This window comes from Polypterus senegalus, chromosome 5 (assembly GCF_016835505.1).
Source record: "Polypterus senegalus isolate Bchr_013 chromosome 5, ASM1683550v1, whole genome shotgun sequence".
Taxonomy (NCBI): domain Eukaryota; kingdom Metazoa; phylum Chordata; class Cladistia; order Polypteriformes; family Polypteridae; genus Polypterus; species Polypterus senegalus.
The window spans coordinates 4,412,255-4,484,343 of NC_053158.1; the positions used below are offsets into that span (position 1 = coordinate 4,412,255).

Here is a 72,089-nt window from a genome sequence, read left to right on the forward strand (position 1 = left end):
GGTTCATGCTATAGCCACTCACTTCTTTCTTCTTCTGACTCGTTAACTTGGGGGCGTCTTGGCATGATTTAAATCTAATCAAAAAATAATGGAACCACCCGGTCCGGACAGACAGACACATACACTTCCACACGTAAACGTTTATGTATAAGATGTTTGTAAAGAAATAACTGACTTGAAAAGTAGTGAACTTCTCCTCTAAGTCATATATCTTGAATGTTCTAAATGATTGGGTTTAGAACATGGATGGATGGATTTATTTTAACTTGTAAGTGCATTTTTTTTTTTTGACCTAATTGTTTTCGCGTGTAGATCACGTCAGTGAGCAAAATTTGTGTCTTTTTTTTCTCAGGGTTGAACCAGTCTGTTCATTTTCAATTTGGCTATTGTATGCCACAACTTCGCATCACTGCCTGCCATTTTTGACTTCTCCTTTAGTTGTCGTCATACACAACACCGTATGTATGTCTCCATTTTGTATCAGTCATGATAAAATTACTGTGTCCTCACATTTGCATTTAGAAATGTGCTAAGAAGTTTAAAAAGGAAAAAAAAAAACTCAGATTCTTCTGGTCTTGTCTCATTCTGTATGGTATGGCTTCAGGCTGACCTGACCTCTGTGGATGCAGCAGTGTGGGCGAGGAAGGCAGATTGGAAGTTGAAGAGTTGTCAAGGCCCTGGGAGTATATCTGGCCGGAGTTAGAGAAACATACAGACAGTAAAGTATTGTAATGAGCACTGAGACTGGAGATGGGACAGGAGCGGGCGGTTATTCAGATCTTATGTGAATGGCAGTATTTATTGTGTCACTAACAAATAGGCCATTGTACTAGAGTGATGTACCATGTTAGCCATTTATGGATGCAATGAGAAGTGGCACAAAATGACAACTTTTATTGACTAACTGAGTAGATTACAATAAGCTCAGGCCTGTACTTCAGGCAAGGTACAATATAGAGACTGGAGTTACCTGTGTTGACATACACTGTCAAATATTAACAGACATCTCCAACCTAAGATTCATTTAGCAACAGAGGGCAACAATGTATGAACAAGATCTTCTGATAAGATAACTGTCCAACAAAGAGGCTGTAATTTAACGTCTAAACTTCTATGCAAATAAATATTCATGAAATCGGAAACAGTCACTCGTTTCTTCATCTCTGCACTACTGTAAGAACGTGGCTGGCTCCTCACAATCCCTTTTCAAGCAACCAGTGTCTCTTTGCTCACTTGTGATCTCTCCTCCAGTACCCTGGTTATATCTGTAGCACCCGTTTTTAGTATTATAAATATTTAAAACAGATACCATGATGACAAATTGTAATATCACATACTGTAGTTATTTTTCAACTGTGGTCACATGTGGTCAAGCTGTTTGAACTCTTCACTTGCTGCCCTACAGCTAATTCGAAACACGGCAGCATGAATCCTACTTTGAAATAAGAAGAATGACCACGTAACTCTGGTGCTTAAGTCACTTTGTTGGTTTCTAATTAAGTTTACAGACAATTTTAAAAACTTCCTTATCACATACCCACCTTAATCAAAGTATCTGTCTGGTTGTTATGTCTTTGTCATTCCAAAAGATGATGCATCACAGTTTTAGCAAATGCATTGCATTTGTTATTCCAATAGATGGCGCAGCAGAAACATTAACACTGCTTCTACAAATCCTATACCAAATGGTATATACAGTCATATGAAAAAGTTTGGGAACCCCTCTCAGCCTGCATAATAATTGACTCTACGTTCAACAGAAACAACAAAGTTGAAGTTACGCAGGGGTTGGATATTCCAACAAGACAATGAGCCAAAACACAGTTTGAAATCTGCAAAGGCATTTATGCAGAGGGAGAAGTACAATGTTCTGGAATGGCTGTCACAGTCCCCTGACTTTAATATCATCGAAAATCTATGGGATGATTTGAAGCAGGCTGTCCATGCTCGGCAGCCATCAAATTTTACTGAACTGGAGAGATTTTGTATGGAAGAAAAAATACCTCCATCCAGAATGGCTCAAAGCCTATAGGAGGACAGCGTCAGAGGCTGTTAGATGTGCAAAAGGAGGCTCAACTAAGTATTGATGTCATATCTCTGTTGTGGTGCCCACATTTCTGCACCTGTCTAATTTTGTTATAATGCATATTGCATATTTTCTGTTAATCCAATAAATTTAATGTCACTGCTGAAATCCTACTGTTTTCATAAGGCATGTCAGATATTAAAAGGAAGTTGCTACTTTGAAAGAAATGAGAAACAAAAATCCAAAGAATTAAGAGGGGTTCCCATACTTTTTCATATGACTGAACATACACATATACATCTACTCAATATGTATAAAATCCTAAGCCTAAAAGTGCAGCGATTTTATGTGACTTTTTTATCACGCTTTAAATGGGCTTATTTTAAAAATTACATATATATGTTTGGCATCATTCTTTTCAGAATGTATCGAACTTTAATGTAATGTTGTTAGATTTTTAAATTATTTAAATTATTAACTAAAAAATATCAAGGACTTGCGTCCCGCGAATCGAGTCTTTGTGCCAAGAGATTTAAGCACGCCCGGGGCTGGAAATAAAAGACAAAGAGTAGGACAGCTGCTGTACAGGCTTTTAAATGTTTGAAGTACCGTGCGAGTTGCAGAGCAAGCAGCAAGAAGCTGATCGAGCAAAGAGGAGGTAAAAAAAAAAAAAATTGTATTTGTTTCCAATTTTATCACTGTTTTAAGAGGGGGTTTCAGAGGAGCAACCGCGTCTCCTTGGGGTGCGTTCAGCCTCCTCTTCACAACACGAGCAGCAGAGACACGAAGTGGCTGGCGCATATGAGGCTGGGGGGGTTGGTGAGCGAAATGAGCAGGGGGCGAACCCCCTAGTATATCTATATCTATGGAACTGAAAATACAGCAATAAGAATACAGCCTAAGGTCATTTAGTGTAAGCTAATCTAAATAGATAGGTCTTAAGACAAGATTTGAAAATAAGTTGGGAATCTGCATCCGGAATGTTTTGTGGTAGTGAGTTCCAGAGACCAGGAGATACATAAATATTTAAGCAAGTAGATATGCTAAACAATGTTATGCCCATCTAACTGACCAGTAGTGATTGTGAATCCACCTTGTCAGTGATGGACATGTCCTCCAGTTACCTGTTCACAATAAACAGCCTAATTGCTGAGGATACAGATGATTTCTTAGATCTGGAAATCTTTATTGGACATTGTAAGAATGTTTAGTGCCACAGTCAAAATTAAATATACAATGCAGTGGATGTGTGTAATGGTTGAGTATTTGATAGAACATTTGAAGAACCAGGGCTTTATATGCTGAAGCTGTTGCATTGATTTTTGTTTCTCCCCAGTGTCCCAACTCAGGGCTCTAATCATGCACTGGAGTTTGACTTTGTCTTGGGCATGTTTGTTATCGAAAATGCAGATTTAGGTGAAAGAAAACACAGTTTTGCAGAATAGGTAAAAGTATTTTGAATGTGGCAGTTCACACAAAGGTCGTCCAATTTAACGCAAGAAAAATGTCCTTTTCTTGATTGAATTGTAACTGGTTATTGATCTCCTCCCCTCAATATTTGTAGGATTTGACATGATCTGCTGCTTCGCCATGGGACCTCTGTCTTTATTTTCCTAAAATCACTGACCATACCTCTAGTTTTCATTTATTATGAGAAAATCTGAAAAACACAGTTTAGTAATGTATTCTACATCTCTATCAGAATACTGACTGGACAGAGTATCAGCCTTTAAGAACCCCACCAGTGCTCTGTTGTCTGTGTATTTATAGAAGGTGCAGGCCTGGCAATCGTTTGTGTATAATATGTGCAGTACGGGAGACGACACGCAGCCCTGGGGCATTCTGGTATTGATGGTTTGTACGGTGGAAACCGTGGTGTTAAATCTCATCTTTCAAAAGACCTTTGAACCATTATTATCCACTCATTATTATCCGCTTTATCCACTAGTTCAGTTTCTTTGATTTTGCCAAGTTAGTGGAAATGTCCGCACCTTTCAATGCTTTCACCCAGCTCGAGTCAAAGTGAATTCAGCAGGGATTACTCTTCACTACACATGACCAAATAAGTTTCCATTTGGCTATAATAACTCTTGCATGCCAGTATAAATCTAAAGTATTGATATTTTTTATTAATGTAGCTTTAATTTTTTTCCCCCCCTAGATTTCTGCTGAAGAGGTAAAGGACAACCGTGTAGTCAAATTTGAGATGGAGGCCAGAAAACTTGATAACAAGGTATGAAGTATACATTTCAGTCCATACTCTAAATCTTTCAGTGCATTTTTGATATTAAGATTTTAATCTAAAAAAACTGGGATAGAACTTTAGAAATTAATTTGTCCACATTGGGAAATCGGGCTTTTTTCAGAAGGTCACAGAATGGTGACCTCATAGGAAGAACTGAATAACTATGAAAGAATAAGAATAAGAAGACAGAAACTCCCAGCCAGCACAGGGCTCAAGGCAGGAAGAAAGCCCTGTGCAGGGCGCCAGTCCACCGCAGGGCTCACACACACACACACACACACACAACACACACACCAAGCACACACTAGGGACAATGCACCTAACCTGCATGTCTTTGGACTGTGGGAGGAAACCGAAGCAGCCGGAGGAAACCCATGCAGATATGGGGAGAACATGAAAAAAACAGAAACTCTTTCAAGAAATAAATACATAAATGGATAAATACACATGCGCACGCACACTATGGTCTGAACACACACTAGAATTACTAAAAAGGAAGAAAATCTAAACTGAAAGAAAACTTCTCACTTGGTGTTCCCTTTGAAGTGATATACAGATGTATTGCTGTTAGTATAAAGGACCCCCAGTCATGTTTCTGGACACACTTCTGCCGACGATTCATTGACTGAATGTCCTCAGTGGTAGTGTGTCATGAAGAGGGTGTGCAGCATTGGTGATAATGGCACTCAGTTCTGTTTTCATTCTCTTCTCCACTACTACCTCCAGGAGGTCCACAGGGTGTCTTATAGCTGAGCTTGTCCTTTTAATTAATGGATCAATTTGGTGGACCTCTCTTGAAGTGATGCTACCAGTCCAACACACCACAGCCTTGAATTAAAGTGACTTTAGCACAAGGCTACAACATAACAAAATGTGGAAAAACTGAAAGGTCTGAAGACTTTCTGAAGGTGCTGTATGTGGTGTCCTATCAAGCATTTTTGTCACCAGGAAACCCAATAGGGGTTATAAATAATAATAATAATAATAATAAGTTCCATTTATTGAGCGCCTTTCACAAACCCAAGGTCGCTTTACATACAGAGTAAAAAAAAAACTAAATTACACAGATGATAAAAGTTCGTAGAAGGAGAAAGTTTTCAGTTGAGATTTAAAAGTGCAGAAAGAGGAGCAAACTTGGAGAGACTGAGGAAGAGAGTTCCAGAGTTGAGGGGGCCATAACACTGAAGGACCTGCTTCCCATGGTGGAGAGCCTGGTGCATGGGACAGTAAGGAGATTACTGCATGAAGACCTGAGAGAGCGACAAGGAGTGTAAGGAGCTGAGAGCTGAGTGAGGTAGAGGGGGGACAAGGTTATGGAGGGCTTTGAAGGTGAGAAGCAGAATCTTGAATTTAATCCTTGATGGAACCGGTAACCAGTGATGCTGGGAGAGAACAGGGGAGATGTGAGCAGGACGCTTTGTGTGTGAGAGGACTCTGGCTGCAGACAAAGTGTAGATGTACTACTCGTGTTGCAAGACCTCGCTTGTTTATCAAGTTAAAATGTATTAAAAATTTTAGCTCGTCTTGCAAAATATTCGCAGACCAAGTTACTTGCAATCCAAGGTTTTACTGTATATTGAAATGGCAGAAAAGGTGCAAAAACAATGCATATACTGAATATACTGTAGCTTCTGTATAGATTATGTATAGTTATGGTGACTTTTGCACAAGTGTCATAGATTCAACTTTAGCGGTGTGTATTAACAATGCCAGTTTGATTAGTATGGAAAATAGCGGTCTTTATCATCACCTTGAGATCTTCTTTGCTAATGTTAGAATCAAAGTTGCAGTATTTACTTATGAATTATTTTTCAGAAGTAAATCTAGAAAAGATAGAACCTGTTTCTTCATTTTTTGTTTACTTTATGTCATGTTAAACATGTTTGTGATGTTTAAAACTATTTATCCTCTTGTGTTTTGGTTTTTGATACATTTAAATGTATAAATGCAGGCGGTGTGGCTTAGTGTTTAAGGCTTTGGACCATAAACGCTGAGATTGTGTTTTCAAATCCCACTACTGACACCACTGTGCGACCATGAGCAAGTCACTTCTCCTGCCTGTGCTTCAATTGGAAAAATTAAAGAAATAGAGTCAGTTGTATCTCAAATGTAAATCACCTTGGATAAAGGTGCCAGCTAAATAAGTAAATATAAATGCATTAATCACAAGTAAATGTGTCTTGCTTTCAGGATTTCTTTGGTAAATCTGACCCATTCCTGGAGTTCTACAAGCAAACAGAAACCGGATGGCAGTTGGCACATAGAACAGAGGTAAAGACAGAGTTGAATTAGCAGTGACACTTAGTACATCATGACTGACATTGTACTGTAGTGTATATCACTTCTGAATATTATTATAGGACATTGTATATCTTCATTTTTTTTAATCTCTTATTAAGGCATTCGTTGTGTGGTGCGTGCGGCTACATGCTGTATCAGCGCATCGACCACAAAAGGCGTATTCCCTAATGAGTTTTATCCCATAGGAATTTAAAAAGCAACTCATTTACAAATTCAGTACTTTACAGTGATGTCAGAATGGATGCAAACAATAATGTCAACATAACTGTGCATTAAAATCTGAACTTCTAAAAGGCCATGAGCCAAAAAAAAGTATATATATACTGTATATATACAATATCTCACAAAAGTGAGTACACCCCTCACATTTTTGTAAATATTTGATTATATCTTTTCATGGGACAAAACTGAAGATATGACACTTTGATCCAATGTAAAGTAGTCCGTGTACAGCTTGTATCACAGTGTAAATTTGTTGTCCCCTCAAAATAACTCAACACACAGCGATTAATGTCTAAACCGCTGGCAACAAAAGTGAGTACACCCCTAAGTGAAAAATAATGGGTGCAAGGCTTTGTAATAGTTAGGAAAACACCCTTATTTATCCAAGGATGTAGTTTGTTTGGATATTTTGGAATATACTCTTAATTTATTGAGATGCACCTGTAAGTGAGTGTCCTATAATAGACATATCCTGTCCTGGCCCGTGAATTTGATTATGCAGGCATAAAAATGGGTTACGTGTGTGCGTGAATTTGTATTTCAGTAAGAGGCCATTCAGTGTTAGAATGATGCTGTATTTCACACTTGAGAGATTCATAAAGAGAAATACCAAATTAATCTGATTAAGAGATTCAAGTGGCCCCTTCCTTCCCTCTTTGATAATTCATAAAAATGAAACCCCTGCTATAGTTGCTTGTTCATGGCTATCAAATTCAACATGACTTGTAAAATATAATCTTTGTCAGTCTGGATATGAATAGCACTTTTTGATGGCATTTTCTATTGAATATCGCTAGGTAAAATGTTGTGTATACCCAGTGAGTAAATAAATATTGATCCAATACAAAAAGTTGGTTTACAGTTTTTTGTATGGGAAAGTCATGCAGGCTATGATTATTACAGTAGCATTATTAATTCCAAAGGATGTTACAATGTGCTCAAATTGCCGGCCCTCATTATTTACACATTCTTGTAAGAATCAAGTCTGTTTTGCGTACTCACAACTGTAAACCTATTATTGCCCACCCTGTTTCAATTCTTTTGGTTTTTTGTTTTTTTGGCAGGTCATCAAAAACAATTTAAACCCTGTGTGGAGGCCATTTAAAATAAATTTGCAGTCTCTGTGCGGTGGTGACATGGAGAAACCAATCAAGGTACAATCTATAAAGATCTTTACTTTGATCCACTGATATGTTTGCATGCTTAACACATCATAATAATTTGTTTTTATTATTATGTGATGTAATTGATTTTTCAGTGTTTAATTCTAATATTTAAGGAGTTGTATTAGAACCTTGAAATATTTGTAATGAATTTGTATCGTACATGGACTATATATACACTCGCTGGCCATTTTATTAGGTACAGACGTTCAAATGCTTGTTCAAATGCAAATATCTAATCAGCTAATCAGCACATTGCACCAACTCAGTGCATTTAGCCATGTAGACGTTGTCAAGACGACCTGCTGAAGTTCAAACTGAGCATCAGAATTCGGAAGAACGGTGATTTAAGTGATTTTGAAAGTGGCATGGTTGTTGGTGCCAGACGAGCTGCTCTGAGTATTTCAGAAACTGCGGATCTACTGTGATTTTCATCTATAACCATCTCTAGGGTTTGAATGGTCGGAAACTGGGAAAATATCCAGTGAGCGACAGTTCTCTGGATGAGAATGCCTTTTTGATGCCAGAGGTCAGAGGAGAATGACCAGACTGGTTAAAGCTGATAGAAAGGCAACAGGAACTCAAATAAGCATTCGTTACAATCGAGGATTGCAGAAAAGCATCTCTCTAAATGCACAGCATGTCGAACCTTGAAGCAGATGGGCTACAGCATTAAGAGACCACAGCGGTTGCCACTCCTGTCAGCTAAGAACAGGCAACTGAGGCTACAGTTTGCACGGGCCCACCAAAATTGGACAATAGAAGATTGGGAAAACATTGCCTGGTCTGATGAGTCTCAATTTCTGCTGCAACATTAGGAATCTGGTGTCAGCATCATGAAAGCATGGATCCATCCTACCTTGTATCAGTGGTTCAGTGTTGGACACCTGTAAACAAACCCCGTGGAAATTAAACAAAATGTGGGTTATAAACAGATTGAAAAGGAAAAGCTGTTGCAGACGTGAGTTTCCACGAAGGCAGAGCTTCTGCAATTAAGGACTTCTGGCAGGAAGAATGGGGTCTAGGCAGGTGGACACTGGAAGTGATATCAAAGGTGATAAAGCTGTCAGTCTTTTAGTCTGAAGAGAGAGGAAGAGATAAGGTGTTTGCCAACAGCGCCCTCCTGTGTTCTGCTGGGAAGTTGCCATTATCTGAGCCTGTAAGCTGTTCCAAATGCACATGCCCGTGACAGTATATACAGTAAATAAACTGCTCAAAAAAATGAAAGGAAGACATTTTAATCCGAGTATAGCATCAAGTCAGTGAAACTTGTGGGCTATTGATCTGGTCAGTGATGTAGCAGAGGGGGTTGTTCATCAGTTTCAGCTGCTTTGGTGCACTAGAGGGGACAACAATGAGACGACCCCCAAAACAGGAATAAATGGTTTAACAGCTGGAGGGAGGCCACTGACATTTTTCCGTCCTCATCTGTTATTTCACTCGTTTTGCATTTGTCACTTGGTCAGTGTCACTACTGTTAGCAGGAGGCCATACCTGGACCATACAGAGCTGGCACAGGTAGTCCAACTTCTCCAGGATGGCACTTCAATACATGTCATTGCCAGAAGGTTTGCTGTGTCTCCCAGCCCAGTCTCAAGGGCATGGAGGAGATTCCAGGAGACAGGCAGTTACTCTAGGAGAGCTGGAGAGGGCCCCTTGTAGAAGGTCCTTAACCCATCAGCAGGACCCACCGGTATCTTCTCCTTTGGGTAAGGAGGAACAGGATGAGCACTGGCAGAGCCTACAAAATGACCTCCAGCAGGCAGACCGGCCACTGGTGTAAATGTCTCTGTCCAAACGATCAGAAACAGACTTCATGAGGGTGGCCTGAGGGTCCGACGTCCTCTAGTGGGCACCGTGGAGCTCAATTGGCATTTGCCATAGAATACCAGAATTGGCAGGTCCACCACTGGCGCCCTGTTGCTTTTCACAGATCAGAGCAGGTTCACCCTGAGCAAATGTAACAGACGTGAATGGCTCTGGAGAAGCCGTGGAGAACGTTATGCTGCCCGTAACATCGTTCAGCATGACCGGTTTGGTGGTGGGTCAGTGATGGTATATCTGGGAAGGCATATCCATGGAGGGACGCACAGACCTCTACAGGCCAGACAACGGCACCTCGACTGCCATTAGGTATCGGGATGAAGTCCTTAGACCCATTGTCAGACCAATGCTGGTGCAGTGGCTCCTGGGTTACTCCTAGTGCACGACAATGGCGTCATGTGGCAAGAGGATGAAGGAATTGATACCATTGACTGGCCTCCTCGCTCTGCTTGCCTGACCTCAATCCAATAGAACACCTCTGGGTGAGTCTTTATGTTTCAGTCCATCTGACGACGCCATGTTGCACCTCAGACTGTCCAGGAGCTCAGTGATGCCCTGCTTCAGATCTAGGAGGAGATTCCCCCAGGACACCATCCGTCGTCTCATTAGGACGTTGTTAGCCATGCATACAAGCATGTGGGGGCCATACAAACTACTGAGTACGATTTGGAGTTGCTGCAATGAAATTTCGGCCAAATGGACTCACCTGCCTGCCACATCATTTTGTTCCCTTTGATTTTCTGGGTGTCGTTGAATTCAGCCCTCTGTAGGTTGATCATTTTCATTTCCATCAAACGATGCGGGTGCCATCCTTTTGTTCCTAACACATCACCATATCAGTCCATCAGTATAGGGTGATCCAGATCTAATTATGCAATTTTTATTATGCTATAACTTATTAAGTTTATTACATAGAAAATCAACCAAAAAATCCCGGACCATTGAGAAGTGTGCGAAATGACAACATGAAGAATCATCTTTGCGCCGAACTGGAATCGTCCCTGCATAAATCATAGTCATCCAGATGATCCGGATCTGCATAATTAGATCTGGGCCACTCTGTAGAGATAGCCAGCAGGATTCCTTTTCCCATTGAGATCTGATGTGTTTTCAAATTGTTCCTTAGATTTTTTTGTGCAGTTTGTATTTTTATACTGATATTGACACTGCAGTTTAGGATTATATATCTAGATGTCCTTACACAATACACATATATTTTTCTTTTGCCCTTTCATCACAAATAAACTCCACAAATACTGAAACTATAACAGTCTGATATCATTCCCTTTTGTTATTTGGAATATTCTTTGTAATTGTTTCACAGGATTACTTTAAGTATCACTTTGCCATCATTTTGAGGACTTTTTTGTTCAAAGAAACTGCGTGTAGCCTACGTTTATGTATGAATATATTTAATGCTATAAGACTTAAGATCTTGTGATTGTTCATTTTTGACATTTTTGTTGTTTTGTATAAATACTCTGCAGTTTCTTAGGGTTTGCATGCTGCCCTTTTCTTTCAGATGCACTGATGCAAAAATAAATCAAAAGGTAAAGGCAATTTGAAAATTAGGTGATGACTGCAGCAGTTATAAGCTGATGCCATGCAGCACATTCGCAATATCTTGTAGTTAATTCAATTACGCAGCACTCTTCATTAATTCATCAATTCATCAATGTGCCATGGTGAGATTTCTTTAAGCAGAAGGAGTGAAGTCTGCTGAAATTCCCCAAAGGCTGTTGGGCTCATTTATGCAATTGAAAAACAGCAGGACTTGACTTAAAGTTTATGAATAGGTAGAACAAAGCAGGTAATAGATGAAGCTCAATCTGGTCGACCATCAACATTGCACATGTAAGCCCACATCAACATGGCGAATCCCTTCATCGCAGAAGACAAACAGATTATGTTGTCACATAATCATTATGTTGCACATTTGGATTTCAGCTATGGATCTGCAAGTGCCTTAGTGCATGATGACTTGGAGTACCATAACGTTTACACAAGATTGCTGCCTAAACAGCTAAGCCCACATCTTTTAATTAATTTAGAGATCCCATAGCATGATTCTGCCAGCTCAATACTTTACCATAGGATCATATTAGGCAGGCGATGAGCAGTGTCTGGTCTTCACTTGACTTCATCCTAATTATCATCATCATAATAATTATATTTATATAGCAAGCGATTTAAATAGACAAGAATATTAAGTTAAAGGACTAAAGGATGAATTTTAGAACAGGTCATCCACCTGAAGTTAAGCATGTTTGAGCCTGGCCAGAACTTGGATGGGAGACCATCCAGGAAAAGCTTGGATTGCTGCTGGAAGAGGTCAGCAGGTCTGAATGTGGATCCTTATGCCCCAGTGCAGTGACGGGGGCACTGAACATGGCGCTGTCCTTCGGATGAGACCTAAAATCAAAGTCCTAACTGTTTGTGGACATTAGAGATCCCAGGCCATCCTTCGTAAAGAGTAGGGTGTAATCCAGTGTCCTGGCTAAATTTCCCACCACGCCCTGGTTATTCTGGTACCCTAATCATCCCCTGTCTCTAATTGGCTATCTCTCTTTCACCCTTTCACCACCTAACAGCTAATGTGTGGTGAGCATACTGGTGCAATAATGGCTGCCGTTGCCCCATTCAGATGGATGCTGCACATTAGTGGGGGTTGAAGTGACGCCTATCTCACTGTGTAAAGCTCTTTTAATAGTGAGATAATAATATTATTATTATTATTATTATAGAAAAACACACATCAGAATTTTTTCAGCTAGAGGTGAAAGTGTTAAATGTGGCTGGTTAGTAAAGACGGCCTGAGTTATGATTAAATTATGCAATTAACCCTTTCGGCCCTGGATTTTCTGTTTTTATGGGAAAAATTACTTTGTGATATATTCTACCTTTGGGGTGTCTAGGAAGCTCAAAAATGAAATAAAAAGCAAAAAAAAAAAATCACTATTATTATACAATAGCTGCCAAATACTTCAGTCTTCTTGAGGAAATAAAATTGAAAGCGCAGCTACTTATATGTGGTGCATACTGTATGGTCCGGAAGCTTCCATTTTCACTTCCGTGTTTCGCGGACTGTTTGCCAGTCTCTCCAGTCTGCGCTAATAGTAGCACGTCCGGGATTTATGTACTAGTGATAGGATGTCGGAGCCGAAAGGGTTAAGGCATTGGTTGGGCCTGCATCATTTCTTTCATTGAGTAATTCCACCACAGAGTTTCTAAAACTTTCAAAGAGTGATCACGCTCTGCTCTGTGCATTGCTGGTGTTTCTTCTTGATTGTTGTGGTGTCCCCACCAGAATGTTAACCTCTGCTTCTAGTACTGAGCCCATACATCAGGCACCAGAATATGATATCCATCTTTTTATTTTTGTGCACTAGCAGTTCCCTTATCTATTCCATGGGCAGTCAGAGCCTGTCCTGGGAGCATTTATCACAAGACCAGAATCGGCCTTCATTCCAGACTAATATCGACTAATATTGATTTAACAGAAGGTACCTTTTCTGGGCGTATGAAGAAAACACAAGACAATGGTGAGAACATTAAACCTCCATACTTGCAGTGACCTGGTTGTGATGTGAACCCAGGTCTTCATCACTGTGCCATCAGGGGCTAAGTCATATATATTAAAATTCTGCTGTGGTAATATTTATTTTAGTTACATGTATTATTCCATGGATAAGCTATAAAAATTCAGTAGGTGAGTCCAGACAGCCATTTCCTTACAGGCAGAGGAAAAATCTTTGCTTTTATAGTTCTTTTTTTATTTAATTTTTGACTGTGTAGCTCTTTCTAGATCTGAAATTTTAAAATATAGGCTTTGTACAGTTGTACGTATTTGTTTTCTCTCCCGTCTGCGGTTTGGTCTTTTGCCTTGGATGGAAGCAGAGTCTGCATTCCTGCAGGAAGAATCGTATGTGAGTAGCATGTGTTTGAATAAATGCTTGTGTTTTTGTGAAACCATGAAGACTTCACTTCTGTGTGTGCTTTCATTTCCTTACTCTCATTGATTTCTGTTAGCCACAGGCTTGTAATTCTGTGCAGTTATGGTTAACCTCGAGTCAGACTCAGGGTGAAGTTTAATGATCCCCTTAAAATATTTAAGCCCAAAAAGCACTCAGGACAGTATTCTGCTGCCATCTAGTGGATGACATGACATCATGCTGTAAAAAAATCATAAGTATTTCTATGTGTTCTGCCTGTAAGATAAGTCATCAATATTCATGAGTGGGGTGGAGCTTCCAGTGAGATAAATCATTGCAAATGAAAAGCTGTAAAGGCAATTTTAGAAGGAACTGAAACTGAAGCATTTGTTCAAGTCGAGTGATAGTAACGACAATATGAATTGGTTATCAGAAGTTGACCAAAGTAAAAAGGATAATAGTAACATTTACTTATATAGCACATGTACATGTGGAAGTGTGTGTGTCTGTCCAGCCCGAAAGTGAGAGGTGGACTCAGGGTTAGGGCTCAGCCTTCAAGGAAACCCAACACAAGGCGAGCACGTCAGCAAAACGAAAACTCCAAAGAAAGACAAAGTCGCTTAGCCGCTAACATCGGCCAAATGGTATCCCTTTTACTTTTCTTCCCGTTGCTAATGCACAAGCGAGGTGAGCACGTCTGCAAAACAAATCCTCCTAGGACAGAGACGCCCAGAGTAGTTCCTTTCAATTACCTGACATCTCTACATTTCAATTTTTTCTGATGATTTCAGTAGTTTCTAGGACCTCGGGCTTTTTACAGCATGGGCTTACACGACTAATTTTCATATAAGTGCTTTACATGACAAAAGAAAGTTTCAAGAAGAGAAAAAAAAATTAAGATTAGGTAATATATATTAAAGAATAAATAACAACAAAACAAAGTAAACTCAGATGTATCATGATACGACGCTGTACTATTGACCTGCAGTGATGGTCACCTGGTGTAACAGTAGATGCTTGACAGAAAGACAAAATAATTGTGGTCGAGTGGAAGGACAAGCAAGACAAGCCCTCTAATCACTGCTTTACAATGCAGCAACTGTCAATGTTCGGGTCAGGAGAAATGTGGATGTGACTAAGCCTTGTGCTGTGGTACTCTATAAAAACACAAGGGAAATCATTCATTATGCATCAGACAATAACGTTCTACCAAATTGTATGCAAGCAACAGAAAAAAAAGATAAGAAGAGTGGGCAAAAAAACTTTTAGTGTCCTAATTGCGACGTCTGGGAGTGTTGGCAACTGTCTCAAAGTGTATCACACAAAGGATGTGTACTAAATCTGCATCGCTGCAGCAGTGGACACTCGACATACCTTTTCTACTGTATTTATTTTGATGTTTTGGTATTTACATGTTTCTGTTACCCATAAGAACATTTTTTTTCTTATTGAATAAAAATCATCAGTTTTGGCTCTTTTTCCTGTGGTGAACATAATTCTAAGGAGGTTAAAGAGGGGTGACAACAAAACATTCGCTACACCATTATACTACTGTCAGCATTGTGTACCATTGACACACGGCAGCATAGATTTGTAGATTTATGCGACGTATGCTATATTCTGCCACTAAGTAGACCAGCTGGAATTTTGTTCTAGTTTTAAATCATCCAGTTTTACGAATCACAAGCCTACTCTAGCCTCATAGGCATGGAAACCAACATGGTCTTCTGCTGCTATAGCCTGTTCACCTTAAGGTCGGTCTTGCTGTTTGTTCAGAGATGTCCTTCTACACACCACACTTGTAAATTGCTTTTATTTTACTATTTGTGGCCTCTCTGCTTGAATGAGTCTGGCCATTCTCCTGTAATCTTTGTCTCATAAGAATTTTTTTTCTTGCCTGCACAACTGCCAGTTGCTGGTTGTTTTGTGTTTACCACCTCCTACTGTATAAACTGTCTTAGAGACTACAGTGTGTGAATGTAGTTTGGCTGTTTCTTCTTCTTCTTGTTCTTGTTCTTCTTGTTCTTCTCCTTCTTCTTTTTCTTCTTCTCCTTCAGATCTTCTTTTACTTTATCCATCTACACCCACTTTAGCCTCCCTCGCTTTCATTTCCATCTTACTTCCATTCCTATTACTCTTTGTCCCATATATTCATTATCTCTCCTCATCACATGTCCATACCACTTCATCCTCCTTTCTTGCAATTTCTTAGGTATCTCTCCCACTTTTGTTGTACCTCTGATTGTCTCATTTCTTATTCTTTCCTCTATTTTTTAACTCCACACATCCATCTCAACATTCTCATTTCTGCCACATCCAACTTGTTCTCCTGTGCTTCCTTTACTCTTCATGTCTTGTCTCCATACATCTTAAAACTGACCTTTACCCTGCCTTAATTCTTACCAGTTTCTTAAAATCTATGGGTTATCTCTGCATCTAACTCTATCTTGGGCTTTTAATGGGAGACAAGGAGATAAGGCGCAAGGTGAAGAGAGAGGTGATGAAGGCTAAAGAAAAGGTGTTTGATGAGTTGTATGAGAGGTTGGACACTAAGGAGGGAGAAAAGGACTGGTGGGCTACAGAGAGGGGCCGGGGTGGGAAAGATGAGCAGTAGGTTAGGGTGATAAAGGATAAAGATGGAAACTTACTCACAAGTGAGGAGAGTGTGTTTAGCAGATGGAAAGAGTTCTTTGAGAGGCTAATGAATGAAGAGAATGAGAGAGAGAAGAGGTTGGATGATGTGGAGATAGTGAATCAGGAAGTGCAATGGATTAGCAAGGAGGAAGTAAGGACAGCTATGAAGAGGATGAAAAATGGAAAGGCCATTGGTCCAGATGACATACCTGTGGGATCATGGAGGTGTTTAGGAGAGATGGCAGTGGAGTTTTTAACCTGATTGTTTAATGGAATCTTGGAAAGTGAGAGGATGCCTGAGGAGTGGAGAAGAAGTGGACTGGTGGGCCGATATTTAAGACTAAGGGGGAGGTGCAGGACTGCAGTAACTGCAGGGGGATAACATTGATAAGCTACGGCATGAGGTTATGGGAAAGAGTAGTGGAAGCTCAGTTAAGAAGTGAGGTGATGATTAGTGAGCAGCAGGATGTTTTCATGCCAAGAAGGAGCACCACAGATGTGATGTTTGCTCTGAGGATGTTGATGGAGAAGTTTAGAGATGGCCAGAAGGAGTTGCATTGCATCGTTGTGGACCTGGAGAAAGCATATGACAGGGTGACTGAGAGGAGCTGTGGTATTGTTTGAGGAAGTCGGGAGTGGCAGAGAAGTATGTAAGAGTTGTACAGGATATGAACGAGGGAAATGTGACAGTGGCGAGGTCTGCGGTAGGAGTGACAGATGCATTCAATGTGGAGGTGGGATTACATCAGAGATCGGCTTCTTATTTTCAATGGTGGTGGACAGGTTGACAGACAAGATTAGACAGGAGTCCCCATGGATGATAATGTTTGCTGATGACATTGTGATCTGTAGTGATAGTAGAGAGCAGGTTGAGGAGATCCTGGAGAGATGGAGATATGAGAGGAGAGGAATGAAGGTCAGTAGGACCACCAGGACAGAATACACGTGTGTGTATGAGAGGGAGTTCAGTGGAATGGTGAGGATGAGGGAGTAGAGTTGGCGAAGGTGGATGAGTTTAAATATTTGGGATCAACAGTACAGAGTAATGGGGATTGTGGAAGAGAGGAGAAGAGTTTCAGGAGTGATTTGTGACAGACGGGTATCAGCAAGAGTGAAAGGGAAGGTCTACAGGACGGTAGTGAGACCAGCTATGTTATTTGGGCTGGAGACGGTGGCACTGACCAGAAAGCAGGAGACAGAACTGGAGGTAGCAGAGTTAAAAATGCTAAGATTTGCATTGGGTGTGACGAGGATGGATAGGATTAGAAATTAGGACATTAGAGGGTCAGCTCAAGTTGGTCAGTTGGAAGAGAAAGTCAGAGAGGCGAGATTGCGTTGGTTTGGACATGTGCAGAGAAGAGACGCTTGGTATATTAGGAGAAGGATGCTAAGGATGGAGCTGCCAGGTAAGAGGAAAAGAGGAAGGCCTTAGAGAAGGTTTATGGATGTGGTGAGAGAGAGGACATGCAGGTGATGGTGTAACAAAACAAGATGACGGGGACAGGAAGATATGGAAGAAGATGATCCGCTGTGGCAACCCCTAATGGGAGCAGCTAAAAGAAGAAGAAGAAGAGGACAACTTTTAGATGGGCTGTTTCTAAAATGCTGAAACACCAACACGTGAGACACTATTGATCATTCCATAGTCAAATTCTCCTGGATCACACGTGTTGCTCATTCGAGTATTTCATTGACTGACAACTAAACTTCAACCTATAAATAAATCCATAAATTGAAGAAACTTCTAGATACATGCTTACTCAATGACTTATGAATTAATATTCACTAATGTGGCCCTGTTTCCCTTGAGCATGGAAAAAGCACATTATAAATATTATTAATATTAATAATAATAATATTTATTTTTACTGCATTTCTTGATTGCTTTCTCTGAAATATGAAAATTATTCCAAGTCTGGACCCATAAGAAATATTAAAAAAATGTATTGTTGGAAACGAAAAATGGCCCAAGGAAATTCTTTCAGTATATTGGCAGTAAAAGAAGGCAGCCGATGAGAAATTGAAGTGTATTGAGAACAGTAATGGCAAATGTTAAATATACTGATGGTGAATTATTCAAGTAAGGTTACACTTAAGCTATTTAATGGAGTATACTGAGTGCATTTTTGGTTGTCATATTACAGAAAAGATATAGCAGTGACAGAGAAGGACTGATTTAGGACTGTGAGGTATAAGCTATCAGGAAAGACTGAAGAAGCATTGAGGATATTCTTGATGAACTCAGGCCATTCATACCAGCCGTCCCATTAAACTGAGTTGAACCGTTCTATTTTAAATGAGAAGAGGTTGGTTAACACATTGACTACTGGACCATTTATTTCCAGGACGCTGCAGAATTGGTCAATGCATATATGATAAGTAATGAACTGAGTGGAAACTCGTAAAAAGTGTAAAGAAATGTATCAGAAAGCAACAGTGTTATCATCAACAGGAACTCTGTCTAAAATGTAAAGAAACTGTATTTTTGCTAGCAACACAACTTAGAAGTCTCCATTTGAAAGAGAGTCCTTGAAGGATGGCACCACGCAGACTGCAGGTGTAGAAGAACATGTGGCGTAAATGTAACACGTTTCTCGCGCTGTCCTTGTATATTGCACAGAACACATTTGGTTATTGGTGTCTGTTTGTGCTCAGTGGTTGGCGGATTGTCCCCGTAGTGCTGTTGTGGCAAGTTGGATGCCTTGCGATGATGAAACTCCTACTGGGCAGCTATCAGCATCATTACCGGAGCCAACAGGTTCCACATCATCCCTCATTATCTTGATCACTGTCATTATCATCAAAATATTGATCTTGCAACAAATCTAGTTGTTTCAAAACATCAGCAGCTTTTTATATTTTTTGTGATAACTAACTTTTTTTAACATTATTTTCCACAAGCTATTGTGATTAAAAAACCTGTGGCTGTACACTAGATGGCAGCACTATAGTAGGTAACTAAGACGTGGCTGCAAGCTTTTTTTTTTTTTTTTGTTCTTTACTTCGCCTTATATAATTTCTTGTATTAGGAATTTGTTAGTTTTCGCATACCCCTTGGGGTCAGAGCGCAGGGTCAGCCATTGTACAGCGCCCCTGGAGCAATTGCAGGTTAAGGGCCTTGCTCATAGGCCCAGCAGAGTAGGATCTCTTTTGGCAGTTACGGGGATTCGAACCGGCAACCTTTGGGATACCCGCGCAAATCCTTAGCCTCAGAGCCACCACTCCGCCCTAATGCTGGCTGCATTTATGGAGGCTGTGTACTGAGGTACGAGTTCTCTCTTATGTCTCGTTTTGACAGGATCAATGAAATACGACTTAACTCATACCTCGTACCTCAAAGTATTAAGAGGTGGCCTAACTGGATTGATTAAAATTATGAAGAGAATTAATAGTCGATCCCAGTAAGAACATGTGTGCACAGGTGATATAGCTAAAGCATTTGTATAATTCCAGACCATTAAGAAGATGCCTGATTCTGTGTAGACCACCATTACAGTTGCCTTGTGTTCAGGCAAAAAGCTTTGCTTGCATTGGAATGCCCTGTTTGTCTTTGCCATGTGGTATTTGAATACTTTGGGTGCCAGGCTGTTTTGCACACATTGTTTAAATTTAGCTCAGGGTGAGGTGCTTTGTTGTAGCTTAGGCCAGATCTACACTTAATATGAAGATGAACTTTAGCCAGTCCAGACAAGAGCAAAGAAAACTTTCGGATCAGCTTTGAACACTTTGGCCAAGTCTCATGGTGTGATTTCAGCTGAATGGCGGAGTGGCAGCTCTGAGGCTAAGGATTTGTGCTGGTATGTGGAAGGTTGCCAGTTCAAGTCTCATTACTGTCAGAAGGGATCCTGCTCCGTTGGGCCCGTGACCAAGGCCCTTAACCTGAAAATTGATGTAGGGGTGCTGTACAATGGCTGACCCTGCACTCTGACCCCCAAAAGTTCATGCAAAAAGAGCTTTTCCCCCGCGATTTATATAGTAATATAGTATATAAAAAAAATGTTACCAGTTTGTGTATTCTGTATATTCTTACATGTACATTTATTACCTTAGCAGATACTTATATCTAAAGTGACTTACAAAAGAAGGCAACATAATTGAGTAACTGTTGACAAGTGTAAAAGACAAGGGACAAAATTCATCATAACAAGAGAAGAGCTCACAACAAAATAAAAATGAGTTACAAATCACAGATTTAACAAAACCTAACAACCAATCTCAGTTAGACAGAAATTCACCAAACAAAAGGGTCTTCAAATGCTACTAGAACACTTTAAGAGAGTCAGAGCAATGAATGGAGGTGGGCAGCTTGTTCTGCCAGCTAGGAGCTACATATGAAGAGAGTCTGGTCTGAGATTTTATACCATGCAAATGAGGCTTTAGCAGATCTGAGTGGTTGAGAACCTAGTGAAGAAGAGGAGAAGGCCCAACATCCATTATCCAACCAGCTATATCCTAACTACAGGGTCACGGGGGTCTGCTGGAGCCAATCCCAGCCAACAAGGCAGGATACAAACCCCGGACAGGGCGCCAGCCCACCGCACACTAGGGACAATTTAGGACGGCCAATGCGCCTAACCTGCACGTCTTTGGACTGTGGGAGGAAACCCACGCAGACACGGGGAGAACCTGGGAAGTGAACCCAGGTCTCCTTACTGCGAGGTAGCAGCGCTACCACTGCACCACGGTGCCGCCCAAGGCCCAACATATAAATGAAATATAAATCAGCCTTCAAGTGGCCCCTTCGCATAAAGCTGAACAGATGATCATGAGATTGCGGCGTGTTAGCGTAATTCATTTTAACATTATGATGCTTGCAAACTGCATATTTCATTTGAAGCTCATTCTTTGGTGTTTCATTGTGTAAACAGACTCAGCATAAACATAAGTAGAGCATTTGTTACAGGAATTCCTGTAGAAATGCTAACAGTTGTGGTATGCCATCTGTTGGAATGCAAAATAAATGTGTTTTGTTATTCAAGTAGCAATAAAATGTCATTACTTAAGTGTTTAGTTCATTGTACCTGCACATTCTTTAAAGTTTATGGTGTTCTTCTATTGGATATTGACCTCAGATAGCTTCTTTGAACGCAACATGTCATTATGTTAGAGCGTCTGACAATGGCTTACAGGTTCTGTTTTGACTAAAATGTGTGACCTTTATGAGTTATGGTCCTAATAGCCACACATATACTTTGCATTCAATAAAAAGTGGGTTTCTTTTACTATTGTAATCCAAGTGTTGTCGTTGCTGTGGCCTTTTGTTTTATGGTGCTTGTTTTAAAACATCTGTCTCACATTTCATGGGAAACTTTATTCCAAGCATGCAGACGTTTTACATGGTTTTAAAGCATGGTTTGTTTTTTTTTCTCATTATTCTAAATTGCAATCGAACTATAGAAAAAAAAAAATCAGTTGTATTTAGTTTGGTTTTCTTAACCTGCATTTCTTTTTTTTTAGGTGGAGTGTTATGACTATGACAATGATGGCTCACATGATTTAATTGGCATCTTCGAAACGAAAATGAAGGAGCTTCAACAAGCATCGCGCACTTCACCTGTAAGTCAAAGCCGAGCACTCTGTTTTGTACATTTAGATTAGTTAATGTTCGGTTTAAACGTCAGTGCGCGACTGCTAATTAATGTCGTGATTTAAGTCAACATGCCTGGCATCTTCATGCATTGTTTTACATGGCTGCCAGGACCTTGTATTCAAATCCAGATCTGGGTAGTGTCAGTGTGGCGTCTGGATGGAATGTCTTCAGGTACTCTAGTCTCACTCCCTCATGTCAAAGAAATGCTTTCTGTTGTTCGGCCCCACTAAATCAGTGCTGTTTGTGTAGACTCTGTGATTTGACACTGCTCAGGAATGGCATCTGTTACAGGTTGAAATAAAGGATTGGAAGGCAGAATATACATTTTGTTTTGTTTGAGGCATAGGGATTTTGTTCTGTTTTAATTTGGCTTACATGGCCAGCAAAACTGAACAGGAGCCGTCTTATTTAGATATTTTTAATTACAAAAAAAGTATCATTTCATGTGGCGGTCCTATAGAAATAATTGCAAAGTGAAACAGTACAGCAGTTTTTGTTGAAATCACCAAAAATGATTGGATCAGTAACATTACTGAGTTTATTTCTGTGCTGGCGGACAAGCTCTTGTACATAGAATCGATACATAAACTGATGTGCATGACCAGCCTGTCCCACCAAACCGTAAAAAGCCCCCTTTTTTAAGGATCATAGTCTGTCGGACAATAAGTTCAAAAATAAAGACACAGGAGTTTTCTGCTGATGTGAGAAACAAAGTCATTAAAATGTACAAGGCAGGACATGGTTTGAAAGTGGTTTGAAAGTTTGAATGTCCCATTGAGCATTGTTGGATCCGTCATCAGAAAGTGGAAGGCTAGACTAGAACAGACCGTCCCTCAGAACTAAACATCGGAGCGCGACATTAACTGGTGAAAGAGGCCACTAAAAATCCAATCATCCCTCTAAGACATCTGCCGTGCTCTTTGGCTAAAACTGGAGTGAAGGTGCAGGGGGTCCGCAATTTCAAGAGCTCTAAGTAACACAGGCCCCTACAGGAGGGTAGCAAGAAAGAAGCCATTCCTTAAGAAGGTCCACATAAAGGCATATATGACATTTGCTACAAAGCTTGAGGAAGACCCAGTTAAGGTATGGGAAGAGGTTTTATGGTGAGATGAGACCAGAAATAGAACTTTCTGGCCAGACTTCAAAGATGGATGTGTAGCATAAAACGAACATCTCCCATGTCTTAAGAAACACTGTATCTATGGTGTAATATGGTGGCAGCAGCTTCATGCTATGGGGGTGCTTTTCATGGGCTTGGACTGGGAATCTTGTCACGATTGAAGGGATAATGGATGGACACAAATAGCACACAATATTGCAGGAGAACTTGTTCCAGTCTGCTATGAACCAATGGCTCAGGAGAAGATGCATCTTTGAACATAACAATGACCCTAAGCATAAGAGCTCGTTTAAACTTCATGCTCAGTATGTGTACGCGCATGCATCATGGCTGCCACACGTTCACAGCATTCATTTGATGCGTTCTCCTAAGCTGGTCCATAGAAATAAATGCGACGTGTGCGCGAGTTGCAGTACCAGCAAAAAGTCAGGGGGCGCAGTGTGATAAAAGTTGCTGTTTACTATGAACATGTGACAGAAAGTCGCAATGCGGATCCTACAGGATCGATATGCGCGCTTTGATGTTTGATGAATGGTTCGATGTGGTGAAGCAAAATGCCGACATACAAATGCATTCGTGGTGCTTTTATATTTAAGCGTCGTATATTCCCGATCGTAATGACAAGACACATTTTAAGTCTCACATACCGTCTTTTGTGCTGTCTTTTTTTTATTTTTTTTTTTTTTTGCAAATTCACAACAGCAACATAATGTACAGCCACAGAGCAAAAAAATTAAAGACATGGCAAAAAGGTGTATTTTGTGACTAAAGTGGAAATTTAACCTCATACTTTACTTTATCATTAAAGCAGACCGTCGTAAACGCCATCCCAGTTTTTAATCGCTACGAGCTTCTGGGACTTCCTCCTGACCTAACAGAAGCGGCAATAGATCACCACACAGAACACATGAAATGTATGATATTCCAACTCTCTGCACATTTAGAATCCTTAGATTTATACTTGAGATCGCTTTCATGATGAAATGCATTACAGTATGTATGTTACATTTTACAGATACATTGTTAATTTTGTTTAAATCATGAATACTGTTAATAATTACACACATAGGGGTGACACGGCGGCGGAGTGGTAGCACTGCTGTCTTGCTGGGAGTCACGTTGCTGGTATTCTCTGCTTGGAGTTTGCATGTTTTCCTGATGGATTTCCTCAGTTTGCTTCAGTTTCTTTCCAAAGATATGCAGATTTGGTGACACAAAAATGATGCCTGTGTATGTGTGTTCCTGTATTCACCTTGCGATGAGCTGATGCCCTGTCTAGGGATTGTTTCCGCCTCGTGCCCAGTGCTAGCTAGAATGGGTACATCCCTGGATGGATGGATTTAATCATTAAACATCCTTTTCAGAGATATTGCGGTAAGGTGCCATCAGAATTTAATGGCTGTTCCAGGCAATTCACAAATTGGCGAAGCCAAACCTGTTCTCACCGTGATAATATCTCGTACTGCCACCTGGTGGATTCCTCCAGATTTACTTAAAGTACGCGCGCAAGAATAAACAGTAAAACGCTTGTGTAGCAGGAGCTAACGCTGCAACATGCTTCGCGTGGCGTGGCCTGAAGTATAAACCCGGCCTAAGGCAAACGTGACACTGAAAAGGCTCAAAAGAAGAAAGGTGAATGTTTTGGAATAGCTAAGTCAAAGCCCGATTCTTAACCATACTGAGTATCTGTAGTGCTGTTTGAAAACTGCTGTCCAGAGGCTTCATCCCATCACCCTAGAAGATCTCTATCAATTCTGCCAAAAAGAATGGGGAAGAATTCCTCCTGAACAATGTGCAGAACTGGGATGTACTTACATGCCCAGAAGAATGAAGGCTGTTCTTGCAGCAAAACGTTCTCAGCAAAGTATGGATGTGTAGGGCTTGAATACTTAAAGAGTTTTTCTTCTTCAGTTAAAGATCTACAAAAAATGCTTTATTTGGACGTTGGAAATGTATTTGTTACACTTTAAAAATACTGAATGGATAAATGTATACATACCGTAGATCCCGGAATACAGGCCGACCCGGTATATTAGCCGAACCCCTTCTCTACCTACTAAATTACATGTATTTGCCGATGACCGGTATTTAAGCCGACCCCCTTCTCCAAGCAAAATTTTCTAAATTTCCTTAAAAGTGTCTCTTCGGGTATACAGTAATCCCTCCTCGATCGCGGGGGTTGCGTTCCAGAACCCCCGCGATAGACGAAAATCCGCGAAGTAGAAACCATATGTTTGTATGGTTATTTTTATATATTTTAAGCCCTTAGAAACTCTCCCACACTGTTAACATTATTAGAGCCCTCTAGACATGAAATAACACCCTTTAGTCAAAAGTTTAAACTGTGCTCCATGACAAGACAGAGATGACAGTTCTTTCTCACAATTAAAAGAATGCAAATAGATCTTCTTCTCTTCAGGAGCAGAGAATTTCAGAGGGAGAGAGAGAGAGAGCTCGCAAAGAAAAGCAAACAATCAAAAAATCAATACGTGTGCTTTTAAGTTTGCCGGCATTTTTTAGAGGAGCGTCAGTATCTTCTAAGCAAACAGCCCCTCTGCTCACATCTCCTCCGTCAGGCGCAGAGAACGTCAGAGAGAGAGCGAGATTAAAGCAACAATCAAAAAATCAATACGTGTGCTTTTGTGCTTTTAAATATGCCGAGCACCGCAATAAAGCGGCATTTTTTTTAGAGAAGCGTCACTATCTTTTAAGCAAACAGCCCCTCCATCAGGCGCAGAGAATGTCCGAGAGGGTGAGAGAGAGGCAGAGACAAGCAAACAATCAAGCTCCGCGCGGGATGCATATCTTATAGCATTGAGGAGTTTTAGTTAATATGTAATACATGCTCTGATTGGGTAGCTTCTAAGCCATCCGCCAATAGCGTCCCTTGTATGAAATTAACAGGGCAAACAAACTGAGGAAGCGTGTAGCATAAATTAAAAGACCCACTGTCTGCAGAAATCCGTGAACCAGCGAAAAATATGTGATATATATTTAGATGTGCTTACATTTAAAATCCGCGATAGAGTGAAACCACAAAAGTCGAAGCGCGATATAGCGAGGGATTACTGTATTTATAATGTTTATCGGCGAGAATTTGAGACTGCCGGCATTTTTGATATATAATATAATGTGCATAATTTACCAAAACACCAATAATTTTTCTAATGTACTAACCAAACAGTTATAAAAAGTGCCAAGTCTACTTCGATTAAGCTAGGAGCATGGCGGCACGCATGCAGCGGCTCAGGGCTCTCCTTTTCAGTGCAGTTTTTTGTTGTTTTTGTACTTTGTTTTTTTTTTGTCCTTGTTTGTGCATGATCGGTTTGGCGAACATCCGCTACACCATTCAGAACCTTATAGACATCGGTGTCCTTTTGTCATGCTGAAAATTACAATGATTTTTAATGGGATTGAATACTTTTATATGCCACTGTATGTAAAAAGATCCTTGGGTGTTAATTTTTACTTTTTCTGTATTTTTCAGACATTTATTACATTAAATAAGGAGCTCAATTAAAACCAGAAATGAGTTGCTAGTTATAAGATTGGTTGAATTAAAAATCAACAGAAGTTTTAGAACTACTGGCAGCTTTATTCCCTCCTAACCTTGGATAGAATTCTTTGATTCTCTCGTTTTGATTAATTAGTTATTGCATGTTGACGCATTTTCTTTAACTCTTTGAGGGCTGAATATTTTTTCCAAAAAGCAATGGTTTCACACAGAAGTCAACATAAAACATCTGTTGCTGCATGCAGCGGCTGCCAGTTTGCTAAGAATATGTGGCAGGCTTGCTGCCAGACTGTCTTTGTGTGGCCTGAGACACGGTCGCAGTGCATTGCAGTCTGGTTTCTACCTCTTATCATTGTTAAGTGGCAGTCCTCCCTGGCGAACATTGTCAGTGCGACAATTAGCTGGGGACCAGTCAACTGAAGCTGGAACCTCACATTCGTTTTCAATCACTTGTTTCAAAATCTGAGTCCGACAAGTTATAGTCCAGTTCAGAGATAACAGGCCGAACGTCGTCCACGGAGTATTTTGCTTTACGCATTCGCTTTGATCTCTTGCCAGATGTCAGTGCCATTTTTGCCGTTGTTTGCGCCTAGCTACTCGCACGAGTGCAGGAAATCTCAGTCAAACCAATGAATCTAACTTTCCTTCTAGCAACGAGAGTCCATTTAAAACATAACTGTTGGCTTTGTCACAGTTTACAGTCGATTACCATCGTCAACTCCTCCTTTTGGCAAAATGTTGACATCGCCCCTGGAAGAGTTAATTGAACCTAATTTGTATATTGTCAAAAAGGTCTTTTAATTCATATGTGTTGCGGCATGGCTCTACCTAACTTCCAGTTTTATTACTGGGCGGCAAATATACAGGCGATAAGAACCTGGACACAAATAGAAGAACATATACAGGCATGGACCGCAATAGAAGTAAAATCCTGCAGTACTTCTTTGTATTCCTTGCTTTGTGCTCCAATAAACACACGTTATCGGCAATACACTAATAACCCAATTGTGCTCCTCTCACTTAGAATCTGGAACCAATGTAGAAAGCATTTTAAGACGGAGAAGCTTCTATCTGTGGCACCTCTGCAAGAGAACCACCTCTTTCAACCCTCACAAACATATGCAGTTTTTAATATCTGGAAAAATTAGGAATTAACTTGCTTAGAGATCTTTATATAGATAACGTCTTTGCATCCTATGAACAATTACATTCCAAATTTAACATTCCAGCTACAAATTTCTTTCACTATCTTCAAATCAGGAACTTTGTTAAACAGAACCTTCCAGATTTTCCTCATCTTGCACCCTCATCCACGCTGGAAAAATTATTGCTCAATTTCAAGGAGTTAGACTCCATCTCTACAATATATAAAATCCTTTTACAATCCCTTCCTTTCAAAGATCCAAGAGGACACTGGGAAAATGATCTCTCAATTAATATATCAGAAAAGGAGTGGAAAGTAGCAATGCAGAGAATTCACTCGAACTCCATATGCGCAAAGCATACAATTATACAACTCAAAATTATATATGAGCACATCTGTCTCGACTAAAACTCTCAAAATGTTTCCAGGGCATGTTCCAACCTCGAGCGTTGCAACCAAGCCCCAGCCTCACTAGTTCACATGTTCTGGGCCTGCTCCAAATTAACATTATTCTGGGCAAAAATTTTAATTACCTCTCAGACAGCCTTGGACTCACAATCCCTCCTAACCCATTAACAGCTGTGTTTGGGGTTCTTCCAGAGGATCTTAAAGTGGAGAAAGACAAACAAATTGTGATTGCATTCACTACACTGTTGGCACGCAGACTTATTCTGATAAACTGGAAGAACCCAAACTCTCCTCTTTTAAGTCAGTGGGAAACCGATGTGTTATATTATTTAAAATTGGAAAAAATCAAATACTCAGTTAGAGGATCTGTGCAGACTTTTTTCAAAACATGGCAGGATCTAATCAGTAATATTTTGAAATGATTTTATAAAGCACAGAGAATTTGTTGATTTAGGTATTTTTACAAGCCTTAAATTTTACACCGTTTGGCTTGCTCTCTCTCTCAAGGGTGGGGATCGATCTGTTCTTAGCATAATTCTTTTTTTTGTAAAAACTTGATTGCTATGTATTGATTGTAATAAAATTAATAAAAATTAAAAAAAAAAAAAATAATTCATATGTGTTTCATTGACTCCTGTAGGTCGAGTTTGACTGTGTTAATCCAAAGAAGAAGCAGAAGAAAAAAAATTACAAGAACTCTGGAGTAGTAAGCGTAAAATTTTGTCAGGTAAGTAGTTTAAGTTAAATGAATTTATTGTATAAAAGTAAAAGTGTGACTATGATGGATGTGACAGCGGAGACATTGTCTTCCTGCTTGTTCTTTCTGCGCCACCACCACCTAATCAAAGCACTGTGATGTACCACCATTGATGGATTAAAGGCCAGAAGTCCACATGACTGTCATCATCAAGTTCTTCCATGAGAACCCTGAATACCATGAGGACTGATTGAGGTCATTTATGTGAGGTAGAATGCCTAGAGTGGGCTGAGTGGTCTCGTGGCCTCTGAATCCCTACTGATTTTATTTTGTTCTCCTGCCGCCTGGAGTTTCTTTTTGTTTTTTCTGTCCTCCCTGGCCATTGGACCTTACTTTTATACTATGTTAGTTAGTGTTTCCTAATTTAAATTCTTGTTTATTTTGTCTTTTTTCTCCTTCCTCATCATGTAAAGCTATATTATTTGTATGAAAATGTGCTATAGAAATAAATTTCATTGTCGTTGTTTTTATGTTACCCACACCTTGTGCTGATGTAGGAAAATGACTGGTGCAACACCAGACTGACTGCAGTATTTGTTGATCATTCAACACCTATGTGTTAGTCAGTTTGTGATGCTTTTCCAAACGTCACCCAGCTTCTCCAAGCATTTTTGGAAATCATAGACTTTTATGTTATGCGTCATAATCAGTTTTTTGGTGCTTTTGCATATAATGCGTGAAATATCTATTGCGAAAGCCCATGTCATTGTCTGTCCGCATTATAGAACTCGGCCCCCCCATGGACCAATTTTGTTGAAATATATCATGCTGATTCTTTCAGTTCAGTTTTAATTCAGATATCTTGAACCAATCGCACTGTATAAAGTTTTAAAATTTCAAAATGTCCCTGTCAGAAGCTTTGACGAATCTGTTAACTCGTCCGTTTTAAATTGGAGGAATGTTCTGTGTGACTTCAACTGCAAATTCATTTACTGTTTCAATTTTTCCTGGACAGCAGATGCCCAATGCTGGACAAGGAATACAGGCAAACAGCTCATACGGCAGTGCCTTGTCCTGCTGCATTAGATAAGTTATGTAAAAGAGGAAAAACGTCTCTAGAGATAAATAGAAGGAGAAAACAATTGTGTAAAGCATATATAAGACCGATTTGATTGAATAGTGTAATCTGCAGATTATTATTGTAAAGAACCGACATTATCTACCTGCAGCTATACAGTGTTTGAACTGATTAACAACTCAGGAAATGCATAGCAGCCCTGAATGATACAAACAGAGGACAGGATTAAAAATGGACAGTGGCATCGGGAGATGGGGGTACTTCAGTTGCTTAAACTCCTAATCTCTCGCTCCCATGCCCTGATATTTCAGTCCTAGATACACACAAACAGTCATGGCAAGCCCCTGATCTTCTTGCCCATTGTGCGCCATTCGTATTCCTGTTATACAATAAATCAATTCCTTTTCAAGTTTTGCCCTTTTTATATAACTAGGGGGCTCTGCCCCCTGCTCACTTTGCTCGCCAGTCCCCGGGCAAGTGCTACATGCTAGCCACTTTGCGGCTCTGCTGCTCACGTATGGGGAGGCAGAGGTACAATTTAAACAGATTGTTATTTTCATGGGAATTATTACGTATGCATAATAGAACTAACTATTTTACATTACAGCGAGTAATTAACCATATTAAAAAATAATAAAAAAAAATAAATTTGAAAGAAAATTATGTTTCATGTTGCGTTAGAGGTATTCGTTGCGTTATACATTTTCGTTCTGTTTGGATTTTGAAATTAACACGCAAATACTTTTTAAACTTACACGTTTACTGTAAAACTTCAGTAAAAACAATATGTGGAATTAACTTTTTGTCAATATTGCATAGAATTTTGATTCCATGTTTAGACTTACATCGTGACAACACAACGTATAACTGCCCGTGAGTGAATTTCGCTTCTTTCTGTTTAATAAATAAACCGAATTTTTCGAATGTTTGTCCCTGTGATTTTTTTAATTGTCGTAGCAAAAACTATTCTAATGGGAAACTGTAAACGTTTTAATACGAATGGCATATCAAGATCTCCTTTGGTGTCTAATGTTAGATGTACTGCATTACTTTTCTTGTTGCCTGTTAAAATTTTACATGTCAGAATTGTTCGACCAATTTTGAATACAACTAATCTTGTTCTGTTGCCTGGCCTATCACTCTACATAAATTACAAAATAACATTACAATACAGTCTTCTTTCAATAGTAATTCGGCTGGTGGGAGACCGGTCGGTGTTAACAGTTGTAGATATTCTACGGGATATTGTAAGTTGATGTTTTCATCTTCCGCACCATCACCACCAACTGTTTCAGCAGAGTCAATTAATACACATTTAACCAATTTGCAGTGTAACCAATCGACAATTTTCACGTTAATTCATTTGACTTCATCATTTCTTGGTTCTAGGATTGCCCGTGTATTAATTTCTTCTGTTGATAACCCTTTGTGATGAAATTCTTCAATAAGATTTGGACTTTTAATATTTTTTTTTTTAAGAAAATTGCATAACAATTAGTGACAGACTGTCCACCACTAACACACGTCAGTCGATGCCATTGTCACATGACTTGAATTGCAGTCTGCTGTATGTGAAACCCATTGAGCCGCCACAAGCCTCTTTGTGCTCCGTTTTGAACTCCATTGTAAAGTGCTCTTTAAAAATGCAGATTTTATATTGTCTGTTAGCACAAGGAATTACATTCTATTATCAAGGTTACTTTTAAATGCGACTCATTGTAACAAAACTATTTAAAAAAAACTAGATAAATTAGATAAAATACGTGAAATGCTCTTTGCCTTTCTTGTCGGCTAACTTAGTCGCCTGAATGTTGTGCCATGTGGACATTGTCAAACGTGTTATCAACATTCCAAGTAGTCTTTTTAATAATTTCAATTGTTTTTGTTTCATTTATGCCATTTCTGAGGTTTGTTGTTTAAAGGTAGCATACTGTAGTCGGTTTATTATGTTTATTTTACATGGTTATCTTTTTTTGTGCCAGTCATATTCCGTCACTTCTGTAAGCGTTATGTGATTTCAGTGGTATGCCAGCAATGTCCGTAGGAGGATTATATTTCTTTTCCTTGAAGATAAAATATTTTTAAAAATGTCGTTCCTTGTGCTGCTGAGAGAAGTTTCGGCCCCACCACAACCTTGAATGAGTGGCTGAAGACTTTGTATCATTCAGTTTATCTTGAAAACCCTCCAAATATTCTGAATCGGAATGTTGGCAGATTTCACCATTTCTGACAATGAGATGTTGAATGTGATGTTCACGAAGGAGGTCCTGTTTTACTAACATGCTGGAATTATATGAGAATGCAGTTAAAGGGTATAATGAAAGCAGAGCAGATGATATTATTTATCTGGACTTTCAGAAATCATTTGATAAGGTGCCACCTGAGAGGTCGGGCATCAAAGTAAAAGAAGTGGGAGTTCAGGGTGTGTGGTGTGTAGATGGGGCAGAATTGGCTCAGACACAGGAAACAGAGGGTGATGGGGTGAGAAACCTTATCAAAATTGGTTAATGATGTTAAGAATGGTGTCCAGCAGGGGTCAGTGCTTCGATCATGGCTATTTTTAATATATATACAGTTGTGCTTGAAAGTTTGTGAGCCCTTTATAATTTTCTATATTTCTGCATAAATATGACCTAAAACATCATCAGATTTTCACTCAAGTCCTAAAACTAGATAAAAAAAAACGAGTTAAACAGATGAGACAAAAATATTATACTTGGTCATTTATTTATTGAGGAAAAAGATCCAATATTACATATTTGTGAGTGGCAAAAGTTTGTGAACCTTTGCTTTCAGTATCTGCTGTGACCCCCAATAACTCAACTAAACATTTCCGGTAACTTCTGATCATTCCTGCACACTGGCTTGGAGGAATTTTCGCCCATTCCTCCGTACAGAACGGCTTCAACTCTGGGATGTTGGTGGGTTTCCTCACATGAACTGCTCACTTCAGGTTCTTCCACAACATTTCGATTGGATTAAGGTCAGGACTTTGACTTGGCCATTCCAGAACATTCACTTTATTCTTCTTTAGCCATTCTTTGGTAGAACGACTTGTGTGCTTAGGGTCGTTGTCTTGCTGCATGACCCACCTTCTCTTGAGATTCAGTTCATGGACAGATGTTCTGATATTTTCCTTTAGAATCCTCTGATATCATTCAGAATTCGTTATTCCGTCAATGAAGGCAAGCCATCCAGGCCCAGATGCATCAAAACAGGCCCAAACCATGATACTACCACCGCCATGTTTCACAGATGAGATAAGGTTCTTATGCTGGAATGCAGTGTTTTCCTTTCTCCAAACATAACGCTTCTCATTTAAACCAAAAAGTTCTATTTTGGTCTCATCCGTCCACAAAACATTCTTCCAATAGCCTTCTGGTTTGTCCACGTGATCTTTAGCAAACTGCAGACGAGCAGCAATGTTTTTTTTGGAGAGCAGTGGCTTTCTCCTTGCCACCCTGCCATGCATACCATTGTTGTTCAGTGCTTTGCACAAATAAGTTATATAGTTATAGTACAAACTATTAGTTATAGTTATAGTTATTTGATATGAGAGTTATATTGTTTTTCTGTTTATTTAGTTATTCTGTTTGCACTATTATTACTGATCTTTTTAACTCTTTATTACCTTATCTTTATTCCTCTTGTTACACTGAGCATGTATATGACAAAAGAATTTCCCTCGGGATAAATAAAGTTCTTATCTATCTATCTGATGGTGGACTCATGAACATGAACATTAGCCAATGTGAGAGAGGCCTTCAGGTGCTTAGAAGTTCCCCTGGGGTCCTTTGTGTCCTCGCCGACTATTACACGTGTGCCTTGCTCTTGGAGTGATCTTTGTTGGTCGACCACTCCTGGGGAGGGTCACAATGGTCTTGAATTTCCTCCATTTGTACACAATCTGTCTGACTGTGGACTGGTGGAGTCCAAACTCTTTAGAGATGGTTTTGTAACCTTTTCCACCCTGATGAGCATCAACAACTCTTTTTGTGAGGTCCTCAGAAATCTCCTTTGACCTTGCCATGATACACTTCCACAAACATGTGTTGTGAAGAGCAGACTTTGATAGATCCTGTTCTTTAAATAACACAGGGTGCCCACTCACACCTGATTGGCATCCCATTGACTGAAAACACCGGACTCGAATTTCACCTTCAAATTAACTGCTAATTCGTGAGGTTCACATCCTTTTGCCACTCACAAATATGTAATATTCGATCATTTTCCTTAATAAATAAATGACCAAGTATAATATTTTTGTCTCATTTGTTTAACTGGTTTCTCTTTATCTACTTTTAGGACTCGAGTGAAAATCTGATGATGTTTTAGGTCATATTTATGCAGAAATATCGAAAATTCTAAAGGGTTCATAAACTTTCAAGCACAACTGTAAGTGATTTGGATAGGAATTAAATAAATTGGTTAAGTTTGCAGATTGGAGGATTGGCTGATAATCTCGAATCCAATGAATCGTCACAGAGGGACATGGATACCATACAGGCTTGAGAATGTTTGTGGCAGATAAAATGTAATGTCGGTAAATGTAAAGTATTCCATGTAGGAATTAAAAATGTATTGTTTAAATACACAGTATGAGGTCTTAAAGTTGAAAGTACACCTTATGAGAAGGATTTAGGAGTCATAGTGGACTCGTCACTATCAGCTTCCAGACGTTGTTTAGAATCCATTAAGACAGCTAACAGAATGTCAGGTTTATAGCTTCTTGACGTGTGGAGTACAAGTCACAGGAGGGTCTGCTCAATCTTTATAACTCACTGGTGGGGCTTTATCTGGAGTCCTGTATACAGGTTTGGTCTGCAGGCTACAAATAAAAAGACATAGAAGAGCAAGAAAAGGTGAAACAATCGTCAGTGTTGCCTGCCTTAAAAATGAACCCAGGTTCACTTGACATCTTCTGTAGGTAGCGTAGTTTTCCCCATAATATCTGCAACTTTCTCTCTGATGCTGTCCCTTGTCTCTTTTCTCTGCCCTTTGCTACTGCAGCTTCACTTTTTTAGGTCTGGTCGGATCAGCCCCACCGCTTCTAGCTTTTATTGGCTCTCTCAGTCAGGTGCTTCTTTTCAGGTAATCCCATAGGTTTCATGTTCAGATCATTTACTGTAATGATGAAAAGGTACAAGAAGACAATGACACTAAACACACATGACAGCTGTTATAAACAATAAAAAAATATAAAAAATTATTCACCCCTTGGGAGTTTTCAAATTTTATTGTTATTCAACAGTAAAGGACAGTGGAGTTAATTTGTCTTTTCTAACATTGATCAATCAATCAATCAATCAACATTTATTGTTATATAGCACATATTCATACAAAAAAAATGTAGCTCAAAGTGCTTTACAAAATGAATAGAAAAATAAAAGACACAATAAAAAATAAACATAAGTCAACATTAATTAACATAGAAACATGATCAACTTGAAAAGACTTTTTAATTTCAGTGTAACAACAGATGTCCACAGAGAGGTCTAAATTAATTAGAGATATGAAACACAAAATAATTGATCACAAGTATTCACCCCCTTCAAGTCAGTATTTTGCAGATGGTAGCCTTGAGTGCACAGGTCCCTCTGTATCCCCTCTGACATTTTTTTACGCCATGGTTCTTTGCAAAACCGCTCTATCAAACTGCATATTGATCGTTGAGTGAACAAATTTTTTCAAGTTGACCAAACAATTCTCCAGTGGATTGAGATCTGGACTCTGTCTCGGCCACTCCTCTACACTAACGCTGTTATTTTGAAGTCACACCTGTGTAAGCTTTGGCTTTATGCTTGGGCTCATTGTCTTGCTGGAAAACAAATCTTCTCCCAATGCGCTGGCTTTCTTTATTTTGCTGCATTCGTTTTACACTCAACAAACCTTCTTGGGCCTGCTGCAGCGTTTCCCCGAGGATGATCCGGCTCGTAAGGTCCTCATTGTTGGGGACCCGAGTGGCTGGACCAGGCCAAGGGGTCGCCCATGTAACACCTGGCTTTGGCAGATAGAGTGTCATTTCCGAAGGGTGGGATTGGGCCGCGTGTCTGCCTGGGGTGTTGCAAACTTGGATCCTGAGTTGTTTCGCCGTGTAGTGGGTGCGGCAACACGCTGTACCAGTGCATGCTCCCCAACTTGACTTGACTTGACTTGACTTGTGTATAATGGAGGACGATGAAGTGTGTGATGTTGTACCGATGTGGTTCACAAGAAGAATGATCATGAGCGTAGACTTTTTTTTTTTTTTGGGAAAACTTTAATAAAAACTTGAGATATATGATAATAAAAACTTAATATTTGTGGCAAATGCAATTTAAAGATACATATAAAGGTGATCCCTCAAGTATGGGAAGAAGTCAGACAAAAAAACGTAACTGTTATCTGCTGGTGCAAACTGATACAGGCAGCCGTTATGCTTTATGTGGTGTGTTTGTTCCAAGATCAGCGGACACATGATGGCAATTTGCATATTATGTACTTACGAATGATAAACTAAACGTCGCTTTGGTGAATTGCGGGCATCTCTGGCAACATTCTTCAGTGACTACATTTCCATAGTTGTCAAATCTTTGGCGCTGAGTGCAAAGTCACATTTTTTTTTTTCCTTTTATGGCTCATTTTCCTGAATGTGTATTTGTGTGTCGCTATTCATGATTTTGAAATTGACGTGCATTTATTGCTACAGCAAGTGCAGTATACTCACCTAGAGTATATTATATCTCTCTGTATATAAAATCCAACGTCTGTCTGTATGTCTGTCCTTCGCTTTTTACGAGAGAACTACTTAACGGATTTAGATCGAGATTTTTTTGTAGAATTTGTTTTGCGACCTCTCTCATTGCGCTAAGAATCGTAGTTCACTTTCAGGAGCGATATATTCACGCTAATACGAGAGAGAGACTGCAGGCCGAGGAGAGGGGGAAACATGACGTCAGCAGTGGCGAGTCAGTCTACCTCTGCGTTTTGGAGCGTAACTTGCCTGTTTTTTTATTGATTTTTAAAGGTTGTCCTGTTTCACCACTATGCGGGCAGAGCCATGGGGAACAGCTAGTTAATAATAAATGAATGTTTTATTTGCAGGTAGAGAGAGAATACTCATTCTTGGACTACATCATGGGTGGCTGCCAGATGAATTTTACAGTAAGTAGTCTTATGCCTTTTTTTCTTACATGTAAAGGTTTATAGATGGAATTAATTCTGTAGAACGTTCATAACTTGGAGGGCTCTGAAGTCGTCTTCTTCTTTCGGCTGCTCCCATTAGGGGTTGCCACAGCGAATCATCTTCTTCCATATCTTTCTGTCCTCTGTATCTTGTTCTGTTACACCATCACCTTCATGTCCTCTCTCACCACATCCATAACCCTCCTCTTAAGCCTTCCTCTTTTCCTCTTACCCGGCAGCTCTATCCTTAGCACCCTTCTACCAATATACCCCTCATCTCTCCTCTTCACTTGTCCCAACCAACACAATCTCACCTCTCTTATTTTTCTCTCCCAACCGTCCACCCTAAGCTGACCCTCTAATGTCCTCATTTCTAATCCTGTCCATCCTCGTCACACCCAATGCACATCCTCACATCTTTAACTCTGCCACCTCCAGCTCTATCTCCTGCTTTCTGGTCAGTGCCACCGTCTCCAGCCCATATAACACAGCTGGTCTCACTGCCGTCCTGTAGACCTTCCCTTTCACTCTTGCTGATACCCGTCTGTCACAAATCACTCCTGACACTCTTCTCCACCCACTCCACCCTGCCTGCACTCTCTTTTTCATCTCTCTTCTGCAATCCTCTGAAGTATGTTCCATGAATACTGTCACAAGCATTTTTTTCTTTTATGCAAACACCCATCTGTCCATCCATCCATTTACCTAACCTGCTTATCCTGAGCAGGGTTGCAGGGAAGTTGGAAGATAATCTAGAAAGCATCAGACATAATGGCAGGAACAAGACCTGGACAAGGCACCAGCCCATTAAGCTCTGAACACATAAGCTCAAACACGTATATACACATTAGAGTCATGTCTTATTCTCACCCATTTAATCCAGACCTGGGTCACAGGGGGGTGCTGGAGTCTCTCCCAGCCAGCATAGGACACAAGGCTGGAACAAACCCTGGACAGGGTGCCAGTCTCGTAGGGCAAACACACACCAAACATACACTAGGGGCAAATTTAGCTTCCCCAGCTCACCTAACCTGAATGTCTTCAGATTATGGGAGGAAATACATGCTAATAGAGAAAGAACACGCAAAGTCCATGCGGGGGGACCTGAGATGTGAACCCTGGTCTCCTTACAGTGAGGCAGCAACGCTACCACTGCTTCAGGGAATTTCTGCAGTTTTCACTCTGCCCAAAGAAATCTCACAATGGTCAACAATGGTTCAATCCTGCAGCAGAGCGTCCATGTTCGTTTGAACTTGGATTCAGCTAGACTCACTTTGTGCTGTTGAGTGTTCAAACTACCTGTAGCAATTGTGAACATGTTGTATTGCATTATTCTCTTTCTTTTATGGTTACCGTGTAACTTTCAAAATGCGTTTTGCTTTTTAATTTAGCCTTGTACAACACTGGATCACAGTGGATTCATTTTGAAGTTTTGACAATTTTCAGTGGAAAACGACTCTTTAATGTGAAAATGATAATATTCTAAATGAATTACAAATATAAAACACCAAATAAGTGGTGGCCTAAGTATCCCCCCTCTTTAACCTCAGGATAAATGAGCTAAAAACATGAAATTGTTGTTAACAAATAAAAAAAATAAAAGTTTTTAAGATAGAGTAGAAAAAGTATTTTCATTGTCCACTGTTGTACTGATGCCGATTTAGTACACGTCTTTTGTCTGATATATTTTGAGACAGTCGCCAACGCACAGGCTGATGTTGCAGTCGCGACATTAGTTGCGTGTTTCTTTGTGAACATTTCTTACATTCTTTTCTGTTGCATGCAAACAAGAGGCTAGAATGTCAGCACCTGACCTGTATGATCGATGCGCCCCTTGTGTTATTGTAGGCTACCACAATGCAGGGCTTAGTGACGTCCACATTTCCACTGACGTGTACATTGACAGTTGCCACATTGCGAACGGTGCTTAGGACGCTTATGTCTTGCTTATCCTTGCACTCAATCGCAATTATTTTGCCTTTTTGTCACTCAGCTACTGTTGTACCACAAAGAAGCTTCACACGACTGAATTCAGCAGGCATATCGCTGTGGTTCAACCGTATAGTGCTGGTGTCACTGGTTTCACTTTCCATGTCAATTTCTGACGACCAGTTCACATCATCGTCACGATCGCTCGATTCGAGCATTGGTTCAGTTCCAGTTTGCACGAAAAAACTGCCTTTATGGCTTTTTGTCTGCCGTTGTGTTTTTAGTCGAAGGCTGTGCCTGACTCATGACCATTGATAAGTTACCTTAAGAATGGCAAAACGTATAAAAGTATTAATGATTATTTGCAGCATGAACTTATTTCATCTACTTGGTGGCAGCAGAATATAGAAAATGTAAAGCTGGCCACTATACATCACCCTCAGTGTGACTCGTAGTTTACCGTAATTGCATAGAATTCTGAGCCCTAGTCACACTCAGGGTTAACCTGAGTTTAATATGATATACCTAAATCATCACTGGTGAAACAAATTGGTGTTAGAAGTCATGGACTTAGTTAGAATTAGTCATCTGTAGTTAAAGGGTTTTAGTTTTATCTGGAAGGACCAACTAAACGCCATGTTTGAACACTGCACATGATTCAAAACACACTATACCCACCGCAACACATGATGATAGTAGCAGCACCCAGTGGGGATGCTTGACTGCAGCAGGCTGTGGAAGGGCTGTGAGAGTAAAATGAATGGGGAAAAACACGGTGACATTGTAAAAGAAACCCTAATGCAGACGATTTGTTTACAAGCAAGACAAAAACCCCAAGGATGAATCCAAGGCTACATAGGAATGGCTTAAAAACAGCATTATTAATCTCCTGGAGTGACTGAGCCAGAGTCCAGATCTGGACTTGGTTGGAATTGAAAATGGCTGTTCACTCAGGACCATCATGACACCTGACAGAGCTGGAGCAGTTTTACAAGGAAGAAGGGGATTTAGCAGAGCTGATAGAAAGAGACCTGAGCCCATAGACTCAAGGTGGTCCTGGCTACCATTCTACAAAATACTGACATGAAGAGGGTGAATAATTCATAATTCTTATCAATGAACTATGTTCTGTTTTATATTTGTAAATGTTGAGAAACGTGAAAGGAGATCACTTTGCAGAGATCTGTTGTCACTGACATTGAAGTCTTTTTCTATTCATCTGTGTCACAAAAGGCCAATTCAATCCACTGTGGCTCAACAATAAAATTTAAAAACCTCCAAACATCTGCAGTATTTTGTATCTCTTTCATTTTTATTTCCAAAAAGATATTTTATTAATGCAGTTATTAATGTGCAATATTAATTAATAATAACATTCCTCCTTTTGAAGAAGTTTTTGATGTTGTTTAAAGGTGAATAACCTTTTCTCTTTTTTAGGTTGGTATTGATTTTACTGGATCCAATGGAGACCCCCGCTCTCCAGAATCTCTCCACTACATTAATCCTCAAGGAGTTAATGAATACCTTATGGCCATTTGGTCTGTTGGAGTTGTTATCCAAGATTATGATAGGTATTTTATCTTTTTTTTTTTATATTTTGAAATCTTTGATTTTTATACTTGTTTTGTCCCCATTTATTAAGACGCTTATTAGTAGCTGATCTCCAGTGTGAGACTTTAGTGTTTCAGTCATCGTTTTAAACAATCACTTTCACATTGCAGACAGCCTGAAACACAATGTATAGGCATATTGAGTATTTCAGTACAGGTTGTTAAGTATCACTAATCCAAAATGCTGCAAATTCCCAAATGTTTAGAGTGCCCGCACGATGCCACAAGTGGATATTTCCACATCAGGGGTCTCTTCTTATATATAAACGTCAACGCGTGGAAGTGTGTGTGTCTATCCGGCCCGGAAGTGAGAGGTGGAGTCAGATTAAGGACTCCGCCTTCAAGGAAAAAGAAAACTTGCTTAGTCGCTAATAACACAAGCGAGGCCAGCAGGTCAGCAAAACGAAATCTCCGAAGAAAGTCAAAGTCGCTTAGCCGCTAACATTGGCAAAAGGGTATCCTTTTTACTTTTCTGCCTGCTGCTAATACACAAGTGAGGTGAGCATGTCAGCAAAATGAAACCTCCTAGGAGAGAGATTCCTAGAGTAGTTCCTTTCAATTACCTGACATCTCTACATTTCAGTTTTTTCTGACGATTTCAATAGTTTTTATGACCTCATGGTTTGAACAGCACAGCCTTATACAGCTAGTATATATATATATACAGTGGAACCTCGGTTCACGACCATAATTCGTTCCAGAACTTTGGTCGTAAAACCGAGTTGGTCGTGAACCGAAGCAGTTTCCTCCATAGGATTGTATGTAAATACAATTAATCCGTTCCAGACCGTACAAACTGTATGTAAATATGTAAAAATATGTAAAGATTAAGCACAAATATAGTTAATTACACCATAGAATCCACAGTGTAATAGTAAACTAATGTAAAAACATTGAATAACACTGACACAAAACACCCAGGCTCCCTGATCAGCTACACGAGCTGGCTCGCTCGCGCTCTCTCTCTGTAGCACACACACCACCAAAGCCCCTCCCTACCTCAGCTACAGGAGCAGGCTGGCTCACGTGCTCTCTCTCTGTGTAGCGCGAGCGCACAAACACACACACACCTATCCGTCCCCCCAATCCCTTCCCTGTCAGCTGCCCGGCTCTCTAATCTCTCTGTAGCACGTGCTCGCGCAGCATTTTTTTTAAAATGACTTTTAAGCACAGCAGAAAAATCGCGCTTGCAAAAACCAACTCACAAGCAAACAAAAAAGTAAGATTGCAGGAGATCACGCTATTAAACCTAAAGCCTGATCGCTGTAAACAATGTTTTTAAAATGAGTTTTAAGCACAGCAGAAAAAAAACATCGCACAAATCTGAACTTCATTTAAAAACCAACTCACAAGCAACCAAAAAAGTAACATTGCAACAAATCACACGATGAAGTCCTCCATGTAAACAATTTTTAATGAGTTTTAAGCACAAGGAAAAAGCGAACATTTGAAAAGAGAAATGTAACATCACACCTAATCGTGCTATGAAAAACTCCATCTGTAAACCTTTCATGAGTTTTAAGCACAAGGAAAAAAGCGAACATTTGAAAAAGAGAAAAATAACATTGCAACAAATCGCATTATGAACTAAAAAACTTACTTTTGAAAAATCCGTAATACAAAAACCACCAAGAAAACTAACCTTGCATGAAACGAGTTCTGACATCAGGTGTTTTCTCTCTTGTGATTTCTTGGGTTTCTGGTGCTTTTAGCTGTTTAGCTGGTGGGAGTAAAAGCCTCCTGCAGCCATTCCAAAAAGAACGTTCTTGTGACCCTCCACATTACTGGCAGTCTGGCTTTGTTTACATTGTGCTGCTTGAAAGCACGAGGGTTCTCCGATTGGTAAATGAGTAAACTGGTAAACAGTTTTTCCACCTTTTGTAATTTCTTTCTTTACTTCGATTTCAATTTTCTTCAAAACTTTCTTCTGACCACTCTCCACTTGCTTAGAAGCCACAGTTAACTGCAAAAGCACACGAAATACTGTAGAGCACAAAGAGAGTGCACGTCTTATTGAAAACAATGAACAAGGAGCGGCTTTGCTTAAATGAAAAAGCATGGCAGCTCTCTTTCTCTCTCAGGCTGCCTGTGAGGGGAGGGGGATGGTTTCGCTTGCACTACAGCCTACAGATAGGCAGGCAAACACGTGCAGCAATCTCCTCCTACCCCTTCCCAGCAGGCACGTGCTCGCTCGCTCGTTCTCTCTCTCTCTTTCTCTCTCTCTTTCAGCTCAGCTCAGACAGGCAAGGGAAACTGGCTTGTTCGTATACCGAGTGTGTGGTTGTGAACCGAGGCAAAAGTTTGGCGATCTTTTTGGTCGTGAACCGAGTTGTACGTGAACCGGGACGTTCGTGAACCGAGGTTCCACTGTATATATATAAGTTTACTTGGATTAACGTGAAAATATGCTTATACCCAAAAGTGGATGTGGATAACATAAGTGCTTATTCAAAATTGATTTGTTCTTTCAGAGCAAGGTGGAGTGGGGGATGAGCCCCCCATGAAGCTTAAAGTGCCATGAAGCAAGTACACACAATTGATAATCCAGTTTGGGGAAGGGCAGCTCCCAAAACCATCTGGCACCTCAAAGAATTGATGCACGGGCAACAGGTAGTGGGGGGAACCACATGAAGCATCGAACGCCTGTAAGCAACGAAACAAAGTCAATGAGCTTTGTCCCCTGTGAAGCAACAAGATAAAACCTCTGTTCAAAAGTGCTGCGCCACTCTGTTAAAATTTCAGATGACTTGTGCGTTAATAGAATGTCGCTGCTTATGGTTATGAAAAGCAGCTTCATTCTCTCTCGGTGCCCTTATGGAAATGAGTGCAGTAAAGTTTTCTGATTACATTAGGAGAACCAGAAGCTACATTAAATTGCTTTTTTATGTCGGCAAAAACTTGCAGTATGTTTTATGTATGTACACCCACACCATACGAAAACTGAATGTAAGTGACTCATTGGTCAGTTAATGGCTTCCAGCACAGCAAGCAAGACAGAGTGAAGTTTGGCCGAGATATTCCTAACCTGTTGGCCAGTCCACTGAGAAGTGACAACAGGTAGTCGATATAAACTGACAAAAAAACAAAGTTCTTCAAATGCAAATGTGCAAATTAAAAGGGAACTAAAATACAGTCTGTACATCTTATTCATCATTTTTAAGGTTTAGTATGTTTGCCACTTCAATGCACGTGATAATAACGGCTTGGTGATATGAATTAATAAACACGTGAGACATCATTTAGCTGGTTTGGCTGCATTTCCCTTTACTTATTCAAGGGTGTCCCCAAGATATCTCATTATGTATATACAAATATACTAAAATCTGAATGTATCCAAAACACTTCTGGTCCCAGGCATTTCGGATTATGGATACTCAACCTGTAGATGAAAATGTGTTGGATATGCTTTTAAAGTGGAAAGTGTTTTGATTTTATGTCAGTCGGTCACTATCACTGTTTAGGATCATTTTCAATGTTTTATTTTTGTGGTGTGCCTAAAATGTGTCTTCAATGATAAACGTCACATTCTGTTTCTTCTTAAATAGTGACAAAATGTTTCCAGCACTAGGATTTGGAGCGCAGGTTCCACCAGATTGGCGGGTAAAGTCATTCTCCATTTTGTCAGTTTTCAGAGCGGAGCATTTGAACACATAAATTAAATGTACTGTTCTGAGATATCATTACTGTATTCATTATTTTCTGTGTACTTCTGAGTGTATTTTGTTCCTTTTTAGGTTTCACATGAATTTGCCATAAACTTCAATCCTTCCAACCCTTACTGTGCTGGTAAGACAAAATGCGTTGTACATATTATTTTGTGATATGAAAATTCTAAATACAGTCAATCCTCAACATTCGTGCATTTCATTTTGTGACTTCAAGCATTCATATGATTTTATTTGTATCTTCTTCTTTACTTACACATTGGCAACCTTGTACATGCCAACTGCTTCACCCCTGTGCCCCCACACATGCATGCCAGCTTGTCTGCCACATTTTTCCTTGAGCCTACCCTGTTGTTCTTTCTGAATTTCTGAAATAGGTCCTATATAAATAAAATGTATTATTATTATTATTATTATTTTATTTTTATTAATATTATTACTACATGTCATTTTAGAAACTTTTGTTTCTGTGAATAACCAAGTTATTAAAGCAGTTTCATTAGTAATGCTTTCTAATCTTGGCACCAGAGACTGGCAAGGTGTTGCATGTTGGTCATACATTTATGGAGAAATTTCACTGTACTCTGTATATGTATTTGATCATAAACTTTAATTCAATTAACACTGCTTCCTCTTTTTAATCCCTCTCTGTTCTCCTCCATTTTAATACCTTTTTCCCATTTTATCTTATTAGGTATACAAGGAATAGTGGATGCCTACCGAAGCTGCCTTCCTCAAGTCAAACTGTATGGGCCCACCAATTTCTCTCCAATTATAAACCACGTTGCCAGGTTTGCTGCACAGGCTGCTCAGCAGAAAAACGCATCTGTAAGTATCTACCGTAAAAAAGTACTGTAATGTGTGTTTTGTTCTTTGGGGTCCTCTTTTGTTTTTAAAGATTCATTTTTCTTCAAAACGCTACTGCAGAACCCTAGTAAAGAAACAAGAGAGTAGTAGAGGTTAATTATCATTGTAAATATATGTGCTGTACATCCATATGAGTTTTCTAAACCAGGGCTCGGCAAGTTCCGGTCCTGGAGGACCACCGTGGCTGCAGGTTTTTATTCTAACCCTGTTTGTACTGCTAATTAACTTCTTGTGAATTCATTTTATTTGAATTGCTTTTTTAAGATTTGCTCCCCCGAATTTCTTCATTGTTCCCCTGAATTGCTTCATTTCTTTCCTTAAATGGCATGTGAAGTGAGGAGCCAACAAAAGATCAACTCAGTGACGGCCTCAAACTCCAAGCAATTTCACTCCAGGCAGCTGCTTAATGAGGGGTCGATTCTTGGCGTTAGTTAAACCCATCCTTTAATTTCGTGGTTTTGTTGCTGCTCTCGTGGTGCATTAGCAGACATTTTCGAAATTGTTGATTTTCTCTTTCTAAGAGCACTGTTAAAATGTGGTACTTCTGTACTAAACGGAGGGCAGTGAATTAGCCTCAAAATTGGAACATAATAATAACTTCCAATCGTACTTATGTACTGTATTTCTATAATATTTCTATAATATTCAAATTCTGTAAATTTCTATATTATTTTATCCTAATAAATATGTTATTAATTCGTCAAAACACTTCTGTTTTTCTTTGTCATGCCATCCGTTTACTATACAAATACCTAAAATGTTTTGTGGACCTGAGCAGATCATTATTTTCACATATAGTATGATGGACATCAGTTGTTTTGGCTCATTTTGTATCTCATTATTGTTTGGCTGCTAATAAAGGAAAAAGAAACAATTAAGAGGTCTGAGGCTTCAAGAGCAAGTCAATTAAAATTAGTTCAAAATAAATTAATTGGCAACAAAAACAGGTCACTCATTAAGAAAAGGGGTTGAATGAAAACCTGCAGCCATGGTGGTCCTCCAGGACCGGAGTTGGCAACCACTATTCTAAACTGTTCCACGGGATTAGCTTGGTGTTGGTAAGGCGTTGCATATTTTAGTACAGCAATTGGCCGCCTCACCACTTCTTTTACGCTTAGCATTTGAAATAATAAGCAGACCACCATTAGAAGATCCGAGGTTACAACTGGGAATTTAAACGGACAGGTTTTCCAGGATAGAAGGAGGAGTGAGATTATTCAGAGCTTCATAGACCAGTGGTTCCCAAACTTGAATCTGCCCCACTGTGTCTGCAAGTTTTCATTCCAACCAGCTTCACAATCGGTGATAATAATCGATAAAAACTGATCTCATTTAATTAGCTGGTCTTTTTTTACTCTTTTCTTATACTACATTCAAAAAAAACACAGCAGTATGGTTTTTACATTTATAAGACATTTAGAAATATTTCTGTTTTTTCTAAAGCTATAAATGTTTAATTCTCTTTTGTTGTTTTCCTATTATTTTCCCCTTTACCTGTGTAGTTGGCTCCCTTCATTTAACCCTAATAGTGACCATTAACATCCAGCACAGCAGACACCCGGGATGATGAAAGCAGCAACGACTTCAGTGTCCGACTCTCTAATGAGTAAATAATCAATTAATTAACTAGAACACCTGGAAAATCAGAATGAAAATTAGGTTGAAAATACTGTTAACGACTTAAAAAAACGACATATTCCCCATATGACGGCTTATTACATTTTAATAAAAATCTACCAAACTTAGTTTGTAATTTCTACATTGACTCCAACACACAGAAACTGGGAAATAACAACTCACTTAATTAGGCTAAGAGTCCAATGAAGAACGGACGTTGGTTGGAACAAAAACCCTGCAGTGTAGCAACAGTGGGTCCCCAGGATCAATTTTGGAACCACTGGCCTAGACCATTCATAGTATTTTAAAATTACTTCTAAAAGTCACTGGTAACCAACGTAATGATGCTAAAATTAGTGAGGTGACCGCAGAACAAATTCAGGTTGTTGCATCTGTGAGGCAGCCGCACAAACCACTGTGCCGTCATGTCACCTACCAAAATACAGTGGTGTGAAAAACTATTTGCCCCCTTCCTGATTTCTTATTCTTTTGCATGTTTGTCACACAAAATGTTTCTGATCATCAAACACATTTAACCATTAGTCAAATATAACACAAGTAAATACAAAATGCAGTTTTTAAATGATGGTTTTTATTATTTAGGGAGAAAAAAAATCCAAACCTACATGGCCCTGTGTGAAAAAGTAATTTCCCCCTGAACCTAATACCTGGTTGGGCCACCCTTAGCAGCAATAACTGCAATCAAGCGTTTGCGATAACTTGCAATGAGTCTTTACAGCTCTGGAGGAATTTTGGCCCACTCATCTTTGCAGAATTGTTGTAATTCAGCTTTATTTGAGGGTTTTCTAGCATGAAGCGCCTTTTTAAGGTCATGCCATAGCATCTCAATTGGATTCAGGTCAGGACTTTGACTAGGCCACTCCAAAGTCTTCATTTTGTTTTCTTCAGCCATTCAGAGGTGGATTTGCTGGTGTGTTTTGGGTCATTGTCCTGTTGCAGCACCCAAGATCGCTTCAGCTTGAGTTGACGAACAGATGGCGGACATTCTCCTTCAGGATTTTTTGGTAGACAGTAGAATTCATGGTTCCATCTATCACAGCAAGCCTTCCAGGTCCTGAAGCAGCAAAACAACCCCAGACCATCACACTACCACCACCATATTTTACTGTTGGTATGATGTTCTTTTTCTGAAATGCTGTGTTCCTTTTACGCCAGATGTAGCGGGACATTTGCCTTCCAAAAGTTCAACTTTTCTCTCATCAGTCCACAAGGTATTTTCCCAAAAGTCTTGGCAATCATTGAGATGTTTCTTAGCAAAATTGAGACGAGCCCTAATGTTCTTTTTGCTTAACAATGGTTTGCGTCTTGGAAATCTGCCATGCAGGCCGTTTTTGCCCAGTCTCTTTCTTATGGTGGAGTCGTGAACACTGACCTTAATTGAGGCAAGTGAGACCTGACATTGTCCTGGAGTCTTTTGAGATCTCTCGGATGAGTCGTCTCTGCGCTCTTGGGGTAATTTTGGTCGGCCGGCCACTCCTGGGAAGGTTCACCACTGTTCCATGTTTTTGTCATTTGTGGATAATGGCTCTCACTGTGGTTCGCTGGAGTCCCAAAGCTTTAGAAATGGCTTTATAACCTTTACCAGACTGATAGATCTCAATTACTTCTGTTCTCATTTGTTCCTGAATTTCTTTGGATCTTGGCATGATGTCTAGCTTTTGAGGTGCTTTTGGTCTACTTCTCTGTGTCAGGCAGCTCCTATTGAAGTGATTTCTTGATTGAAACAGGTGTGGCAGTAATAAAGCCTGGGGGTGGCTACGGAAATTGAACTCAGGTGTGATACACCACAGTTAGGTTAGTTTTGAACAAGGGGGCAATTACTTTTTCACACAGGGCCATGTAGGTTTGGATTTTTTCTCCCTAAATAATAAAACCATCATTTAAAAACTGCATTTTGTGTTTACTTGTGTTATATTTGACTAATGGTTAAATGTGTTTGATGATCAGAAACATTTTGTGTGACAAACATGCAAAAGAATAAGAAATCAGGAAGGGGGCAAATAGTTTTTCACACCACTGTATATCAGCAGCACAAATTATATTAATGATGTAAGGTAGTGCTTTTGAAAAGGAACTGTTTAAACAAGTCTGTCATCCACCTGCTGGAAAACCCTGCAAAACCTTCTGCCCTCTCCTTCAACTCACTCGGTAACTTGCAAAACAAAAGATACTGATGGAGAGGTGCGAAGGAATTTAAGGTGGCCCCGAATTACAACTTTTTTCATAGGCTTCAGGGATTCTAGTGAAGGTTGGGCACACACATGGCTCACCCTTTATCCCTTTGTACTGGTGCAGCATAGGGATGTGTCCTTTCCCTACAGGTTTTCTGACTTTATACAGATGACTGGAACCTTGGCGATTTGTCTGTCGGACATTTTAAATATAAAGATGACATCACATTAATTGGCCTTATTTCAAACAATGAGTCCATAAACATATACTGTAAACATCTGACATTGAGTTGCAGTCATAATAATTTAAGCCTTAACATTCAAAAACCTTGGGAGATGATTATAGATTTTAGGAAACAATCACCTGCTCACCTATCACTTGCTATAAATGGCTCAGTCGTTGGGATGACAGGGTTCTTTCAGTTTCTGGGCACCATGCTGTTACAAAACCTTAAGTGGATCAACAACTAAGAAAGCCCATCAGAGAATGTTCTTTTTGTGTCAGCTGAGGAAATTCAACCTCCCTCAAGCAATATTGGCGCAGTTCTACACAGCCATCATTGAGTCCATTCTGACCTCATCTACAACTGTCTAGTGTGGTGCTGCATCTGTTCAGGCTCAGGACAATCTGCAATGCATCATCGGAACCTGTGACAATATCATAGGCTGTAACTAACTGCACATTCAAGTCCTATACGAGTCCCAGGTAAGGAAGCGGGCCAACACATCCAGGGCATCACATGTTCCAAAAACCTCCCACCGGCACACACCACCATACAGTGAAAGCTTCAACAACATGCCATCTAAATAGATTACCGTTATTCTGACTTATCAGGTCTGAGCTTCTACTCAGTATCATATTAATCATATTATCTCTTTATTTTTTGTATTGCCCTTGTATGCCGCATCATATTTTATCATTTTAGATTTATCTTTTGTATTCTGTGCTCTCCTTGCATATTGCACCAATTACTATCAAGACAAATTCCAAGTACACATTGCTGGGCCTGATCAATAATGTGGATTCTCATTCTGATAAGATCAACAAACCTTATCGGTATTTATCATTTTAAACTTTTCCTCCCCAAAATGCAGCAATATTTCGTCCTGCTGATCATCACAGATGGAGTAATTACAGATTTGGATGAAACCCGAGCAGCAATTGTAAATGCTTCAAGGCTTCCAATGTCCATCATAATTGTGGGAGTTGGTGGAGCCGACTTCAGTGCTATGGAGTTCCTGGATGGAGATGATGGATGTTTAAGATCACCAACGGGTACACCAGCTGTCCGGGACATTGTACAGTTTGTGCCTTTTCGTAAATTTCAAAACGTAAGTAATGTGAATATAATAATAACAATATTCAATTTTATTTTTATAACACCTTTCCCATGCTCAAGGCACTTAATGTACGTAAATAGACCAACGTCTTGTTGTCTTCTTTGTCATTTTGCATTAATTCTGTTATTGTTTTACACACTCATTAAGCAACATTTCATGTATGCAATGTACTGAACATTAACCTATGTAAATAATTTTTTTTTGTATGTGACAAACGTTTTCGAAAATCTCTGAAATCCATTTTTGTTAATTGTTCTTTACCAACCACAGCATTTTGTAGAAGCTCTACAGAGATTGCAAAATATACCACAGTTACTTTATATAGAGAAAACGTTTTGTGGTGGGATCAGAATTTCACAACCACAATTTTATCTATGGACAGCCATGAGCTCGAATGCATAGCATTTTTTTTTTTCTTTCTTCAACCTGCTATATGTAGTTATTTTTTATTTTTCTTGGTTGGGGTCTGTTTTGTTGCTTTTTAATTTGTTTTATATTATTTTCTTTCTTGTTTTCCTAGTTTGACTATGAAGTCATTTGTTGCATAAAGATCAACGTGACTGTATGCAATGTTATTTTCTTCAAATCCATACTCAATTAGCTATATACAGTTGGGCCTTCGTATTTGCGGGGAATTGGTTCCAGGACCCCCTGCAGAAAGCAAAATCTGTGGATGCTGAAATCCCTTATATGAAATGCATAAAACTTGCCATCATCCTCCCATATATTTACCCCATCTCTACATTTCTTATAATACCTGATATAATGTGAATGCTCTGTAAATAGTTGTTATACTCTGTTGTTTAGTAAATAAGCGAAACGACATAACACTTTTTTAAAATATCTTAAGATTTTTATTTTCACGTTGATTGATAGCACTTTATGCTCCCTCTTTGCCTTTGACGTATTTCTCTGTCCATTTAAATTGCTTTGCATGCAAAACGTTGTGTTCTGCTTACAAACTTAGATGAGAATAGCTGACCCATTAACCCATTGCATGATTAACATTGGGGCCTGAACTCTGTGACTCCACCTCTATGAACCGCCAAAGCGACCTATCAATGGGAGGACAAAAACCAATATGCTGTCGAAGACTTTTCAAAATAAATATTCAGAACTAGAATAACGCAATCAATAAAAATTCTGATTCAAAAACCAAAATCCTGAGCTTAGAACACCTCACTAGTGAGCTTTAAATGAGCAAAAGCCCCAAAAGGAAAATGTATTTAAAAAAAAAAATCAATAAAATCACAACACCTGCCTGGTACATTTATATTCATATCCACAACGGGAGCACCTCGGGATTGATTATTTAGCATCAGTTTATGAAACTACACGAACGGGTTGGTCTTCTGCTTGTGTAAGCATCTCAAATGTGCATAAGTCCAAGGCATATCCTCTTCCTGATTTTCACTCGCTTTTCTTTAACTTTTAACACTAGAATTACCAGAGCCTACGAAAAAAACTCGTAAATCCGGGCCACCTTAAATCCCTTCGCACCTCTCCGTCAGTGTCTTTTGTCTTGTAAATGTGTCGACCAGCACAAGCAGTAAGCAGCCTGCTATACCATCCCCCCCACCACCTCAGAACAGGCAAGAAGTTCTCTCCGAGTTCCTGCCTCGATTGATTATCTGGGAGTGAGCTACCTAGAATTGTATTGAGTAAATAAATTCATGCATCTCATGTGTCTACAACAATCTATGTAAACACATTGTTAAATGTTTTTCATGTTTTGGTAATAAAAGACAAAATGTAGACATTTATAATGTGTGAAGGCTGATGGCCAATTTCAAATAAACACTTTTACAAAAGGTGCAAGTACAATACGACAGCTTCTATAATCCCGAGGTCGTCAGTTCGAAACCATCTCCTCCGGAAATATACCGTTTTGACTAGTGAGCTACTCTTATTGTTAATATTATACAATATAAACATACATTTGATTTGTGTCTGTAACAGCCGGTGTAAATTTATAGTACTTGTAAAAGTTTTTTTTTTACTTTTATTCTCTCAGTCTTGATTACAATACAACAATGGCGAATTCTGCTTCTAAAAAAGTTCTACCCACAGGGTTTCTTCCTAAAAACCTGCCCGTAATTTCCTCCAGTCCATACACTACCAGTGACATGTTCTCCGAGCCACTGACTGCAACACAAGCCAAACACCTGATCGATCCACTGCCATGCTGAATAGTTGGAGATATGTTTTTTTTCTGGAATTACCCTTTTTTTTTCTTCTCATAACATACCTTTGAACATTGTGGCCAAAAAGTTCTGTTTTGACCTCATCAGTCCACAGGACTTATTTCCAAAATGCACCAGGCTTGTTTAGATGTTAATTCGCAAACTTCAGGCAGTGAATTTTGTGGCTAGGACACAGGAAAGGGTTTCATCTGCTGACTATGCCATGAAGGTTCTATTTGTTCAGGTGTCTCCACACAGTAGAACAGTGGACCACCGCTCCAGAGTCAGCTAAATCTTCCTTTAAGGTCTTTTGCAGTCAAACCGGGTTTTTATTTGCCTTTCTAGCAATCCAACAAGCAGTTCTTTCAGAAACTTTTCTTGGTCTTCCGAACCTCAACTTCTCCTCCACCGTCCCTGCTAACTGCCATTTGCTTATAACATTACCAACTGAGAAAACAGCTACCTGGAAACTCTCTGCTGTCTTCTTGTAGTCTTCTCCTGCTTTGTGAGCATAAATTTTTCAGAATGCTAGGCAGCTGCTTAGAAGAGCCCATGACTGCTGATTGCTGTGACAAGGTCTGAGGAGTCCGAGAATCTGTACAGTTGTGGCCAAAAATTTTGAGAATGACCCTAAGTGTTGGTTTTCACAAAGTTTGCTGCTTCAGTGTTTTTAGATCATTTTGTCAGATGTTTTTTCTGGTATACTGAAGTAGAATTACAAGCAGTTCAGAAGTTTCAAAGGCTTTTATTGACAGTGACATGAAGTTTATGCAAAGAAGTCAATATTTGAAGCGTTGGCCCTTCTTTCTTTTTCAAGACCTCTGCAATTCGACCTGGCAGGCTGTCTGTTCATCAACTTCTGGGCCAAATCCTGACTGATGGCAGCCCATTCCTGACATAATCAGTGCTTGGAGTTTGTCAGAATTTGTGAGTTTTTGTTTGTCCACCCGCCTCTTGAGGATTGACAACATGTTTTCAATGGTATTAAAGGTCTGGGGAGTTTCCTGGCTATGGACCCAGAATTTCAATATCTTGTTCCCCAAGCCACTTAGTTCTCATGTTTTCCTTTTGGCACGTTGCTCCATCATTGTTGGTCACCAGACTGTTGTTGGATGGTTGGGAGAAGTTGATCTCGGATGTGGTTTTGGTCCCATTCTTAATTCATGGCTGTGTTCTTAGGCCAAATTGTGAGTGAGCCCTGCACTGCCTGGGCTGAGAAGCAACCTCACACGTGAATGGTCTCAGGATGCTTTATTGTTGGCATGACACAGGACTGATGGTAGCATAGCTCACCTTTTCTTTTTTCTGGATGCCCCAAACAATCAGAAAGGGGATTCATCCGAGAAAATTACTTAACCCCAGCAGTCCTCAGCAGTCCAATCCCAGAATATCAGTGTGTCCCTGATGTTTTTCTTGGCTTCTTTGCTGCCCTTCTTGACACCCACAAGGCCATCCTCTAAAAGTCTTCACCTCACTCACACCTGCCTGCTGCCATTCCTGAGCAAGCTCTGCACTGGTGGTGTCCACAGCTGAATCCACTTTAGGAGACGGTCCTGGCGCTTGCTGGACTCTCTTCTCTTGGGCGCCCTGAAGCCCTCTTCACCTCTCTATTCCAACTCAGTCAGCATGACAGAGTAATCTTCAGTCTTGTCCTACTCGACACTGTCACCCGTGTTAACGAGAGGACCACTAAAATTATGTCAGCAGGTTCTTTTGTGGCTCGGCTGACATGCAGTGGTTTTTTGGGCTGAAGTTCATTTTCATGCCAATGAGAGACTTTGCAAATAATTGCAGTTCATCTGATTTCTCGTCAGAGTCGATGCAAATTGGCATCATAAAAACGGAGGCAGCAAACTTTGTGAAAATTTTATATTTGTGTCATTCTCAAAACATTTGGCCGCAACTATACAGTTTTGACATCTGCATCACCTTGAGTTTCCTAACGGTAACTGTGAACATAGCCTTGACAAGTTCATTTAGGTCAGAGGTCACCTTGGGAAAAGTTATCTCAAATATCTTGGGGTGCTCAAACTTTTGCATGGTGCACCTTTCCTTTTTTCACTGTACAATTATCCATCCATCCATTATTCAACCCACTATATCCTAACACAGGGTCACGGGAGTCTGCTTTAGCCAATCTCAGCCAACACAGAGCGCAAGGCAGGAACAAACACTGGGTAGGGTGTCAGCCCACTGTAGGGCACACACACACACACACCCACACACACCACACACCAAGCACACACAGACTAGGGGACAATTCACGATCGCCAATGTACCTAACCTGCATGTCTTTGGACTGTGAGAGGAAACCCACGCAGACACGGGGAGAACATGCAAACTCCACGCAGAGAGGACCCGGGAAGCAAACCCAGGTCTCCTTACTGCGAGGCAGAAGCGCTACCACCGTGCCACCCACTGTACAATTATACAAAACAAAAACAACAATACGCTAATCTTGCATAAAATACTGAAAAAGAAATGTGTCATCTTTAACTTGATACCTTTTGGTGATCAGTTCATCTTCTGCTCACTTAACTAATCAAAGTAACAGACGTTTTAAGCAAGGGTGCCCAAGCTTTTGAATGCCACTTTAGATATTTTTTTTAAACGTGCAGTGAGATGTCGGAATCTGTGCAGCCTTGTCTGTGGTTCCGCTGGAGACGTGTCAGTGTCGTTTAGGCCCACTTACTTGTACTATTTCAGGTGTACTGAGGGCTGATAAAAAATGACAATCCCCGACTTAATGGCACTTCTTTTCACCACCTTCCAACTGGATGCAACGGCAGACCGTTTTGTTTGAATGCATATGAGGGACGATCTCCAAAAAAATACGCCCTTTAAGATGCAGTACACGTCTCCCAGTGCCTGTTCTATTGGTATCTCCTGTGCTCATCTATTGTTACCTTGTCTAGAACCTCCTGCAGTTTCTTTTTCTGGATTTATCTAACATGACAGAAAATCGTCTTCCCTTCAGTCTCAATTTTAATTTTGGGATAAAAAAAATGTCAGGGTGCAAAAATGGCAAATATGGAAGGTGTGGAGCAACAACCAGATACAGTAGCTTTTGGCCAAAAACTCTTGGACTGATAATGTGGTGTACACAGTTGCACTGTCATGGTGCAAAGTTCAGTTTTGCATGCCTCACTGCTTCAGGCCTTATTGTTCCCTGGTGCTTTCCCGCAGACACCAAAACAGTTCAGTGTAATGTTGCTGAGTAACTGTCTGTTCACGATGGACAAGGCTGTTAATATTGAAAAACACAATTATTGTCAGGAAGTTCGATATGACCTGACATGTGCTTTTTTTGACTTGTGGAAAATAAAATTGCCCATGTCACCTGAACGAATTTAGAATACACGTCAGGAATGCGCATCTCAGAACAGTGCCACTCAGAGGACGGATTAACAAGACTGTAGTCACACAACACCTAGCGGTGTAATTGATAGCTACACCCCAGTCCTTTGCATTTGTCCGATTCTGGGAATTTTTGGGTCCCCCCTGCATAATTTACAGTTCATCTTTTTAGCTGCCATTTCTTTGAACCTTACGTTGACTGCGTTCAGGATTGTTGTAGTCCAGAGTGACAGAATTCCCCTAGAGGCAGGACCGCTGCATCATTCACTTTTACCACCAGCCCAGCGACATTTTTGAATGCCAAAGTGTAATCCTTGGCAGCAGATTCTGTTTATTTTTAACACATATAATACATATTATAACATATGGGGCATTGGGATCCACACTCAGACCAGAGGGTAAGTGTCCACTGCTGGCCTCACCATCACCTCTTCCAGCAACATTATAACACATATTATATTTTTAACTGGTCTCTTTAGAAGAATTTTCAGCCACAGAAGGTTCCTCCATTGTGACCACATTCTTGCTGCCCATCAGACCAGGTTAAGAAGCACGCCATTACTCTTTGCTGTTTATGTAGCAGCCATAGCACATGCGATTCAGAACAGGTCATCCACCTGAAGCTAAGCATGTACAGTATGTTAGGGCTTGGCCAGTACTTGGATGGGAGACTATCTAGGAAAACCTTGGGTTGATGCTAGAAGAGGTATTGATTAGGCCAGCAGGGGGCACTTACCTTGAGATCTGAATGTAGATCCCCATGCCCCAGTGCAGCGATTGGGGGCACTGTGCTGTAAATCTTGCACCATACTTCAGATGGGAAATAAAATTGAGATCCTGACTTTCTTTGGTCATAGAAGATCCCTGGGCATCTTTCGAAGAGAATTGACTATATCCCAATTGCCAGACTAAATCGCCCATCACGGCCCCGACCATTCTGGCCCTCTAATCATCTCCTGTCTCTAATTGGCCGTCTCTCTCATCCTTTCACCACCTAATAGCTAATACGTGGTGAACATATTGGCGCGCACACAGACACAGTACTGTGGTGCTGTGCCTTTGGTACTGAGTCTCTTCAGAAAATCCTTGGGTACTGCTGATTTGATTTTGCATCGAATGAGCGGGTGCTCATGGAGTCCCGAATGAGGCACATTACCTGCATTGTGAGGGAGCAGATCAGTTACGGCACTACGGCCATCTACCGCGATTCCCCGTTGTTGAGGACCCGAGCGGTTGGACCAGGCCAGGGTACACCCACGTAACACCTGGCTGCGGCAGGTAGATGGTCATTTCCCGAGGGTGGGACTGGACTGCATGCATGCCTTTGGGGTTGCCAACCAGGATCCTGAGCTGTTTCATCGTGTGGTGGGTGTGGCAACATGCTGTACCAGTGTATGCTCCCCAGCCTGACCTGACCATACTCGAGCAGTACTGGCTGCCATTGCATCATCCAGGTGGGTGCTACACATTAGTGGTGGTTGAAGTGGCTCCCCTCTGTCTAAGTGCTTTGGGTAGTGAGAGATGCACTATATAAATTGAAATGATTTTGATTGAATTGATTAAGTCCCCATCTCCTACTCTGAGCTCCACCCTTCACAAGGCTTTCGATTGGTGTAGAAATGTGACACTCGGTGAATCCCACCCATCTTTCTGTCCCATGTGCTCATGGTAATCTCCAGACGTTATGTTTTATATGTCTGCCTCTGTGAGACTTGCACCCGGGTACCACAGTTGTATATCTCTTAACGCATCATCACACATGAAGTTTTCATCTAAAATGTCTGTTTCTGTAAAACACAAATGCCTTCAGTACAGAGGAATTTAAATTAGCTGAACCTAATTGTACTTCTAGTCTTTCAGTAATTGTATTATTTTATTATATTTGACTCTCATTGCAGGCTCCTAAGGAAACACTTGCCCAGTGTGTTTTGGCAGAGTTGCCTCAGCAAGTAATGTCCTTCTTCAACTCATTTAAACTGAAGCCTCCCAATGATCCCTATCCACAATAACATGTACGGTTCATTCTTGTGTCGCTGTCTCCATATTATTACAATATATAAACATAAGCGGCCATAGCAATATGGTGCTTTACAGATCTTTATGGAGTAGAAATTCAACTCTGCATCTACTCCGTTTTAATACCGATTTTGTTGTATTTTTTTTGTCTAAGGCCCCAAAAGAAGCCCTGGCTCAGTGTGTCCTGGCCGAAGTCCCTTCTCAAGTGACAACGTTCTTCAACTCCTTTAATATTCCGCCACCCAACAGCACGACTCCTCCTGCGAGTTCATGAGACACTGGAATGCAGATGAAGAAGAAGTCATTTGCAGCCCCTTTGTGACGGACAACTGGTCACTTTTTGGTGCTGTAAATTGATAATTGATAGGTTTGTTTATGTTATTGTGCCAAATATTTGCTTTTTTTAGGTATTTTCGTAATGGAAATTCACTGGAAGCCCCACTATTTACTCCCACAGCATGTGCGTTTAGTCAATGATCATTCATTTCATTTTCTTTCTCATTGACAAAAGTTGTACAATCTCTGACTGTTGCATCATTCAGAAAATGAACTTATTGGCATATCTTACTATATGCGACTGCACAAAATTATCAATACATGTCTTATTATTAAATGGAACTAGTTAAATGGGATTCCTGTGTTGGATGTTTTTATTTGCATAATGAGATGGCAATAAAGTGATTTTAGAAGGGAAGATGCGGAGGTACCATTACTTTTTAGCTTTCTGTGTAGTTTCCAATTTAATTATGCGTAACATACATTAAATCAAATGTGGCTCTTTAGGGGTTAGGGTTAATAAATCTATCAAATGTATAAATCAGTTCCAGTGAAACAAAGTTAAGAATTAGATTTTCATTTGGTTGAACACCTGGGGCGTCATGCATAACACTGTGAGTAAAATTCTCACTAAAACATTGTGTAAGGACAAAAGCGGAAATGTGTGTACGTACAAAAAAATTCAGATGCATAAATCTGTGCGAACGCCAACTTCCATGTTCTTCGCTCCATAAATCCCGGTCAGCGTGAAAAGTAACGCACGTGCACGTGCCTGCTGCCCCACCCCAACTCCTCCCAGAATTACGCCTCTTTGAATATGCAAATCAATATAAATAGCCCTTAATCTCAGCATTCTGTGAAAAGGCAATGGAAAAGCACGGGGGGAAATAGAAGAATTTCAGTGAATACCAAGAGGAGGCAAGGAAAAATGAATTGTTGGTTTAAATAGTGATATAAACAACAAAAGGAAGTTGATCGAGTGACATAGAGTGTCGTAGAAACTCAAAAGCTCAAGTTCACAAAGTGCCCGAAATAAAAAAGAAGTCGCAGTGTAAAGGTGAGTCGTAGCCCACTGTCTGAGTGTCATATGCAAGCTTATTAGGGTACAGAAAAAAGAAAAAAAATGGGGACACAGTGTGAAAAATGCACGAAATGTCAACTTTGATCTCGAAATTTCCACTTTAATCATGTAGTTTATTTTGTCATTAAAATAGAACATCATAAACTTCATCTTTAAATTGTTTAATTTACTAGTTTCTCAAATCCCATCGTAACTAAAGCAGCATGTTAAATGCTTTGTTTTTTATTTGTTCTTCTATGTGCTCTATGTGTGTGATTCACTACGTGCTTCTTAAATGAGCTTTCTCTTCCTCTGATAGGACACAGAATCCCTTACATCTGTGATATTACAGCTCTCTGAATAATTAAAATATTGAGATGTATACGTGATATCATTTTCATGATGATAGGAGTTAAAGCTTGTTATTAACATGGGAACACGGTGGCACAGTGATAGTGATGAGCAGGTGCCCCATCCAGAGATTGTTCCTGCCTTACGCAAGATGCTTGCTGCACTGTGTGTGACCTTCGATAAAATAATTTATTGTAGCAGTACTGTCCTTTCAAACGTACTAACAACCAATTTCTGTCGTTCATTTTCTTTCTCCAAGTAACCAATCGCCACACAATCAGCTATGTAATAGACATAAAACCATATGTAAGCTTAGAACGGCGATTCTTCAAAACTTTTAAGGAACATTAAAATATCTTCGTAGTACATGTTTAATTATTTTATCCATCTATCCATCCAGGGTCACACCAGTCACAGCAAGAATACAGTATGAGGCAGGAACAATCCGTGAACAGAGCGCCAGCTCCTCGCTAGCGCTGTGACACCATGCCCTCACATGTTTAATTATTAACAATATAGATTATTTAAATGATGTTAACATTTTGTCTGTATAATATAATAAACATATTTTGCTACATTTCATCTTAAAAATGATATTGTCATCACAGGTAAATACACCCTTTATAAAGTGGCTCAGGTTGTACAATATTATAACTGTAGTGCAAGTTTACAGTAAGGTGATTGTACTTCAGTAAATACATAAACACAGCTCGCAGCTACTTAAAATTGCCTACAATTCTCAACAGTACAACACTGTTGGGTGGTTTAGATGACACAGGGGTTGCTGGGAAGAAGTTTAATTAAGTAGAAAAAGGAGAAAAAAACTTGCAAAGGGAGGTTGCGATCAACATCCTCTAATCGTCTCTACTCATCACACACGCCACTGGATTATAACTTCAGCTACCATGGATTACAGCTTCTTCTGGGCGTGCGCACTGCCCTGTGCCTGCTTGTCCGTGTGATTTCATCCTGGTTGGCTTCGTCTGGTGAGAGCTACTAAAGTACATGAAATCTTCGTGCTGCAGTGGGAACCTGGTAAGACAAAACTTTACATTTCCTTCAGAGTTTTTCTGCTGTACTAAACTGTATTTGATTTTGTTGTTAGTGTTTATTGTGTAGTGAGTGTAAATAATTATCACCGTCAAGGAACTGGGGAGAGAAAATACATACACGGTTTTGTGTAATATTGTTTTGTTTCTTTTCATTAACTGATAAATAGTTCTTTATTTATCAATGCATTAAGCTGCTAATCAGCATCTTTGTGTGTAAGTGTGTGCGTATCAGGCCAATGCTGGGTGTACTCCTGGGATCCCCGCAATAAAATAAACAAATCACGGCCTTCACACGTTGTGAATCTTAGTGTCCCCATGACCGCTATACAGTTAATATATAATATCTGTCTACTGTATAATGAAACATTAGGGTCTGTGTGTCCAACCCACTCAGAACAATATGATTGGTCAGTTTAGCTTCAGTGGCACAACGAAAGAGGAAAACGCAGGAGGAGGAGTAAAGGCATATAAGTCATGCTAAGAAAATCACCTTCAAAGATAACAAGTATAAAACCAGCAAGGCGCCTCGAAAACAAGAAGAGTCTGAGATGCAGACTTAATGGGAACGCACATGAAAGATGAGCGCCAGTGAAGACGCGTTAGTAACAACGTACGAGAAATTCTGCTTCAAAGATGGAAAATATGATAACGGAATAGGAGGAGCGAAAGACAGCTCTAAAATAATGATAGAGTCTGATAAGCTGGCTTTACAGGAATGCGCTCGAGAGAGAAAGCATTGGTGAAGAGACGTTCACACATGCAAAGCCGCTGAAGATACGTGTAGGGCAAGAGATAACAAATATTTGTTTGTTATACTGTCTTCGAAAGTCAGCATAGCTAGTAAAATACAGTCTTACTGAAATTCAGCAATGTAATGTGTTAGATGTCCTTGGCGACTTTTTAATTTAATTTAGGTGTGATGCATAAGTTTACGTTTCCACTTTATAGCCAATTGAATTGCAGGTTTTTGTCACCTGGTTTACATGACTTGAGTCCGATTCCACTCCCCGAGCCCTAATCTTAGCCATAGTGTCACCAGGTCTTATCACTGACGTATAATATCAAGCGACAATCTCCTCAGTGGAGAGGAGCTCTGGAGGTCCACAGCTGGAGTCTATTGAATTGTTGGGCTAAAGTCATATCTAATCTGATAGAACTGTCGTTGAAGCCTAAACACTAACTAAAAGTCGACGATTTAAATTCTGAATGATATTTAGAAAACCCTAATAAATCGTAACTAGAACTGCTAACCAAACACACATGAACTTCATACAAATCTCGAAGAATTGTGAGATGCGAGCGGTAACACTTACACGGTTACTCCAATGACGTCACACAAAGCGTTTTCCAGGGTCCTTCTGTGAAAGGTTACTGTGACAGAATTCAACAAGAAAGCACATAAAATGGTGTTGTGATATAACGGTAACTAAAATTTAAAAAATTTAACAGAGACCTTCTATGCCAAAGATGACCAAATTCCTTGGATAGAAGAATTCCCCACAGGATGTGTGCCTTTAAGAAAACAGCTAAGAAATCATGAGATCATAAGGGAAGTTTGGCTTAACTCTCGTTTATTGTTTTCAGCTTCTGGTTTCTATTTTCTTCTCTGTTTCACCGCAGACATGGCATCCAGAATATGCTGAGAAGAAACCTTGTGCCAGATTTCTAGTTTGTAGCTTGAAACACAAAGTGGAGTATAAAGAAAAAAAAGAAACGAACAGAAATAGTGTTTTTTTGACAGAGAATGAATGAACCTTTCCCGATCTAATCAGCACACCGACAGCCTAATGGGTAACTCGAGAGCAGATGGGCACTGTTACAAATGTTCTAACAAGTCCTAAAGATTGTTTTCATTGAAAAAAAAATAATGGCAATAAAAAAAATACAAAGATCAAAAATGGGAAAACAGTTATAACTGACAAGCACAAATGAAGGGAGCAGCCATACGTCGTCATCTTCTTCACTTTCAGAGAAGGTGGACGTCTGTATCCGTTCATCTTCAGTCCTCCTTCAATTCCGTTTGATGTCCTGCAGTCCTCCGTTAACAGTCGAGGTGACTTATTTTCCCTTTGAACTTTCCTTGACTTCCACTTTGAGGACCTCCTCCTCGCCGGTGGCTTTGGCTGGAGTCATGGTGATGACCAGTGATTTATTGGTGGTCCCTCTGGAGATGGCGGCATTGGCAGGAGAGGCACCTGGTGCTGGTGCTGCTGCACTGGTTTTTTGCGGTGTTGGCTGTGGAGTGGGGACTGGACTTGGACCCTGCAAAATAAAAAGTAATTTAAAAAATGGCCACACAAAATAACTGTCACAGCAAGTCAGAACCTGTTGTGACCCTGGACAGGACTACAATGAGATGTTAACCCAAAGTTCAAGATTTTGTCATCTCTATCTAACCTAGTCCATCACAGAGCACCACTTCTCTTGTTTTACCAATTCAGAGCCAACACTTGCTGAGGAGATTAGAACATTAGAACACTCTTGACGAGAACAGGCCATCCAGCCCAACAAAGCTCACCAGTCCTCTCCACTTATTTCTTCTAAAAAAAACATCAAGTCGAGTTTCGAAAGTCTTACTGTCCACCACACTACTTAGTCGCTTATTCCAAGTGTCTATCATTCTTTGTGTAAAGAAAAACTTCTTAATGTTTGTGTGAAATTTCCCCTTAACAAGTTTCCAACTCTGTCCCCGTGTTCTTGGTGAACTCATTTTAAAATCACCATCTTAATCCACTAGACTAATTCCCTTCATACTTTTAAACACTTCAGTGAGGTTTCCTCTTAATCTTGTTTTGCTTAAACTGTAAAGGCTCAGCTCTTTTAATCTTTCCTCATAACTCATCCCTTGTAGCCCTCTAATCAGCCTTTTCGCTCTTCTCTCGACCTTTTCTAGTGCTGTTATGTCCTTTTTGTAGCCTGGAGACCAAAGCTGCACCCAGGACTCCAGATGAGGTCTCACCAGTGCATGGGGAGATCATGCAGACCACACACAGACTAAGACCGCTAACATCCAAAGGATCAACTGGCCATTCAAAGTCTATGATGGTCTTGGCAGGTGCTCAGGTTTAGAGTGTTCATGTTCAGTGTTGGACCTGTGAAACTGCAAAGAGTGAGTACGACGGACTGAAAAAGCCAAAATTCTTTCTCAAAGACCTGGACATGGTGAACAGAAAGCTTGTGAAATGTTGAGGTTTGCCTGAATGGTTTATTGCAGAGCCGATCTGTAGCGCACAAAACAGAATGATCTGAACCAAAGTCTACAAGGATGCACACCACACCTTGCTTTGAGGCTTGCTCTTCACAAACAGGCCTAGGCCTTTCTTCCTATTGGCGTTCAAGATCGCCCGGAAGAGCTGAGGTGTTTCTGGCTTGACTGGGAACAAACTGGCCATTCCTTTGGGTTTCTCGATGGGGCCGGTCACTTTGCCTTTGTCTTTCAGAAGTTTCCTGGAAGTGAAAAGAAGACATTTTTATGATAATCGATGTTAAGATAGTTGGTTTTACCGTTGGAACCATTCTTCTGGCCCGGTACACTTAAAAATAAAGGGGGACCCAAAAAATCCCAGAATTGGTCAATAACACCAGAGTTGGGTGTAGTTTTTGAGGATAACATTAGGTATTGTGACGGCCGACCCCTTCACCCAGAGTGGCAACTACACAACCAAGAGTATTGACTTGGCTAACCTGAGGATTCTCCAGATAATAACAAGCCGTACTCCTTACAAACAGTCCTTTTTCCCCAATAACAGGCAATGGAAAACAATGATGTAAAATCAAGTGCAGATATACTGAAAGTGAATGAATATAATAATAAAAATAATACAATTTTTCCCATGCACAAGGCGCTTTACAGAGTCTTAGAAAAAAGCAGGGTATATGTAACATTGGATACAAATGTTTTCCTGAATAGGACAATAAAACAGATAACAAAGCATTAACACTAGAATTACCAGAGCCTATGAAAAAACTCGTAGATCCGTCCAACCTTAAATCTCTTCGCACCTTTCCATCAGCGTCTTTTGTCCTTTAAATGTGTTGATAAACACCAAACAGCAAGCAGTCTGCTATCCCCACATCCCCTAACCGCCACACAGTTGTCTCAGCTCAAGTCTGCTTACCTGTGTGTCAGTTGCTTAGAGTTGTATAGAGTGAGAAGTCAAGCAAAATGGCACCTTTTATAAATACTATATCATTATTTGGAACACGTGCATTTAATGTGTGTTCCATGTCTACAACGATCTATGTAAACACATTGTTAAAACAAATGTTTTTCATGTTTTAGTAATAATTGACAAAATGTAGACATGAAGTGTATAATGTGTGAAGCCTGAATTCCAATTTATTATCAAATAAACACTTTCACAAAAGGTACAAATATAACAGAACAAGTGTGCTTCTATTCAAGAATATAACTGCAGAAAAACCCGTGTTAGGGTACAAAATTGAGAGGCATTTGCTATGACAGCTTCGGTGGCGCAGTGGTATCAACTGTTGACTAGTAATCAAAACTTCACGGTTTCGATCTCGGACGAGTCAGTTTTGAGAAGTTAGCTGCTCATATTCTTACTATTTTAGAGTAAAAACATACATTTGATTCCAGTCTGTAACAGCTGGTGTAAATTTATGAAACTTGTAAAGGTTAGCTTTGTTTTGTTTTTTATTTAGTTTTATTCTCTCGGTCTTTAATAAACGCTTTCGCTGTAACCCCAACCACAGGGATTGTGTTCAAAAAATACTTTAGTTGCCTCACATTTTTATGCAATCGTTTTGTTCAACCAACTGAATTAAGGTGAAAGTCTGCACTTCAACTGCATCGGAGTTGTTTCATTTAAAATTCAATGTGGTAATGTACAGAACCAAAATTAGAAAAAATACATGCTGAAAACGTTTAGTTTTTAATTTCATGAAAAAACGTACAGCCTATCTTTTAGTGAGGCCTAAATAACCGATCAAAGAGACCTCACATTTCTCCTGATATGCCAACCAGACATTCACGTGAATGCAGCAAACTAGGAAGGTGAGATGTCACAAGTGGCAACTCCGAAAGTTCTCGTAGCACGCGAACACAGCAAGAGAGTACAATAAGTTACTCTGTCGTTCTGCACAAAAACACCACATGAATTCCCCAAAGGAGTCTGTGCTCTGAATACGCTCTCGCTCGTGATTACATGACAGACTGAAGAACTGTGATTTGTGACTTTCTACCGACAGGTCTCATCAACTGAACTGACCACAGGTGGACTCCAACCGAGGTGTCGAAACACCTCACTGATGATCGATAAAATGGGATGCACCCGAGGCAAACTTCAAATTTTGTAGTGAAGGGTTTGAGTATTTTGGTGTCGGCCTGATATTTTACTTTTATTTCTAATACATTGTGAGGTTTCTGAACTGTTTTGGGACCAGCCCAAAAACGGGACGACACGCTGAAGTGTGTCCCAAAGCGCAATTGCCATGTCTGTGGAAGATTGCTTGTCCTTTGTTGGGGCAACCGCAGGCTCACAGCGCTACAGCGGAATGCCATGAAAGCAAATCTGATCCGGTTGCACAATAAGTGCCTGTCATCGATTATTTAGCCTTCATCCTGGCTGATTGCAGTGTCTGTGTACTGGAGAGTGGGAGATCCCGCTACAATAAATAACCATGCTGTTCTTGTTTCAAGAGGAATAATAAAGTACTGAGACTCAGCCTCATGTTTAGGGGGGTGCAAGACAGGAACTCACATGTCCCAACATTTTCAGACATTTCTAAAATCCTGTTTTCTCTTTATTGTTTTAGGGTATTAAGTGTTGCTTGATCTGGGGAAAATCCACTTTTATGATTCCAGCACAACATAAGAAAATGCGAAAAAAATGAAAGGATCTGAATCTGTTGTATGTTGCCTGGAACTTCTTTTGTCCTGTTTCTTGGGAGCTTGTTAGAACATAAGAATAATTTTGATGACAACGGGGTTCAGTCCACTTAGCCTATCGATCAGGTTCAAAATGACATCTTTTTTAATACTGCATGAAATTTACAGCAGCTGGCTATGAAGGATATGTCAACCATCACAGCACTTGACGTGACGGGACATAATACAGTCATATGAAGAAGTTTGGAAACCCCTCTCAGTCTGCATAATAATTGACTCTCCTTTCAACACAAAAGATATCAGTGATATGTCTTTCATTTCCTACGAACATCTGAGTACTGCGGTGTTTTCTGAAAAAAGATTTTAGTGGCAGTATTTAGTTGTATGAAATTAAATCAAATGTGAAAAACTGGCTGTGCACAAATGTGGGTCCCCTTGTCATTGTGCTGATTTGAATGCCTGTCACTGCTCAGTGCTGATCACTTGGTTTGATGAGCTCGTCAAGCTTTGAACTTCATAGACAGGAGTGTCCAATCATGAGTGGTCAAAGGTATTTAAGGTGGTCAACTACAAGTTGTGCTTCCTTCCCTTTGACTCTCCTCTGAAGAGTGACAGACAGCATGGGACCCTCAAAGCAACTCTCAAAAGATCTGAAAACAAAGACTGTTGAGTCTCCTGGTTTAGGGGAAGGCTACAAAAAGCCATCTCAGAGGTTTAAACTGTCAGTTTCAACTGTAAGGAATGGAATCAGGAAATGGAAGGCCACAGGCACAGTTGCTGTTAAACCAAGTCAGGACTGGCAGGCCAAAAAAAATACAGGAGCGGCATATGTAGAGGCAGGATTGTAAGAATGGTGACAGGCCACCACAGATCACCTCCAAAGACCTGCGAGAACATCTCGCTGCAGATGGTGTATCTGTACATCGTTCTACAATTCAGCGCAATTTGCACAAAGAACATCTGTATGGCAGGGTGATGAGAAAGAAGCCCTTTCTGCACTCACGCCACAAACAGAGTCACTTGTTGTATCAAATGCTCATTTAGACAAGCCAGATTCATTTTGGGAACAAAGTGCTTTTCTACTGATGAGACAGAAATGGAGTTATTTGGTCGGAACAAAAAACGCTTTACATGGTGGAAGAAGAACACCGCATTCCAAGAAAAACACCTTCTACCACCTGTCATATTTGGTGGAGGTCCCATCATGCTGTGGGGCTGTGTGGCTAGTTCAGGGACTGGGGCCCTTGTTAAAGTCGAGGGTCAGATGAATTCAACCCAATATCAACAAATTCTTCAGGATAATGTTCAAGCATCAGTCACAAAGTTGAAGTTACTCAGGGGTTGGATATTCCAACAAGACAATGACCCAAAACACAGTTGGAAATCTACAAAGGCATTCATGCAGAGGGAGAAGTACAATGTTCTGGAATGGCCGTCACAGTCCCCTGACTTGAATATCATTGAAAATCTATGGGATGATTTGAAGCAGGCTGTCCATCAAATTGAACTGAACTGGAGAGATTTTGTATGAAGAATGGTCAGAAATACCTCCATCCAGAATCCAGACACTCATCACAGGCTATAGGAGGACAGCGTCTGGAGGCTCAAAGGAGCAAAAGGAGGCTCAGCTAAGTATTGATGTCATATCTCTGTTGAGTGCCCACATTTATGCACTTATATCTAATTTTTTATGATACATATTGTATATTTTTTGTTGATCCATTAAACTTAATGTCACTGCTGAAATCCTACTGTGTCCATAAGGCATGTCAGATATTAAAATGAAGTTGCTACTTTGAAAGCTCAGCCAATGAGAAACAAAAATCTTAAGAATTAAGAGGGGTCCCAAACTTTTTCATATGACTGTACGTTAGAAGAGGGGATATCAAGTAGTGGCTGGAATCGGAAACAAAGAACTGGAGGTATGCCCTGTTGTGTCGGCCTCTTCATCCTCCTCCTCCTCCTCCATGTATAATGTTGTACACACAATCCACCTTTGCGTTGATGTATAGAAACTATTTCAGAGAGGAGTGAAGTCCCCCTTGGAGGTGTGAAAGCTCGTTGGAAGGATACATTTTTTTTCCCCTACATATGGTTTGGTAGTGGGTTGAGCATTATGGGAATTGCTGGTATGTACCGCAATGCAGTCATTACCTGCCGGCACGTCTAACAGAAGAACATGGAAGTTCCAGTAACTGAGTACCAGAGAGTACTGGCCCACTTCAAGCACCAATATTAACTTTACCTTCCTTTCCGTGTCAACACCTTCTGTGAGTCGGGGTAGTGCACCAGGATTTCGTTGAGATCTTTTTTGTCCAGAATGAACAAGTTGGCAAATCCATGAGCGACAACATTGGCTGTCCTTCTGTTTCCTCCACCTGCGGCCAACAGACTAAAGAGAAAAGATGGAGTTTAGAGAAGTTTTGGATTATCCCATGATGCTCTCCTAAACCCTGCTATACATCCATGATGGCTATCGCAGTCAGACTGACAGTCAGAAAAACAAATAACCCTGTCACCTGTGGTAAGGTCACCGTCCTTCTAGCCCAGGGTTTCTTAAACTTTTTTTTGCCACAACCCAGCGTTGCCCTCTTTAGTCTCTTTGAGAGTTAAAAGCCCAGATGATCATCAGTGCAGTCCACCTTCGAGAACTGTGGACAATCACAGGAGGTGTTTCCACCTGCAGAATTGTAGATGATCATTAAATCAGGCAGTGGGTCCCCATTGGAGAATCATGAACGATCATTGGGCGGGGTCTTCGACGATTATCATCAGAGCAATTTCAATTGGTTTATCAACCCACCATGACCCATTACTATTAAATACCACAGTAACTCGAGACTCAACGGCAACCCATGACCCAATAGTTTAAGAAACCCTGCTTTAGCATTTCATAAAACACAACTAAAGGAGGTAGGCATCTGAAATGGCTGCAATAATTTCTGCACCAATACAGCTCTTTTGGTTGGGGAAACTGGTGAACCTGGGGAGACCTCTTAAAATGGCAGTTCAACTGGCAGAGAACAAATCAAGAAATACAAATGTCCAAAGGCAGAGCCCAAAGCCACTTTAAATTGAAACTTTTCATGTCATGTCCTCCTCTGAAACAGCTTTTTCTGGTCAGGGTCACAGTGACAGTAGCCAAGCAGGTCATCTCAGACCTCCTTGTCCCCAGATACACCTTCAAATTCTTCCTGAAGAATTACCAAGCATTCCCAAGCCAGTTGAGAGACATAAGCATGTCTTGGATATGTCACAGGGTCTCCTTCCAGCCCAGAGCAACTCTAGGCAAAGCCATCCGGGTGGCATCCTTATGACATGCCCACACCACCTCAAATGGCTCTTCTCAACCTGGAGGAGCAGCAGTGACTCTACTATGAGGGTCTCCCAAACTGCTGATCTTCTAACCCTCTCATGGAGTGTCAGCCTAGCCATCCTCGGTAGAAACCACATTTCTGTCACTTGCGCTGGTGACCTCATTCTTTCAGCTCATGACCATCAGTGAGGACAGGAGAGTAGATTGACTAGTGAGCCGAGAGTTTTAGCTGTTAGACTCCTCAGCTCCTGCTTCAACACCACAGATCAGTATGGCGCCCACAAAACAGCTGCTGCCTCAATCTGCTTGTTGATTTCACATTCCTTTCTTCTATCACTTGTGAACAAGATCCAGAGATACATGAACTTCTCCAGTAAGAACAGTCGTTGCCTCTTCTACTGGATAGGGCAATCCACTCCAGTCTGACCCGAGAACCAGGACCTCACACGTGGTGATGCTGATCCTCATTTCTTCTGCTTCACACTTGAATGCATGCTGATGGGCACAGTCAGATGAGGCAAAGTGGACAACATCACCTGCATAAATCAACGATGCTAATCATCCCCAACTGGACACCCTCAACTGAGGGGGGTTTATGAAGCAAGAGCGATTAAAATATTGCATAGCTGAGGGATTATACTGCGGACAAGTCAGTAGCTGAAATGACTTTTGGTTTTTTATCTCTCAAGTGCTCAGACCCATCAACGCGAGAAGCCCAGGTCCTCCCTGGGTGGAGTTTGCATGTTCTCCCCATGTCTGCGTGGGTTTCCTCCTACAGTCCAAAGACATGCAGGTTAGGTGTATTCTAAATTGTACCTGGTGTGTGTGTGTGTGTTTGTGCCCTGCAGTGGGCTGGCACCCTGCCTGGGGTTTGTCTCCTGCCTTGCACCCTTTGTTGGCTGGGATTGGCTCCTGCAGACCCCTGTGACCCTGTAGTTAGGATATAGCAGGTTGGATAATGGATGTATGGATGGATGGATATGGAGTCCAGGTTTGCTAATTAAACTTAAACTGTAAAACTGCCCGCTGCCACACTTCAAAGTTACGCTATACGGTACTTGCATATCAAGAGTCGCATCAAGTTCTTCAGCAAGTCCAGGAGTCGAAACTGTGAATCGAGGTCTTCATATTCCGTATTGCTAGCATTTTGTAACTTTTCTACAATTTCCTCAAGCCTACATACTGTATGTTTTCCTGATTACAAACTTCAAGTCTTATGGCGCATCAACAAAACGATTGGCATGCAGTCTCACAGACGTTTGTGCGTAAAGATGAGCTGTCACACACCCAGTTTATTTCCCGCCTCTTACGCACAGCTGTGACATGCAGCATGAATGACCAATCACAGACCAGCTGTACAACACTGGAATGCTCTGAGCCTCAGCTACCAAGGCTGATGAGCCTTTCACTGTATGTGGCTCGGCGGAGGTGGGATCTTTGATAAAAGCAAAGTCACTCAGCAGTGACATGCTGCTCCCCTCGGGGTATATGTGTGCAAATTGCCTATTTTTCTTACATAATACTCTATCATGGCTGTCTGTTTGTCTGTCTAGGATTTTAAATCACTTGTAGCTCATAAACCATTTGACCTCTTGAGCTGAAATATACTACGTGACGTCTACTATCCGCTTCCGGGGTGATGATTGACCTTTTTTTATTTTTATTTTATTATAGAATCAACCCTCGGCAGCGCACAGCAGTGTATAGGCGCCGACCTCATCCCTCCCACCTTCGCCATCTCTTCCCCTGCCTCTTCATACCTTGAGGCAGATTGATGACTTATTTGCCAGCTTAAGTGAACAATTAAGGAAAACGTACTAAGTAATCGCAGCACAAAAACGGATTTAATCAGTTTTAACGTGAAAAGATGCCGACAAAATAAGAAGTGGGGCTGCTAGGGTGGAGTAAAGAAGAGCTGCTTGGGATGCAACAAGTGCATCAACCTCTGAGCAAACGAATATTCATCCATCACATTGACAGCCAGCCAATCAGGTGCATGTGTTGTGAAACCAAGGCATGACATTTCATAATAAATATGCCTTGGTTTGAAAGCAACGTCAGATGGAGAAGAAGAAAGTACAGAAGAAGAAGAAGAGGAACGGACGAAGACGGCACGGGTCATCAGAAAAGCGTCATGAACATTGATTGCTAAATCAAACGCCTCCCTGGGACATTCATCTTTTTTCGTAAGCTTTTCCTAAAGACTATATATATTCAGACTTTTGTATCAGTACCTATTTTCTACTATTCTTTGTTCCAGTGGAGGTATTATTATTCTTGTAATAAATACCATGCTGCTTTTAACTTTCTATGCTTTATCTTAATGTCTAGAGTGATTGAATTA

At 40.3% G+C, this 72,089-nt stretch overlaps 2 protein-coding genes across 3 annotated transcripts in view; one reads left to right on the top strand and one right to left on the bottom strand.

Annotated features, from left to right (window-relative positions):
- Window positions 1-4,167: 4,167 nt before the first annotated feature.
- On the top strand, window positions 4,168-58,533 carry LOC120530117 (copine-3-like). Of its 2 annotated transcripts, XM_039754296.1 has the most exons (13): window positions 4,168-4,259; window positions 6,462-6,542; window positions 7,859-7,948; window positions 21,805-21,903; window positions 28,764-28,850; window positions 36,982-37,041; window positions 40,429-40,562; window positions 44,147-44,201; window positions 44,336-44,387; window positions 44,961-45,094; window positions 50,038-50,274; window positions 57,722-57,835; window positions 57,994-58,110. In XM_039754296.1, exons 1-12 carry the CDS (start codon window positions 4,233-4,235, stop codon window positions 57,830-57,832), a joined length of 1,167 nt encoding a protein of 388 aa, XP_039610230.1. In that variant the 5' UTR covers window positions 4,168-4,232; the 3' UTR covers window positions 57,833-57,835; window positions 57,994-58,110. The 2 variants fall into 2 exon arrangements, with proteins under 2 accessions (XP_039610230.1, XP_039610229.1); XM_039754295.1 differs by lacking the exon at window positions 57,722-57,835 and having other exon boundaries at window positions 57,994-58,533.
- A 4,103-nt stretch (window positions 58,534-62,636) lies between these two features.
- Window positions 62,637-72,089, bottom strand: part of LOC120530065 (cyclic nucleotide-gated cation channel beta-3-like) — a 64,877-nt gene continuing 55,424 nt past the window's right edge. Inside the window, exons 12-14 of the mRNA XM_039754212.1 lie at window positions 68,675-68,821; window positions 63,857-64,025; window positions 62,637-62,840 (exon numbers count right to left, since the gene is read on the bottom strand). Coding sequence (XP_039610146.1) covers window positions 62,637-62,840; window positions 63,857-64,025; window positions 68,675-68,821 — 520 coding nt within the window. The remainder of the gene's footprint in view (window positions 62,841-63,856; window positions 64,026-68,674; window positions 68,822-72,089) is intronic.

Excerpts from the sequence above, each read along its gene's own strand:
- LOC120530117 (XM_039754295.1), top strand. The coding sequence starts at position 4,233 with ATGGAGGCCAGAAAACTTGATAACAAG. Across the intron at positions 28,851-36,981 it reads TAAGCGTAAAATTTTGTCAG|GTAGAGAGAGAATACTCATT; the intron begins GTAAGTAGTTTA and ends TTTTATTTGCAG. Across the intron at positions 44,388-44,960 it reads TTCCAACCCTTACTGTGCTG|GTATACAAGGAATAGTGGAT; the intron begins GTAAGACAAAAT and ends TTATCTTATTAG.